Here is a 72089-nt window from a genome sequence, read left to right as displayed (position 1 = left end):
CATTACAACACTGAATCAGAAAAAGATTGTAAGAGACACCACAAAAAAAACAAAAAAAAAACACACACACCTGACGGCGACCGCGGCCATGAGAACGTCGGCTCCGGGCGCGCCTTGGAGGATCTTGCCGTGCAGCAGACTGGAAAACATTACAAATAATTACGCGACAGTTAGGCATATGTTGTATGTGTACTGTTATGAATGTCATGTTTTTATTGTGTTGGTTGCTCAGTGATGCGTGAAGCTGTTTTGAAAAAACTTACACTCTGTGCGCCCTCTCCTTGTGTGTCTCCACCCCTATCGTCTTCTTCTGAGAGTCCCTCAGCAGATTCAGCTTCCTGTTAAAAAGAATAAAGGCATATAGTGATAAGAAAACATGTAACGTGCAGCTACATCATATGTAAACATCGATAATTACCGCAACACGCTCCCGCTGTGGAGAAGGGCTCTCAGAAGAAGATATCGTTCTTGACCTGTGCATGTTGGTCACCCTTGGCTCTGCAAGTATAAAAACCCTTGTAATCTACTATACACATTCAAAGTGAAGCTGTAGTTGTGAGGACTTTATACTTACATCGTAAGCGGCTGTGGTCCGTGGGTCACTTCCAGGCGGCTGTGGTCCCTGGTGTGCGTTGATCCTATGTGGGTGGGTGGGCCTCGGCACTGTTCCCAGTTGGCTCTGCAAGTATAACAAGTTAATATTGTTAGAAAAAACCCACCAAAGTCCAAAATGTAAATGATGTCATAACCACCCTGCTAACATTATCAGAGCAATGTTCATGCAGGCCACCTGCGAAAGTTTGGAGATAAAAAACACCCCAAAAAATAAAAGGCCCTCCAGTCTGAGCGGAACTCCATAATGGTATTGTTTGTGCTACCTTTAAAACCAACCAACCCCTCCCTCCCCACCCCCCCAAAAAAAATGTAAACTGGAAAGGCCTACACACCTGTTCAAAATGTAATGTATATGTGATCTTAAAAGATCCAAATGAACCAGATTTTATTTCCCTTTTTAAAAAAAATATTAGATAACCTTAATAACCCAGCACCAACACAAGTTTTGCCTGTGTGGACATTTGTACATACAGCATTTACAAATTTACCTTTGTGAAATGATACAACGGAGATATTTCATAAACATTTTATTAATTTTTTTTTTGTTTTAAATTTTTTTAGTGTGTTATCAACACAATAGGAGCGTTACTGCTCTTTATGCTCTTTATTTTAAGTACAAGTTCATCACATTGAAATTAATTCAGCAATAAAACACAAAAAATATATGTTGTAAAACAAAGATCACTCACGCTTGGCACATGCTGACACATGCTGTCATTAACCACAGGCTGCACAAATCTCACAACTTGATAAATACATCACAGTAAAAAAAATAAATAAAACACGTGCATGGACGCATCATCCGCACACAGACACATGCACGAAACACCACATGTGCAGTCATAAAACGCACAAACACACCCAAAAGCACACAGCCGTACGCAAACACCAACACATGCACACACACAAAATAACACAGCCAGCCAAAAGCACAAGGCACAAACAGACACGCACACACACACACACACCCACAGACAAATGCAAAAATGGCAGCAATCAGGCTGGAGCTCAGCTGACTGGATTCACAAGGGCAGGCCTCAGGCTGGAGCAGGACTCTTGGAGGACGCTGGCTGGTGCAGTACGATGTCAGGCCTCTGGCTGTATTCAGGTTTTAGCTCTGGTTCAGGTTTAGCTCTGGTTCAGGTTTAGCTCTGGTATAGCTCTGACTGTATTCAGTATGTCACAAACACATGCAGACGCACACATGCACAAAGACACACCAAAAAATGGCACGCTGGGATAATGCAGATTTAAGGGCCTCTGGCTTCTGGAAGGCTTGGCATCGGCTGGCAAGCTGTGCAGATGCTGGCTGGCTGGCAGGCAGGCTGGCTTCTGGCAGGCTTGGCTTGGCACAGGCAGGCAGGATGCTAGCTGGCAGGCAGGCTGGGCTTCTGGCACGCTTGGCACTGGCTGTGCAGATGCTGGCTGGCAGGCAGGCTGGCTTCTTTCTGGGTCTTCAGCCTTTGGCATCTGTGGTTGAAGGCTCAGGCCTGGTTTATATAGGTTGGGTGATGTCTGGTGAAATTGGCAACAAAATTCAGCTTCTGAGCATGCCCAGTGTAAAAAAACGGATTGCAGCGCTGCATTCCATAAAAAAAGTGTCCCGACGCATCCGCCGCTCATAGACCGCCATTATAGACAAAGACGCATTAATAAGGAAGCATCGCGACACGTTTTTGCTGCGCAAACAAAAAACGTTACACTCAACGTTTTTTCCAGACGACATGTCGGCGCATTCCGACGCATCCGTACAAAAACACAACGCAGGACAATGCGTCGCAATGCGTCAGTAATGCAAGTCTATGGGGAAAAAACGCATCCATCGGGAAAATTTGCAGGATGCGTTTTTTTTACCAAAACGACGCTTTTCGACGCCCAGAGAAAAACGCTAGTGTGAAAGTAGCCTAAGACCAGTTTAAGCATGCCATCAAACATCCATTACTTAAAAAACCATCCCTCGATCAAAACGGTGCTGCTAATTATAGACCTGTCTCTATTCTTCTCTTCATCTCTAAACTCCTCGAACGCCTGGTCCACTCCCGTCTTACCTGCTATCTCTCAGATAACTCACTTCTCGACCCTCTTCAATCTGGCTTCCGCTCTTTACACTCTACTGAAACTGCCCTCACTAAAGTCTCTAATGACCTACTAACAGCTAAATCTAATGGTCACTATTCCATGCTAATTCTCTTGGATCTCTCCGCAGCATTCAACACTGTGGATCATCAGCTCCTCCTCACTATGCTCCGCTCCATCGGCCTCAAGGACACCGTTCTCTCCTGGTTCTCCTCCTATCTCTCTGACCGATCCTTCACCGTATCTTTTGCTGGTTCCTCCTCCTCTCACCTTCCGCTTACTGTAGGGGTTCCTCAAGGATCAGTCCTAGGCCCCCTCCTCTTCTCTTTGTATACCGCCTGTTGTTCAGATAAGCTGGGAGAATACTAAGGGTGAACCCACTGGACCACAACAGCAAACCTCCCCTGGGCGAGGGGACCAAGTGGACATCCCCTTATACAGGGAGTGTTAGGAGCAGGCCCTGGGGAGACTACTGCTACAGCAGCTGGTACTAAAAAGAGAATGGAACTAACAGAAAATGGATGGAGAGACAAGAAGAAGGGTATGGCAAGGCAGAGGCACAGGGAGAAACACGTACGGAGTCAGGGACGTAGAATGTAATGACAAGGAGACGGGAGGACAAGGAGAAGTGAGAAACGAACCGGCGGACTAGGTGAAGATACATGCAGGAAGACAAGGCAGACACACGGGAACACTGAGGGAACGGAGGCACAGGAAGACCGGAGCTAGAAGGAAACAAAGAAGAGAGCAATGGTTAGTCAGAAGCAGGCTAGCTAAGGGAAACCAAGATGGAGGGCTAGCTGCAGACAGAACGCAGAGGAAACCTGGGGGCCAGAGTCACTTGCGAGTATACAAATGATAGACAGGCACTGCCAAACGGAAGAGGCGGCCTGATATGCAGAGCGGCAGCGTACCTTCCGGGTCAGGGTCCTCCAAAGGCATAGACAGGAGCGGAAGGAGCGGCAGAATCAAAGAGCGCTGTGCACGCATGCGCAGTGGAGGAGAAACAGAGGAGGGACGAACGTGCAGGAGACCGGAAGTGTTATGATCCGGTGACCTTGGAGCAGCATGAAAACTTTCACTGGAGTAGGTGGTAACTATACTGACCGCAAATCCTGATCTTAACACTGCAACTAGAAGTAGCCGTGGGGTGTACCTAACAAGCCCTAGACACCTCGTCACAGCCGGAGGACTAAATACCCCTAAAGATGGAAATAGGAATACTATCTTGCCTCAGAGCAGAACTCCAAAGGATAGGCAGCCCCCCACAAATATTGGCTGTGAGTAGGAGAGGAAAGACACACACAGTCAGAAAACAGGATTTAGCACAAGAGGCCGCTCTAGCTAAAATAGGAAAGGATAGGACAGAGTTCTGTGTGGTCAGTATTAAAACCCTTCCAAAAATATCCACAGCAGATAATACAAAAATTCCTCCATCTAACTAAAGACGTGCAAAGTATATCTGCAACTCCAGAGACTACTAAACTCAGAGCAGGAATACAATCAAAAAACAAGCACACAGTTTGTGTGCCATAGAAAAAGAAACAGACACTTATCTTTGCTGAATTGGCAGCTAAGCAGGAGAAGCCAGACAGGGATCCAATACTTCCCAAGAAACATTGACAACTGGAAAGGACTAAAGAGTCCTGCAAACCTAAATACTCCAGTCAGAACTGCAATCAGCAGATACACCTGTCCAGGACTGCAGCCCAGAGACAACTGCATTACCACCTACAACCACCGGAGGGAGCCCAAAAGCAGAATTCACAACAGTACCCACCCTTTGAGGAGGGGTCACCGAACCCTCACCAGAGCCCCCAGGCCGATCAGGATGAGCCAGATGAAAGGCACGAACCAAATCAGCGGCATGGACATCAGAGGCAAAAACCCAAGAATTATCCTCCTGGCCATAACCCTTCCATTTGACAAGGTACTGAAGCTTCCGCCTCGAAAAACGGGAATCCAAAATCTTCTCAACAACATATTCCAACTCCCCATCAACCAACACAGGAGCCGGAGGATCAACAGAGGGAACAACGGGCTCCATATATTTCCGCAATAAAGATCTATGGAAGACATTATGGATAGCAAAAGAGGCCGGAAGCGCCAGTCGAAAAGACACCGGATTAATAATCTCAGAAATCCTATAAGGACCAATAAACCGAGGCTTAAACTTAGGAGAAGAAACCTTCATAGGAACATGACGGGAAGACAACCAGACCAGATCCCCAACCCGAAGCCGAGAACCAACACACCGACGACGGTTAGCAAAACGTTGAGCCTCCTCCTGAGACAACACCAAATTGTCCACCACATGAGCCCAAATCTGCTGCAGCCTGTCAACCACAGAATCCACACCAGGACAGTCAGAAGGCTCAACCTGCCCAGAAGAAAAACGAGGATGAATACCAAAATTACAAAAGAAAGGCGAAACCAAAGTAACCGTACTAGCCCGATTATTAAGAGCAAACTTGGCCAATGGCAAGAAAGCCACCCAATCATCCTGATCAGCAGACACAAAGCATCTCAAATAAGTCTCCAAAGTCTGATTAGTTCGCTCGGTCTTACCATTTGTCTGAGGATGAAACGCAGAAGAAAAAGACAAATCAATGCCCAGCCTAGCACAAAAGGCCCGCCAAAATCTAGAAACAAACTGGGAACCTCTGTCGGACACAATATTCTCCGGAATGCCATGCAAACGGACCACATGCTGAAAAAACAACGGAACCAAATCCGAAGAGGAAGGCAATTTAGGCAAAGGCACCAAATAAACCATCTTAGAGAACCGGTCACAAACAACCCAGATAACCGACATCCTCTGGGAAACCGGAAGATCGGAAATAAAATCCATAGAAATATGCGTCCAGGGCCTCTCAAGGACCGGCAATGGCAAAAGCAACCCACTAGCACGGGAACAACAAGGCTTGGCCCGCACACAAGTCCCACAGGACTGCACAAAAGAACGCACATCACGCGACAAAGAAGGCCACCAAAAGGACCTACCAACCAAGTCTCTGGTACCAAAAATGCCAGGATGACCAGCCAACACAGAACAGTGAACCTCAGAAATCACTCTACTAGTCCATCTATCAGGAACAAACAGTTTCCCCACAGGACAGCAGTCAGGCTTATCAGCCTGAAATTCCTGAAGAACCCGTCGCAAATCAGGGGAGATGGCAGAAAGAATCACCCCTTCCTTCAAAATGCCGACCGGCTCAAGAACCCCAGGGGAATCAGGAAAAAAACTCCTAGAGAGGGCATCCGCCTTAACATTCTTAGTACCAGGAATGTACGAGACCACAAAATCAAAATGGGAGAAAAACAGGGACCATCGAGGGTGTCTAGGATTCAGCCATTTGGCAGACTCGAGGTAAATCAGATTCTTATGATCGGTCAGGACCACAATACGGTGCTTGACCCCCTCAAGCCAATGTCGCCACTCCTCAAATGCCCACTTCATAGCCAACAACTCCCGATTGCCGACATCATAATTGCGTTCCGCAGGCGAAAACTTCTGAGAAAAGAAGGCACACGGTTTCATCAAGGAACCATCAGAATTCCTCTGAGACAAAACGGCCCCTGCCCCAATCTCAGACGCGTCAACCTCAACCTGAAATAGAAGAGAAACATCCGGCTGACGCAACACAGGGGCAGAAGTAAATCGGCGTTTAAGTTCCTGAAAGGCAAAAACAGCCGCGGAGGACCAATTCGTCACATCAGCGCCTTTCTTGGTCAAATCGGTTAGAGGTTTAACCACACTGGAGAAGTTGGCAATGAAACGAAGATAAAAATTAGCAAAGCCCAAGAATTTCTGAAGGCTCTTCACAGATGTGGGCTGAATCCAATCATGAATGGCCTGAACCTTAACCGAATCCATTTCTATAGATGAGGGAGAAAAAATGAAACCCAAAAAAGAAACCTTCTGCACTCCAAAGAGGCACTTTGACCCCTTCACAAATAAAGCATTATTACGGAGGACCTGAAATACCATCCTGACCTGTTTCACATGAGACTCCCAATCATTGGAAAAAATCAAAATATCATCCAAATATACAACCATGAATTTATCAAGATAACTCCGAAAGATATCATGCATGAAGGATTGGAACACAGATGGGGCATTAGAGAGTCCGAATGGCATCACAAGGTATTCAAAATGGCCTTCGGGCGTATTAAATGCAGTTTTCCATTCGTCACCCTGCTTGATACGAATAAGATTATATGCCCCTCGAAGGTCAATCTTAGTAAACCAGCTAGCCCCCTTAATCCTAGCAAACAAATCAGTAAGCAAAGGCAAGGGGTATTGAAATTTGACCGTGATCTTATTCAAGAGGCGATAATCAATACAGGGTCTCAAGGAGCTATCCTTCTTGGCAACAAAAAAGAACCCCACTCCCAACGGTGAAGAAGATGGCCGAATATGCCCTTTCTCCAAAGACTCCTTAATATAGCTCCGCATGGCGGTATGTTCAGGCACAGACAGGTTGAAAAGTCGGCCCTTAGGGAACTTACAACCTGGAATCAAGTCAATAGCACAATCACAGTCCCTATGCGGTGGAAGGGAACTGGATTTGGGCTCATCGAATACATCCTGGAAGTCAGACAAAAACTCAGGAACTTTAGAAGAGGGGGAAGAGGAAATTGACATCAAAGGAACATCATTATGAACCCCCTGACAACCCCAACTAGTCACAGACATGGATTTCCAATCTAACACCGGATTATGTAGCTGCAACCATGGAAAACCCAGCACAATATCATCATGCAAATTATGCAACACCAGAAAATGACAATCTTCCTGATGGGCTGGCACCATGCGCATGGTCAGCTGTGTCCAAAACTGAGGTTTATTTTTAGCCAACGGTGTAGCATCAATGCCTCTCAAAGGAATAGGGTTCTGCAAAGGCTGCAAGGGAAAACCACAACGTCTGGCAAATTCTGAGTCCATTAAGTTCAGAGCGGCACCTGAATCCACAAATGCCATGACAGAAAATGATGATAATGAGCAGATCAAGGTCACAGATAACAGAAATTTAGTACTGATAGCAATAGAACTAGCGATTCTCTTTGTACGCTTAGGGCAATCAGAAATAACATGAGCAGAATCGCCGCAGTAAAAACACAACCTATTCTGACGCCTGAATGTTTGACGTTCAGCTCTAGACAAAATCCTATCACACTGCATAGGCTCAGGGCTCCGCTCAGAGGATAACGCCACAGCATGCACAAATCTGCGCTCGCACAAGCGCCGATCAATCTGAATGGCCAGAGACATAGAATCACTCAGACCAGCAGGCGTGGGGAACCCCACCATAACATCTTTAACGGATTCAGAAAGACCCTTTCTGAAAATTGCTGCCAAGGCATCCTCATTCCATTTAGTCAGTACAGACCATTTTCTAAATTTCTGACAATACGATTCTGCCGCTTCTTGATCTTGACACAGGGCTAACAAGATTTTCTCGGCCTGATCCACAGAATTAGGCTCATCATACAACAACCCCAATGCCTGAAAGAACGAATCAACATTAAGCAAAGCAGGATTGCCAGTTTCCAGGGAAAATGCCCAATCCTGTGGGTCACCACGCAGCAGAGATATGATGATTTTAACCTGCTGAATAGGATCACCAGAAGACTGGGGGCTTAATGCAAAAAAAACAGTTTACAGTTATTTTTGAAACTCAAACATTTGGATCTGTCACCAAAGAATAAATCAGGAGTGGGAATCTTAGGTTCTAAGGCAGGAGTCTGAACAATAAAATCTGAAATACCCTGTACCCTAGCAGCAAGCTGATCCACCCGAGAAACTAACTCCTGAACATTCATGTTAATACTAGATTCCGTAGCCACTCAGATATAAAGAGGGAGGGAAATATCAAACAGGCTAAGGAAAAAAAAAAAAAAGGCTCATAAGCTTCCCTCCCTTCTTCTGAGATGCAATTAACTCATTGTTGGCCAGTTGTACTGTTATGATTTGTGTTATGGCTGGCAATCAGGCAACACAGCGTGCAGTAATCAGCGCACATACAGAGATCTGGCAATAACCAAAAACAATAGGACGAGCTCTGAGACGTGGAATCTCTGTAGACTGCAGTACCTGATCTATCCTCACACAACTATAAGCAGCAGTGGATTGCGCCTATCACTACCTATGCAACTCGGCACTGCCTGAGGAACTGACTAGCCTGAAGATAGAAATACAAGCCTGACTTACCTCAGAGAAATACCCCAAAGGAATAGGCAGCCCCCCACATATAATGACTGTTAGCAAGATGAAAAGACAAACGTAGGAATGAAATAGATTCAGCAAAGTGAGGCCCGATATTCTAGACAGAGCGAGGATAGCAAAGAGAACTATGCAGTCTACAAAAAACCCCTAAAACGAAAACCACGCAAAGGGGCAAAAAGACCCACCGTGCCGAACTAACAGCACGGCGGTGCACCCCTTTGCTTCTCAGAGCTTCCAGCAAAAGTAAATAGCAAGCTGGACAGAAAAAACAGAAAACAAACTAGAAGCACTTATCTAGCAGAGCAGCAGGCCCAAGGAAAGATGCAGTAGCTCAGATCCAACACTGGAACATTGACAAGGAGCAAGGAAGACAGACTCAGGTGGAGCTAAATAGCAAGGCAGCCAACGAGCTCACCAAAACACCTGAGGGAGGAAGCCCAGAGACTGCAATACCACTTGTGACCACAGAAGTGAACTCAGCCACAGAATTCACAACAGTACCCCCCCCTTGAGGAGGGGTCACCGAACCCTCACCAGAACCCCCAGGCCGTCCAGGATGAGCCACATGAAAGGCACGAACAAGATCTGGGGCATGGACATCAGAGGCAAAAACCCAGGAATTATCTTCCTGAGCATAACCCTTCCATTTGACCAGATACTGGAGTTTCCGTCTAGAGACACGAGAATCCAAAATCTTCTCCACAATATACTCCAATTCCCCCTCCACCAAAACAGGGGCAGGAGGCTCCACAGATGGAACCATAGGTGCCACGTATCTCCTCAACAACGACCTATGGAATACATTATGTATGGAAAAGGAGTCTGGGAGGATCAGACGAAAAGACACCGGATTGAGAATCTCAGAAATCCTATACGGACCAATAAAACGAGGTTTAAATTTAGGAGAGGAAACCTTCATAGGAATATGACGAGAAGATAACCAAACCAGATCCCCAACACGAAGTCGGGGTCCCACACGGCGTCTGCGATTAGCGAAAAGCTGAGCCTTCTCCTGGGACAAGGTCAAATTGTCCACTACCTGAGTCCAGATCTGCTGCAACCTGTCCACCACAGAATCCACACCAGGACAGTCCGAAGACTCAACCTGTCCTGAAGAGAAACGAGGATGGAACCCAGAATTGCAGAAAAATGGAGAGACCAAGGTAGCCGAGCTGGCCCGATTATTAAGGGCGAACTCAGCCAACGGCAAAAATGACACCCAATCATCCTGGTCAGCGGAAACAAAACATCTCAGATATGTTTCCAAGGTCTGATTGGTTCGTTCGGTCTGGCCATTAGTCTGAGGATGGAAGGCCGAGGAGAAAGATAGGTCAATGCCCATCCTACCACAAAAGGCTCGCCAGAACCTCGAGACAAACTGGGAACCTCTGTCAGAAACAATATTCTCAGGAATGCCATGCAAACGAACCACATGCTGGAAAAACAAAGGCACCAAATCAGAGGAGGAAGGCAATTTAACCAAGGGCACCAGATGGACCATTTTAGAAAAGCGATCACAGACCACCCAAATGACCGACATTTTTTGAGAAACGGGAAGGTCAGAAATGAAATCCATCGAAATATGTGTCCAAGGCCTCTTCGGGACCGGCAAGGGCAAAAGCAACCCACTGGCACGTGAACAGCAGGGCTTAGCCCTAGCACAAATTCCACAGGACTGCACAAAAACACGCACATCCCGTGACAGAGATGGCCACCAGAAGGATCTAGCAACCAACTCCCTGGTACCAAAGATTCCTGGATGACCGGCCAGCACCGAACAATGAAGTTCAGAGATAACTTTACTAGTCCACCTATCAGGGACGAACAGTTTCTCGGCCGGACAACGATCAGGTTTATTAGCCTGAAATTTCTGCAACACTCTCCGCAAATCAGGGGAGATGGCAGACACAATGACTCCTTCCTTGAGGATACTCGCCGGCTCAGATAACCCCGGAGAGTCGGGCACAAAACTCCTAGACAGAGCATCCGCCTTCACATTTTTAGAGCCCGGAAGGTATGAAATCACAAAATCAAAACGAGCAAAAAATAACGACCAACGGGCCTGTCTAGGATTCAAGCGCTTGGCAGACTCAAGATAAGTAAGGTTCTTATGATCAGTCAAAACCACCACGCGATGCTTAGCACCCTCAAGCCAATGACGCCACTCCTCGAATGCCCACTTCATGGCCAGCAACTCTCGGTTGCCCACATCATAATTACGCTCAGCAGCAGAAAATTTCCTGGAAAAGAAAGCACATGGTTTGAACACTGAGCAACCAGAACCTCTCTGTGACAAAACCGCCCCTGCACCAATCTCAGAAGCATCAACCTCGACCTGGAACGGAAGAGAAACATCAGGTTGACACAACACAGGGGCACAGCAAAAACGACGCTTCAACTCCTGAAAAGCTTCCACGGCAGCAGAAGACCAATTAACCAAATCAGCACCCTTCTTGGTCAAATCGGTCAATGGTCTGGCAATGCTAGAAAAATTACAGATGAAGCGACGATAAAAATTAGCAAAGCCCAGGAATTTCTGCAGACTTTTTAGAGATGTCGGCTGAGTCCAATCCTGGATGGCCTGAACCTTAACCGGATCCATCTCGATAGTAGAAGGGGAAAAGATGAACCCCAAAAATGAAACTTTCTGCACACCGAAGAGACACTTTGATCCCTTCACGAACAAGGAATTAGCACGCAGTACCTGGAAAACCATTCTGACTTGCTTCACATGAGACTCCCAATCATCTGAGAAGATCAAAATGTCATCCAAGTAAACAATCAAGAATTTATCCAGATACTCACGGAAAATGTCATGCATAAAAGACTGAAAAACAGATGGAGCATTGGCAAGTCCGAACGGCATCACCAGATACTCAAAATGACCCTCGGGCGTATTAAATGCCGTTTTCCATTCATCTCCCTGCCTGATTCTCACCAGATTATACGCACCACGAAGATCAATCTTAGTAAACCAACTAGCCCCCTTAATCCGAGCAAACAAGTCAGAAATCAATGGCAAGGGATACTGAAACTTAACAGTGATCTTATTAAGAAGGCGGTAATCAATACACGGTCTTAGCGAACCATCCTTCTTGGCTACAAAAAAGAACCCTGCTCCCAGTGGTGACGACGATGGGCGAATATGTCCCTTCTCCAGGGACTCCTTCACATAACTGCGCATAGCGGTGTGTTCAGGTACGGACAAATTAAATAAACGACCCTTAGGGAATTTACTACCAGGAATCAAATCGATAGCACAATCACAATTCCTATGCGGAGGTAGGGCATCAGACTTGGACTCTTCAAATACATCCTGAAAGTCCGACAAGAACTCTGGGATGTCAGAAGGAATGGATGACGAAATAGACAAAAATGGAACATCACCATGTACTCCCTGACAACCCCAGCTGGTTACCGACATAGAGTTCCAATCCAATACTGGATTATGGGTTTGTAGCCATGGCAACCCCAACACGACCACATCATGCAAATTATGCAGTACCAGAAAGCGAATAACTTCCTGATGTGCAGGAGCCATGCACATGGTCAGCTGGGCCCAGTACTGAGGCTTATTCTTGGCCAAAGGTGTAGCATCAATTCCTCTCAATGGAATAGGACACCGCAAAGGCTCCAAGAAAAATCCACAACGTTTAGCATAATCCAAATCCATCAGATTCAGAGCAGCGCCTGAATCCACAAACGCCATGACAGAATACGATGACAAAGAGCACATTAAGGTAATGGACAAAAGGAATTTGGACTGTACAGTACCAATAACGGCAGAGCTATCGAACCGCCTAGTGCGTTTAGGACAATTAGAAATAGCATGAGTAGAATCACCACAATAGAAACACAGTCTGTTCAGACGTCTGTATTCTTGCCGTTCTACTTTAGTCATAGTCCTGTCGCACTGCATAGGCTCAGGTTTACTCTCAGACAATACCGCCAGATGGTGCACAGATTTACGCTCGCGCAAGCGACGACCGATCTGAATGGCCAAGGACATAGACTCATTCAAACCAGCAGGCATAGGAAATCCCACCATTACATCCTTAAGAGCTTCAGAGAGACCCTTTCTGAACAAAGCCGCTAGTGCAGATTCATTCCACAGAGTGAGTACTGACCACTTCCTAAATTTCTGACAATATACTTCTACATCATCCTGACCCTGGCATAAAGCCAGCAGATTTTTCTCAGCCTGATCCACTGAATTAGGCTCATCGTAAAGCAATCCCAGCGCCTGGAAAAATGCATCAACATTACTCAATGCAGAATCTCCTGGTGCAAGAGAAAACGCCCAGTCCTGTGGGTCGCCGCGCAAAAAAGAAATAATAATCAAAACCTGTTGAATAGGATTACCAGAAGAATGAGGTTTCAAGGCCAAAAATAGCTTACAATTATTTCTGAAGCTCAGGAACTTAGTTCTGTCACCAAAAAACAAATCAGGAATCGGAATTCTTGGTTCTAGCATCGATTTCTGATCAATAGTATCTTGAATCTTTTGTACATTTACAACGAGATTATCCATTGAGGAGCACAGAGCCTGAATATCCATGTCCACAGCTGTGTCCTGAAGCACTCTAATGTCTAGGGGAAAAAAAAGACTGAAGACAGAGCTAAGAAAAAAAAATGATGTCAGGATTTCTTTTTTCCCTCTATTGGGAATCATTGGTGTGGCTCCTTGTACTGTTATGGCTGGCAATCAGGCAACACAGCGTGCAGTAATCAGCGCACATACAGAGATCTGGCAATAACCAAAAACAATAGGACGAGCTCTGAGACGTGGAATCTCTGTAGACTGCAGTACCTGATCTATCCTCACACAACTATAAGCAGCAGTGGATTGCGCCTATCACTACCTATGCAACTCGGCACTGCCTGAGGAACTGACTAGCCTGAAGATAGAAATACAAGCCTGACTTACCTCAGAGAAATACCCCAAAGGAATAGGCAGCCCCCCACATATAATGACTGTTAGCAAGATGAAAAGACAAACGTAGGAATGAAATAGATTCAGCAAAGTGAGGCCCGATATTCTAGACAGAGCGAGGATAGCAAAGAGAACTATGCAGTCTACAAAAAACCCCTAAAACGAAAACCACGCAAAGGGGCAAAAAGACCCACCGTGCCGAACTAACAGCACGGCGGTGCACCCCTTTGCTTCTCAGAGCTTCCAGCAAAAGTAAATAGCAAGCTGGACAGAAAAAACAGAAAACAAACTAGAAGCACTTATCTAGCAGAGCAGCAGGCCCAAGGAAAGATGCAGTAGCTCAGATCCAACACTGGAACATTGACAAGGAGCAAGGAAGACAGACTCAGGTGGAGCTAAATAGCAAGGCAGCCAACGAGCTCACCAAAACACCTGAGGGAGGAAGCCCAGAGACTGCAATACCACTTGTGACCACAGAAGTGAACTCAGCCACAGAATTCACAACAGATTTGGTGGCCTAGGAGCAGCATGAGACAGACTCTGGAGAAGGTGGTCCCTGTACTGACCGCAAACCCTGAACCTAGCAGCGCAACTAGAAGTAGCCGTGGGGGGTACCTAACACTCTCTAGACCCCTCGGCACAGCCTAAGATCTAACTACCCTTAAAGACAGAAACAGGAAACCTATCTTGCCTCAGAGAAAATCCCCAAAGGATAGATAGCCCCCCACAAATATTGACTGTGAGAGGAGAGGGAAATAACATACGCAGAAATGAAATCAGATTTTAGCATAGGAGGTCATACTAGCTAAAAAGAAAGAATAGAACAGAGTACTATGCGGTCAGTATGAAAACACTAGAAAATATCCACCACAGAAAATACAAATCACCACATCTGACTAAAGACATGGGGGGTATATCTGCATCTCCAGAGAAATAGCTAGGCTGCAAAAAATTCTTCACAGACTAAGCTGGACAAGACAAAAACATGAAAATGCACAGAACTATAAGGTCCACAGCAGGTGGACAGCAAAAACAAATCCAGGACTTATCTTTGTAGAAAAGCACAGCAAACTGGAGAGACCAGCAGGGAAGTGAATCCTTCAAAAACAATGGGCAACTGGCACTGACTAAAGGATCCTGCAAAGCTATATACCCCAGTCAGTTTTGCAATTAGTAGATACACCTGTCCACTCCTGCAGTCCAGGCACAACTGCATTACCCTCTACAACCACCGAAGGGAGCCCAAAAGCTGAATTCACAACAAACACCGCCCCTATTGGACAAACAATCAGTAGATTTAGTTTCCAGTACCATCTCTATGCTGACAACACCCAATTATACACTTCTTCTCCTGATATCACTCCAACCTCTATCTGAAACTGAACCTGTCCAAAACTGAACTCCTTGTGTTTTCTCCCTCTATTAACCTACCTTTGCCTGACATTTCTATCTCCGTATGCAGTTCCATCATTACTCCAAAGCAACATGCCTGCTGCCTTGGGGTCATACTTGATTCCAAGCTTTCATTCACCCCCCACATCCGATCACTGGCTCGCTCTTCTTATCTGCATCTCAAAAACATTTCTAGAATTCGCCCCTTTCTTACTTTCGACTCTGCAAAAACTCTTATTGTTTCACTTCTTCATTCTCGTCTGGACTATTGCAACTCTCTATTAATCTGCCTCCCTCTTACCAAACTCTCCCAGCTCCAATCTGTCCTGAATGCTGCAGCCAGGATCATATTCCTCACCAACCGTTACACCGATGCCTCTACCTTGTGCCAGTCATTACACTAGCTACCCATCCACTCCAGAATCCAGTACAAAACTACTACCCTCATCCACAAAGCACTCCATGGCTCAGCACCACCCTACATCTCCTCTCTGGTCTCAGTCTACCACCCTACCCATGCCCTCCGCTCCGCTAATGACCTCAGGTTAGCATCCTCAATAATCAGAACCTCCCACTGCCGTCTCCAAGACTTTATTCTTTGGAATGCACTACCCAGGTTAATATGATTAATCCCCAATCCCCACAGTTTTAAGCGTGCCCTAAAAACTAATTTGTTCAGATTGGCCTACCGCCTCAACGCATTAACCTAATCCCTGTGTGGCCCATTCAAAAAAATCAAACAAACAAAAAAAAACCTTAAACAATAATCAGGTTCCTCGCATCATGTTCTCATACACTTTATACAGTTAATAGCCCTCTGTGTCTGTACTGCTACATACTTAGGCAGTTAACTGGTTCATGCAGCTTTACATGAACACCCAAGCCTTACACTATGGCTGGTCCGAATAACTAAAGCAATTGTTACCATCCACCTCTCGTGTCTCCCCTTTTCCTCATAGTTTGTAAGCTTGCGAGCAGGGCCCTCATTCCTCATGGCATCTATTTTGAACTGTGATTTCTGTTACGCTATAATGTCTATTGTCTGTACAAGTCCCCTCTATAATATCACGCTACATGGGAGTGAGACAGAGAAAAAAGGTGAACCCGAAAGTGGACCCTCTTGGTCGCGGTCCCAGAGCCCCCAAGGGCGAGCACACCTGATGGATGCACCCCTTATAGGGAGTGTTAGGAGCAGGCCCAAGTGGGTTGATAGCTGGCTCAGGGATAGGAAACAAAGGGTGGTTATTAATGGAGCACACTCGGACTGGGTTGCGGTTAGCAGTGGGGTACCACAGGGGTCAGTATTGGGCCCTCTTCTTTTTAGCATATTTATTAATGACCTTGTAGGGGTCATTCAGAGTAGAATTTCAATATTTGCAGATGACACTAAACTCTGCAGGGTAATCAATACAGAGGAGGACAATTTTATATTACAGGATGATTTATGTAAACTTGAAGCTTGGGCTGATAAATGGCAAATGAGCTTTAATGGGTATAAATGTAAGGTCATGCACTTGGGTAGAAGTAATAAGATGTATAATTATGTGCTTAATTCTAAAACTCTGGGCAAAACCGTCAATGAAAAAGACCTGGGTGTATGGGTGGATGACAAACTCATATTCAGTGGCCAGTGTCAGGCAGCTGCTACAAAGGCAAATAAAATAATGAGATGCATTAAAAGAGGCATAGATGCTCATGAGGCGAACATAATTTTACCTCTATACAAGTCACTAGTTCGACCACACTTAGAATACTGTGCACAGTTCTGGTCTCCGGTGTATAAGAAAGACATAGCTGAACTAGAGCGGGTGCAGAGAAGAGCAACCAAGGTTATTAGAGGACTGGGGGATCTGCAATACCAAGATAGGTTATTACACTTGGGGCTATTTAGTTTGGAAAAACGAAGACTAAGGGGTGATCTTATTTTAATGTATAAATATATGAGGGGACAGTGCAAAGACCTTTCTGATGATCATTTTAATCATAGACCTGAAACAGGGACAAGGGGGCATCCTCTGCGTTTGGAGGAAAAAAGGTTTAAGCATAATAACAGACACGGATTCTTTACTGTAAGAGCAGTGAGACTATGGAACTCTCTGCCGTATGATGTTGTAATGAGTGATTCATTACTTAAATTTAAGAGGGGACTGGATACCTTTCTGGAAAAGTATAATGTTACAGGATATATATACTAGATTCCTCGATAGGGCGTTGATCCAGGGAACTAGTCTGATTGCCGTATGTGGAGTCGGGAAGGAATTTTTTTCCCCAATGTGGAGCTTATTCTTTGCCACATGGGGTTTTTTTTTGCCTTCCTCTGGATCAACATGTTAGGGCATGTTAGGTTAAGCTATGGGTTGAACTAGATGGACTTATAGTCTTCCTTCAACCTTAATAACTATGTAACTATGTAACTATGTAACTAGCACAAGGGAATGGCCCGAATATGATGCTGGACAAGCAAAACAGCAACAACGACGATACGCACACGCTTTACCTGAGGAAGCGCCAAGCAGAAATACCCAGTGGGCGCCGCCATATTGGAGGCGGAGCCACCGGGTCACGACTTCCCAGAAAGCCGAGCCGAGCGGCGGAGGAGAGACTACGGCGCATGCGCGGACCGCCGACGCGCCGAGAAGCATAGAAGCCGGGCAGAAAAGAAGGAGGAGGGACGTTGGGAGCGCGCCGGCCGGACAGTTAAGTATCGACGATTGTGACAGTACCCCCTTTCTTACTCCCCCTCTTTTTAGAGCTGGAAAGAAACCTCTTCAAAATATGGGGTGCATTGATGTTTTCTCGAAGTTCCCACGATCTCTCCTCAGGACCAAATCCCTTCCAGTCAACTAGAAATAACGTCCGACCCTTAACCGTTCTTTGGGCTAAAATATCCCTCACTTCGAATTGATCGGAGGAGGAGGAGAAAGAAGGAACAAAAGATGAAGATGAGTGAAAACGATTAAATACTGCAGGTTTAAGAAGCGAGACATGAAAAGTATTAGGAACATGCAAAGAGGCAGGTAATTTTAACTTATATGCCACATCATTGATTCGGTTAGAAATTTCAAAAGGACCAATGTAGCGAGGACCCAGTTTATGTGACGGAATTTTTACCAGGAGGAGAGCCAAACCTTATCCCCCGGTTGGTATGGAGGAGTATCAAGACGTCTCTTATCTGCATACCTTTTCATACGATCACTAGCCTTTAAAAGTGACTCCTTAGTCTCTTGCCAAATTTTAGAGAACTCCAAGGACAGAGAATCTGCCGCCGGTACGCCTGAAGTGGGCCATCTTGGAAAATCTATGACCACCAGAATAACGGAGCAATTAGAGGAACGAGGGAGATCCGTGAAAGTCCATAGCAATATGACTCCAAGGACTATAAGGCACTGGAAGCGGATGTAAGTGTCCAGAAGGTAATTGCCGAGGAACCTTGTTTTTAGCGCAAGAGGGACATGAAGCAATGAAATCCAGGATATCCTGACGAAAGGACGGCCACCAATAGTGACGTGCTATAAGAGAAAGTGTCTTCTTAGCTCCTGCGTGCCCGACAAATTTGGAGGAGTGACCCCACAGCAGAACTCTCCTCCTGTCTTCGCTTGCCACAAAGGTCCTCCCAGGGGGCGGAGATATTACATCCAAAGGAGCAACGGAAATGATCCTAGCAGGATCAATAATATGTGCAGGACTCTCCACTTCATCCAAAGGTTGAAAGGACCGCGAGAGAGCGTCAGCTCTGACATTTTTGTCACCAGGACGGAAATGGAGTTCAAAATCAAAACGTCCAAAAAACAGTGACCATCTGGCTTGTCGAGGATTTAGTCTTTGGGCAGATTGAACATAGGCCAGATTCTTATAGTCTGTAAAAATAATGAAGGGATGAACAGCCCCCTCGAGGAGATAACTGGACGCTGGATAAAGCAGAACAGCAACAACGACAATACGCAGGCGCTTTACCTGAGGAAGCGCAAAGCAGAAATACCCGGTGGGCGCCGCCATATTGGAGGCGGAGCCACCAGGTCACGACTTCCCAGAAAGCCGAGCGGCGGAGGAGACACTACGGCGCATGCGCGGACCGCCGACGCGCCGAGAAGCATAGAAGCCAGGCAGAGAAGAAGGAGGAGGGACGTTGGGAGTGCGCAGGCCGGACAGGTAAGTATAGACGATTGTGACATACAGTGGGGCAAAAAAGTATTTAGTCAGTCAGCAATAGTGCAAGTTCCAACACTTAAAAAGATGAGAGGCGTCTGTAATATACATCATAGGTAGACCTCAACTATGGGAAACAAACTGAGAAAAAAAAATCCAGAAAATCACATTGTCTGTTTTTTTAACATTTTATTTGCATATTATGGTGAAAAATAAGTATTTGGTCAGAAACAAACAATCAAGATTTCTGGCTCTCATAGACCTGTAACTTCTTCTTTAAGAGTCTCCTCTTTCCTCCACTCATTACCTGTAGTAATGGCACCTGTTTAAACTTGTTATCAGTATAAAAAGACACCTGTGCACACCCTCAAACAGTCTGACTCCAAACTCCACTATGGTGAAGACCAAAGAGCTGTCAAAGGACACCAGAAACAAAATTGTAGCCCTGCACCAGGCTGGGAAGACTGAATCTGCAATAGCCAACCAGCTTGGAGTGAAGAAATTAACAGTGGGAGCAATAATTAGAAAATGGAAGACATACAAGACCACTGATAATCTCCCTCGATCTGGGGCTCCACGCAAAATCCCACCTCGTGGGGTCAGAATGATCACAAGAACGGTGAGCAAAAATCCCAGAACCACGTGGGGGGACCTAGTGAATGAACTGCAGAGAGCTGGGACCAATGTAACAAGGCCTACCATAAGTAACACACTACGCCACCATGGACTCAGATCCTGCAGTGCCAGACGTGTCCCACTGCTTAAGCCAGTACATGTCCGGGCCCGTCTGAAGTTTGCTAGAGAGCATTTGGATGATCCAGAGGAGTTTTGGGAGAATGTCCTATGGTCCTATGGTCTGATGAAACCAAACTGGAACTGTTTGGTAGAAACACAACTTGTCGTGTTTGGAGGAAAAAGAATACTGAGTTGCATCCATCAAACACCATACCTACTGTAAAGCATGGTGGTGGAAACATCATGCTTTGGGGCTGTTTCTCTGCAAAGGGGCCAGGACGACTGATCCGGGTACATGAAAGAATGAATGGGGCCATGTATCGTGAGATTTTGAGTGCAAACCTCCTTCCATCAGCAAGGGCATTGAAGATGAAACGTGGCTGGGTCTTTCAACATGACAATGATCCAAAGCACACCGCCAGGGCAACGAAGGAGTGGCTTCGTAAGAAGCATTTCAAGGTCCTGGAGTGGCCTAGCCAGTCTCCAGATCTCAACCCTATAGAAAACCTTTGGAGGGAGTTGAAAGTCCATGTTGCCAAGCGAAAAGCCAAAAACATCACTGCTCTAGAGGAGATCTGCATGGAGGAATGGGCCAACATACCAACAACAGTGTGTGGCAACCTTGTGAAGACTTACAGAAAACGTTTGACCTCTGTCATTGCCAACAAAGGATATATTACAAAGTATTGAGATGAAATTTTGTTTCTGACCAAATACTTATTTTCCACCATAATATGCAAATAAATTGTTAAAAAAACAGACAATGTGATTTTCTGGATTTTTTTTCTCAGTTTGTCTCCCATAGTTGAGGTCTACCTATGATGTAAATTACAGACGCCTCTCATCTTTTTAAGTGGTGGAACTTGCACTATTGCTGACTGACAAAATACTTTTTTGCCCCACTGTATAATTTGTAAAGCGCTGCGGAATATGTTGCCGCTATATAAATAAAATTATTATTTATTTATTATAACTGTGCATCCAGATCTGCAATTCTGTGCAGGGCTACTCACAAAATTCACCATTTTGAGATGTGCTCTTTATACCTGTTTGCTAGACCTGGACCTAATGCATCAAGCTGGCAGACAGTCGCGAGCCACAATTCATGTGGCCGTGAGCCACATGTGGCTCCCGAGCTATAGGTTGGGGAGCCCTGATCTAGGGTGAGAGGAATCTCCAGGGTGGGAGAGCCCTTGTTATGTCCATAAGTACAGACACCATCAGTGGCTCTGCTCTCACCAGCCTTTGTTAATGTCTGAGGTGGGTTCATCAGAGAAGGAAACAAGCTGTCCACAAGACACCCCCATAAAAAGCTCAATCTCTATGTCCCTAGTCTGGGTCCCAGTGATATATGGTGAGATGGAAACTTGTGACGTACTTGGAGAATCTGGGTCCGTATAATAGGAGTCATCTGAGTGTGTCACACCAGAAGAGGATTCCTCCTCTGCCCACAGGCTAAGAGCCTCCGCTGCATCCACATTCGCCAGCTGTCTGCTCTGACGGCCCGGATTCTGTTGGGAGTTTTACTCCTTTCGCAGGGTTGTGTCCAAGCTGCCAATGAAGTAAGCAGCTTCTGCATAGCTCTCAGTGACCAAGTTTTCTTCCCTCTACATGACAGGGCCTGCGGTCTGCCCAGGGAAAAAGTGCTGGATGCCTCTGGATTCGGATGGCAAGTCCATTGTACTGCACCCAGATGACTTCCCCCTTCTCCTGCTACTCATAGTCTTTTACTGAAGGTATTATCTGATTGCGGTCGGCTGATTCTCGGTGCAGTAGAGGGAGCTGAGACAAATCGTATCTTTACTCCTTAGCTATGCCACGTCCCAAGTGGTACTATTTATTATAAAAGGCAGAGAGAAAAAAAGTAGAGAGAAAAAAATAAAGATTAAATATTTTGAAGAAACACTTAAAAGAAAAAAATGAAAAGAAAAATTAGTAGATAAAAGTTTGTATAAAAAAATAGTTACATTCATTACACTAATGCCCTACTTATAAAGTTACTCGGCTCTATTTTTTTCTGCAAAAAAAAACGAATGTCACTAACATTGCGACGTACGCTCCCCTAATGCACTAGCTAAAAATTTACTCGCCACTATTTTTTCCAAAACAAAAACGGACATTACTAATACTGCGATGCATGCTCCCATAATGCACTAGCTAAAAATTTACTTGGCGCTAACTATTCTTTCTTTTTTTATTTACAAAATAAAATTGGACGTCACTAACAACTGCGATATACGCTCCCCTAATGCATTAGCTAAAAATTTATTTGGCACTATTTTTTTTTGCAAAAGAAAAATGAGCGTCAATAACACTGCAATGTATGCTCCTCTAATGCACTAGCTAAGAAAATAGTGATAACAATTCTTTTTTTTTTGCAAAAGAAAAACGCTACTTCCTTACCTATAAAGCTACTCTGTACTATTTTTTTTCTAAAAGAAAATCGGACGTCACTAACACTGCGACGTCTGCTACTCTAATGCACTACCTCTCTACTGTGAGGCAGTGACAGGTGTTTAATGCAAGGGTCGCTGTGTGTCACCCCTGATACGCAGAGAGGAGTGTGTGTTGAGGCCGCAGGAGTGCATTGCAGTCACAGCAATAGCTGTGATTGCAGTGCAAACTAAAAGTAAGTTTTGGTCTTGGGCAAGCTAATTACCCAAACAGATTTAAAAAACCCGCCATGGGCTTTTATTTTTGGAGTGGACTACAGGATGGTAGTGGGGCGGTCCGCTTCCTCTCGGCCAGGTCTTACAAGGGGCCTATGGGCACAGATTCCTTGTAGAAACCTTGCAGCAAAGGGTTGGGTGTGTCAGTCTTGGTTTGCAAACTTGCAGAGCAGGAGGCTCTGCAAAGCTTCAACCTGTGTGAAGTAACACAGAGCCAAAAGGACTGGCACCTCTCAGGGTCCCCCACGGCAACCAGTCTCAGTTACGGACTGTCTTGTTTCCTGGCTGAGATCCGGAAGATACCTTTTGTGTCCAATTGTAAGTTTCTTTGGACAATAAAATACATTTGTTTTTTTATCTTTTCTGTGGTCACTGCCTATCACACTGCACCAACCCAGCTGCAAAACACTACCTACAAAGCTACTCTGTACCAACTACAATTTTTTGTTATCTAAAAGAAAATCAGACGTCCTTGACACTGTGATGTCTGCTACTTTAGCTAAAAAAAGAAAAGGTCCCTTGGCACGGTATTTGATCAGCAGCAATAATGATTAGAGTACTGCGGCCACAGGAAGAGCAAGAATCCTCAGCGCACAGGAAAAAAGCACAAAAGTTTGTGCAAAAATACAATTGGGAGTGGGGGGAGCTGGAAAAAGATTGAAGAATTGCTGTTGCTGTGATCACAGATCAGTCACACAGACAGCACAGGAGACAGATCGCACAGCACTGGATGGCAGGAGGCAGGAGACACAGCACAGCACTGGATTGCAGGTCTCAGGCAGCACCAAACACAGGAGTCATATATTTTTTAAAAACTTTATTGTTAGATCACAGTCACAGTGATTGCCAACGTGGGGGGCGGTACAGCCCCCCGGGGCAACATGCAGTGATGGCCTGGTGTCAGAGACAGATATATAGATGGACAGGTAATAACAGATGAAGATGAAATACACGCACGGAGTCACCTGACCCTGGGCGTGCAGAAGCAAACAATGTGAGGCCAGTCTCACACGTCCAAATAATTCCGGTACCGGAAAAATCGATACCGGAATTATCCGTGTCCGTGTGCTCACGTGGCACATCAGTGTGGCACACGTGCGGCATCAGTGTGCCGCCCGTGTGCCGACTGGGTACCACACGCACCGTGCAGGAGACAGCGCTACAGTTAAGCGCTGTCCCCTGCATCTGGTGCTGAAGCCGCCATTCATTTCTTCTCTACAGCAGCTTTTTTTTTTTTTTGGTGTTAAAAAAAAAGATCCCTGTCCCCAACCTCCTCCCACCCCCTGTGCGCCCCCCCGCTGTTAATAAAATACTTACCCGACTCCCTCGCTGCTTCTTCTCCTCGCCGCAGCTTCTCCTGTATGAGCGGTCATGTGGTGCCGCCCATTACAGTACAGTGATGAATATGCGGCTCCACCTCCCATAGGCGAACGCTGCTGGAGAGAAGAAATGAATGGCGGCTTCAGCACCACACTGGGGGACAGCGCTTACTGTAGCGCTGTCTCCTGCATGGAACACAGACTGCACACGGACAGCATCCGTGTGTGGTACATGTTATACACGGACCCATTGACTTTAATGGGTCCGTGTAATACGTGCGCTCCCACGAACACTGACATGTTTCCGTATTTTTCAAATGGACACATGGTCCGTGAAAACACTCTGACATGTGCAGATACACATTGATTTTAATGTGTCTATGTGAGTCAGTGTCTCAGGAAACTGTCACCTCACGTACCGGAGCCACTGACATGTGAAACCGGCCTGAAAGAGGTTCTCCAGCGTGGTCAGGAATAAAACTTCACGTTTATTGTAGAAACATGAAAAGGACATATAATGGATACATTTGGAAGCCCAGGATGGCTAGAGACAGCAGCCATCTCAACTTGGACACAGCGGGATGCAGTGCGGTGACCGGAAATAGCGGCACCATATATATACTGCACTTTGGTTACAGGGACTCTGTCAGCACAGAATGACTGTTTAAATCACGTTCAGGAGCCCGGTGCTTCATGTTGTGACCAAATGTTTAAATACACCTTTCCACCTGCTTTCTTTCCAAGTGTGCTTTATTAGGGTGCCAACCTCCGCAATAAGGTGGGAAAAGCTATAATGAAAAGCTTTGAGGTGCATTTTTTTATTTCCCTCCTCCTACCTTCTTTATTTCCCTCTTAACGATAGCCAATACGCCGATCTGCTGGCCGGTACACAGCAAGAATAGGACATTTTTCCTATCACAGTGATAAAAATAATAGTAAATCAAATCCCCCTTTTTCACCCCCTTAGTTAGATAAAATGATAAAATATATATTTTTGCTTTTTCTATTCTTTGCAGTTGCGGTTAGGGTTGGGGTTACGGTGGTGTTAGAGTTGGGTTATGTTAGGTTTAGAACTGCTTTTTTTTTCAAAAGTGAAAAAAAACAAGTGATGACGATATGACAGCTAGTGTTGAATGCAAGTGCTCGCTACTTGCGTTTGCATCGGGTGCTCGTGTATACATGGAGTATCACGAATCCCCGCATGTTTTTATTTGGAGTGTCTAACAGCTGTGAAACATATCACCTGAGCACCCACGATACTTGGTGCATATCCGAGTGCCCGAAACAAACTGCAGTAGCGAGCACTTGCGCTCAAGACTAATGATGACATATTCAATATGACAATCTAATGTTATAAAATTCTGTGTCGTACTTGTGGGTTCAAAATGCTCACTATACCCCTGGATAAAATCCTAGCGGGTGTGGTTTCCAAAATGGGGCCCCTTGTGGGGGGTCCACTGTTTAGTCACATCAGAGGCTCTCCAAACATGACATGGAGTACGCTAATTATTCCAGCAAATTTTACATTGAAAAAAATCAAATGGTGCTCCTTGCGCCCAAACAGTAGATTTCCTCCACAAATAAGATATCAGCATCCTCAGGAGACATAGCACAACAACATTTGCAGGCTCTACTGTTACACTTATGAAAATAAAAATGTTTGAGTCTCAAGTAAATTTTTTGTGAAAAAAATTGAAATGTTCATTTTTTCCTTTCACATTGTTTCAGTTCCTATAAAGTAAATGAAGGGATAAGAAACTTTGTGAATGTGGTTGTCAGCACCTTGAGGGATGCAGTTTTTAGAATGGTGTAAATTTTGGGTATTTTCTGTCATAAAGACCCCTCAAAGTCACTTCAAATGTGATGTGGACCCTTAAAAAATGGTTTTGTAAATTTTGTTGGAAAAATTAGAAATCGCTGGTCAACTTTTAACCCTTCTAACTTAATAACAAAAAAATATGTTTCCAAAATTGTACTGATGTAAAGTAGACATGTGGGCAATGATACTTATTAAGTATTTTGTGTGATAGAACTCCTTGATTTAAGGGAATAAGAAATGAAAGGTAAAAAATTGCACAATTTTCAAAATTTCACCAAATTTCCATTTATTTCACGATTAAACACAAGTCATATCAAATAAATTTTACCACTATGATGAAGTACAATATGTCGCGAAAAAACAAACTCAGAATCAGTGAGATCCGTTGAAGTTTTCTAGAGTTATAACTTCACAAATGGACAGTGGTCAGAATTGTAAAAATTTGGCTTACTCATTAAGGTCAAAATTGGCTTGTCATTAAGGAGTTAAAGCCCTGTGTTTCTACGTGTGGCCTCATGTCAAAAAAATGCCACTATATGTATATACCACAAGGAATAACAGTGCTGATCATGAAAGATCCTCACAAACACCGGTGCCGCTATAATGAGGCAAGTTGAGCACTTCGCCTCAAGCGGCATCCCTCAAAACAGGGGTCGGCAGCGCGGCGCCACCCCCTGCAGTCAGATGTGCCGCAGGGGGAGCTCTCCTGTGGGGTGGGGGGGTGCTGTCCTGCGGGGTGGGGGGTCGCTGTCCTGCGGGGGAGGGGGGCGCAGCAGTTCTGAACGGCCAGGGAGTTATAGTATAGACGGTATGCATCTATCACATGACCTGCTGTCCAATCAGCTGTTTCCGGGTCACAGGTCACTTCCTTTTCCCATCATGGCCGCCTCCATGTGCGTCGTGTTCTCCTTTTGTGTGGAGCTGGAGCCGGCGAGGCGGGCGGTGGAGATCCGCTACATCAACATCGGCAAGGTACCGGGGACCGGAGGGGGATGCACACACTCCATATGTCACCACCTGGCTGCCTCACACTGGCGCAGGACATATTTGTGTGGTCTGTGTATATATATACAGTGGGGCAAAAAAGTATTTAGTCAGTCAGCAATAGTGCAAGTTCCACCACTTAAAAAGATGAGAGGCGTCTGTAATTTACATCATAGGTAGACCTCAACTATGGGAGACAAACCGAGAAAAAAAAATCCAGAAAATCACATTGTCTGTTTTTTTATCATTTTATTTGCATATTATGGTGGAAAATAAGTATTTGGTCAGAAACAAACAATCAAGATTTCTGGCTCTCACAGACCTGTAACTTCTTCTTTAAGAGTCTCCTCTTTCCTCCACTCATTACCTGTAGTAATGGCACCTGTTTAAACTTGTTATCAGTATAAAAAGACACCTGTGCACACCCTCAAACAGTCTGACTCTAAACTCCACTATGGTGAAGACCAAAGAGCTGTCAAAGGACACCAGAAACAAAATTGTAGCCCTGCACCAGGCTGGGAAGACTGAATCTGCAATAGCCAACCAGCTTGGAGTGAAGAAATCAACAGTGGGAGCAATAATTAGAAAATGGAAGACATACAAGACCACTGATAATCTCCCTCGATCTGGGGCTCCACGCAAAATCCCACCCCGTGGGTTCAGAATGATCACAAGAGCGGTGAGCAAAAATCCCAGAACCACGCGGGGGGACCTAGTGAATGAACTGCAGAGAGCTGGGACCAATATAACAAGGCCTACCATAAGTAACACACTACGCCACCATGGACTCAGATCCTGCAGTGCCAGACGTGTCCCACTGCTTAAGCCAGTACATGTCCGGGCCCGTCTGAAGTTTGCTAGAGAGCATTTGGATGATCCAGAGGAGTTTTGGGAGAATGTCCTATGGTCTGATGAAACCAAACTGGAACTGTTTGGTAGAAACACAACTTGTCGTGTTTGGAGGAAAAAGAATACTGAGTTGCATCCATCAAACACCATACCTACTGTAAAGCATGGTGGTGGAAACATCATGCTTTGGGGCTGTTTCTCTGCAAAGGGGCCAGGACGACTGATCCGGGTACATGAAAGAATGAATGGGACCATGTATCGTGAGATTTTGAGTGCAAACCTCCTTCCATCAGCAAGGGCATTGAAGATGAAACGTGGCTGGGTCTTTCAACATGACAATGATCCAAAGCACACCGCCAGGGCAACGAAGGAGTGGCTTCGTAAGAAGCATTTCAAGGTCCTGGAGTGGCCTAGCCAGTCTCCAGATCTCAACCCTATAGAAAACCTTTGGAGGGAGTTGAAAGTCCGTGTTGCCAAGCGAAAAGCCAAAAACATCACTGCTCTAGAGGAGATCTGCATGGAGGAATGGGCCAACATACCAACAACAGTGTGTGGAAACCTTGTGAAGACTTACAGAAAACGTTTGACCTCTGTCATTGCCAACAAAGGATATATTACAAAGTATTGAGATGAAATTTTGTTTCTGACCAAATACTTATTTTCCACCATAATATGCAAATAAAATGTTAAAAAAACAGACAATGTGATTTTCTGGATTTTTTTTTCTCAGTTTGTCTCCCATAGTTGAGGTCTACCTATGATGTAAATTACAGACGCCTCTCATCTTTTTAAGTGGTGGAACTTGCACTATTGCTGACTGACTAAATACTTTTTTGCCCCACTGTATATATATATATATATATATATATATATATATATATATATATATATATATATATATATGTGAAAAAATGAGCAGCACCCCAAGGTGATTATGTTTATTGTTTATTTTTTAACCTGTGACATACGTGGCTGGGCAATATGCTACGTAGCTGTGCAATATACTACGTGGCTCTGTGCTGTATACTACGTCGCTGGGCAATATACTACGTAACTGGGCAATATACTACGTGGCTGAGCAATATACTACGTGGCTCTGTGCTGTTTACTACGTCACTGGGCAATATACTACGTAACTGGGCAATATACTACGTAACTGGGCAATATACTACGTGGCTGGGCAATATGCTCTGTGCTGTATACTATGTGGCTGGGCAATATACTACGTGGCTGGGCAATATACTACGTGGCTGGGCAATATACTACGTGGCTCTGTGCTGTATACTACGTCACTGGGCAATATACTACGTTGCTGGGCAATATACTACATGGCTGAGCAATATACTACGAGGACATGCATATTCTAGAATACCCGATGCGTTAGAATCGGGCCACCATCTAGTTATCTATAAATGGCAAAAACATGGAACAGTAGGGAACATTCCCCGGAATGTCCGGCCGACCAAAATCTCCCTAAGAGCGCGGCAACAACTCATCCAAAAGGTCTCAAAAGACCCCGCAACAACATCAAATAACTGCCGGCCTCAGTTAAGGTCAGTGTTCATGACTCCATCATAAGAAAGAGACTGGGCAAAAATGGCCTGCATGGCAGAGTTCCAAGACGAAAACCACTGCTGAGCAATAAGAACGGACGAGAAGCTCTTTACAAAAACTACAGCCAGAAACACTCTACAGGGCAGCTGCCAGGACACCTTGGCTTCATCAAGAGGGACACAGACTTGACATTCTTCAGGATGCCAGCTTAGGAGACCATGGCCCCAGCTAGAAGAATACAAATATGCTACATTGACCATCACAAAACCAATGTAGATGTTCAGAGAAGCCAGGTTGAGACCCACTGGTCACCTGAGCCCCATGTAGATGTTCAGAGAAGCCAGGTTGAGACCCACTGGTCGCCTGAGTCCCATGTAGATGTTCAGAGAAGTCCGATTGAGACCCACCAGGGGCGCTGCTATCATGAAGCAAGTTGAATACTTTACCTCAGGCGGCGGAGCATCCTTAAAGGCAGGGAGCGGCAGTCAGAACACATGGTGCCGACTTTCCCTGTATTCCCTGCTCTGACACTTGCTGACAGTGCAGTGTCACAACAACCTAACGTGCGGCGTGCCTGGCAGGTGACTGTTACTTACCCAGGCTGGGGTGCAGAGGCGGTGCCCAGTCTCCTGACCTGCTGGGACACACACATTGCTGGGAGTCGGACTAGTTGCAGAGCAGTAACCGGCAGTAAGTAACTAAAAATATCACCCGTCCCACATGCTGCTGCACAGCTCTGTCATGGTTCACAGCTTCCCTCTATCAGACTGTCAGAAGTAGATAAGCTATGTGAACCAGCTGGGGTTTTCAGATCTGAAAGCAGTAAGGAAGTGGGATATAGCAGAGTTGGTGTGTGTTACCCTATGTGGATGAGCTGAGGTTGTCAGAAATGGTCCTGCTAAGGCCTCTTTCACACTTCCGTTTTTAGCCATACGTCGCAATCCGTCATTTTGGCAAAAAAAAGGATCCTGCAAATGTGCCTGCAGGATGCATTTTTTTGTCATTCACTTTTATTGACGACAGATTGCGACGAATGGGCACACGTCGCATCCGTCGTGCAACGGATGCGTCGTGATTTTGCGGCCCATCGTGATGAAAAAACATTCAATATAACGCTTTGTGTCCGTCGAAACCGCCATTTCCGACCGCACATGCGTGGCCGGAACTCCGCCCCCTCCTCCCCGGAACTCACAATGGGCAGCGGATGTGTCTGAAAACTGCATCCGCTGCCCACGTTGTGCACTATTTGCACAACATTTGCACAACATCCGTCGGGCTGACGGTTTGCGACGGCCCCGTACTGACGGAAATGTGAAAGGTGCCGTAAACTTATTTGCACTGATTTTACTACGTGGGGGGAGGTAGGGGGGCCAGCGACTACGGAGGGTGAGTATAGCAGGTTTTTTTTATTTTATTATTTTTAACATTACATTTTTTACTATTGATGCCGCATAGGCAGCGTCAATAGTAAAAAGTTGGGGACACACAGGGTTAATAGCGGCGGTAACGGAGTGCGTTACCCGCGGCCTAACGCGGTCCGTTACCGCCGGCATTAACCCTGTGTTTGCGGTGACCGGAGGGGAGTATGCGGGCGACAGGCACTGACTGTGGGGAGTAAGGAGCGGCCATTTTCTTCCGGACTGTGCCCGTCGCAGATTGGTCGTGGCAGCCATGACGGGCAGCTGGCGAGACCAATCAGCGAATGAATAACCGTGACAGAAGGACAGACAGACAAACAGACGGAAGTGACCCTTAAACAATTATATAGTAGATAGTCATTATTGACAGCAGCATCTAAGGGGTTAAACAAATATGGACGGTGACAACACTAATCGTGGCTGATGCAGCAAGTTGTCAGCTTTAGTGTACAGCCGACAGCTGCTGGATGGTCACCTGTATGGGGATGCTATTCTCTTATATCTCAGGTCAATTAAAAGACGTATTGAATGTCATTAACCCCTTCATGACCTTGGGATTTTTCGTTTTTCCGTGTTCGTTTTTCACTCCCCTCCTTCCCGAAGCCATAACTTTTTTATTTTTCCGTCAATTTGGCCATGTGAGGGCTTATTTTTTGCGGGACGAGTTGTACTTTTGAACGACATCATTGGTTTTAGCATGCCGTGTACTAGAAAACGGGAAAAAAATTTCAAGTGCGGTGAAATTGCAAAAAAAGTGCAATCCCACACTTGTTTTTTGTTTGGCTTTTTTGCTAGGTTCACTAAATGCTAAAACTGACCTGCCATTATGATTCTCCAGGTCAATACGAGTTCATAGACACCTAACATGACTAGGTTATTTTTTTATCTAAGTGGTGAAAAAAAATTCCAAACTTTGCTAAAAAAAAAAAATTGCGCCATTTTCCGATACTCGTAGCGTCTCCATTTTTCATGATCTGGGGTCGGTTGAGGGCTTATTTTTTGCGTGCCGAGATGACGTTTTTAATTATAGCACTTTGGTGCAGATACGTTCTTTTGATCGCCCGTTATTGCATTTTAATGCAATGTCGCGGCGACCTAAAAAACGTAATTCTGGTGTTTCGAATTTTTTTCTCGCTACGCCGTTTAGCGATCAGGTTAATGCTTTTTTTTAATTGATAGATCGGGCGATTCTGAGCGCGGCGATGCCAAATATGTGTAGATTTGATTTTTTTTTAATTGATTTATTTTGATTGGGGCGAAAGGGGGGTGATTTAAACTTTTATATTTTTTTAATTTTTTTCACATTTTTTTAAACTTTTTTTTTTTTACTTTTGCCATGCTTCAATAGCCTCCATGGGAGGCTAGAAGCAGGCACAACTCGATCGCCTCTGCTACATAGCAGCGATCTGCTGATCGCTGCTAAGTAGCAGAAATGGAGGTGTGCTGTGAGCGCCGACCACAGGGTGGCGCTCACAGCCACCAGTGATCAGTAACCATAGAGGTCTCTAGGACCTCTATGGTTACCATCCTGATGCATCGCTGACCCCCGATCATGTGACGGGGGTCGGCGATGACGTCATTTCCGGCCGCCCGGCCGGAAGCGGTAGTTAAATGCCGCTGTCTGCGTTTGACAGCGGCATTTAACTAGTTAATAGGTGCGGGCAGATCGCGATTCTGCCCGCGCCTATTACGGGCACATGTCAGCTGTTCAAAACAGCTGACATGTCCTGGCTTTGCTGCGGGCTCACCGCGGAGCCCTGCATCAAAGCAGGGGATCTGACCTCGGACGTACTATCCCGTCCGAGGTCAGAAAGGGGTTAAAGGGAATTTGTCACCTACTTTTTCGTATATAAGCTTCTGCTACCGCCATCAGGGGCTTATCTACAGCATTCTGTAATGCTGTAGATAAGCCCCTGATGTAACCTGAAAGATAAGAAAAACAAGTTATATTATACTCACTTGGGGGGGCAGTCCGGTCCGATGGGCGTCGCGGTCCGGGTCCTCCCATGTTCATGCAATGACGTCGTCTTCCTTGCTTCCTGTCGCAGCTCTTGCGCAGGCGTACTTTATCCACCCTGTTAAGGGCAGAGAAAAGTACTGCAGTGCGCAGGCAAAGGTGCGAGAAACCCTGCGCACTGCAGTACTTTGCTCTCAACAGGGCAGATAAAGTACGCCTGCGCAGGAGCCGCGACAGGAAGCAAGGAAGAGGACATCATCGCATGAAGATGGGAGGCGTCGGACCTGGACCGTGACGCGCATTGGACCGGACCACCCCCTACCCCCAAGTGAGTTTAATATAACTTGTTTTTCTTATCTTTCAGGTTACATCGGGGGCTTATCTACAGCATTACAGAATGCTGTAGATAAGCCCCTCATGGCAGTGGCCGCAGCTTATATACGAAAAAGTAGGTGACAGATTCCTTTAAAGACTCTCCATGCCACTTGTTCAGCCCCTTGCAAAAGACCATCAAAGCTACTGTCTTACATTATCTCTCTGATATGTGGGCCAATAAAAATACCTTCTTTAATCTTTGCATCACTTATTCTTGGAAATTTCTGTTGCAAGTAAGAAAAGGCTTCCAATTCTTTGTCCATTACTTTGACAAAGTTCTTCATAAGCCCAAGTTTGACCCCTTAGCGACCGCCGATACGCCTTTTAACGGCGGCCGCTAAGGGTACTTAAACCACAGCGCCGTTAATTAACGGCGCTGTGGAAAAAGTAAATAGGGCCCCCCAGAGTCGGGTTTTCTCCGGGGTCTCGGCTGCCGGGGGTAGCCGAGACCCCAGAGAACATGATTCGGGGTTTTTTTTACCTACCCCGCTTTTGCGATCGCCGGTAATTAACCGTTTACCGGCGATCGCAAAAAACAAACCGCGATTTCTTTTTAATTTCTCTGTCCTCCGATGTGACCGCACATCGGAGGACAGAGAAAAGGGGTCCCAGGTAGCCCCCCAATACTCACCTGTCTCCCCCGATGCTCCTCGTGGCTCCCGGTGGGCGCCGCCATCTTCAAAATGGCGGGCGCATACGCAGTGCGCCCGCCGGCCGGCCCCGGGAGAATCTTTGGGGTCTCGGCTACCGGGGATAGCCGAGACCCCAAAGAGCATGATCGGGGTCGGTTTTACCGACCCCTGTTTTGCGATCGCCGGTAATTAACTGTTTACCGGCGACCGCAAAAAAAAAGCTAAGTGTAATAATAGGGGGATTCGGGGACCCTATCATACTTACCGGTGTCCCTGGGTCCTCCTGTTGCTCCTCCTGGCCGCCGGCGTCTTCTGGGGAAAAGAAAATGGCGGGCGCATGCGCAGTGCGCCCGCCATCTGTCTCCATCTGCCGGCCGGCAGGAGAAGAGCAGTTGGGGCTAAAATTAGGGTTAGGGGTAGGGTTAGGGGTAGGGTTAGGGTTAAAGGTAGGGTTAGGGGTAGGGTTAGGGGTAGGGTTAGGGGTAAGGTTAGGGCTAGGGTTAGGGTTAGGGTTAGGGCTAGGGTTAGGGCTAGGGGTAGGGTTAGGGGTAGGGTTAGGGCTAGGATTAGGGTTAGGGCTAAATTTAGGGTTAGGGTTGGGGCTAAATTTAGGGTTAGGGTTGGGGCTAAATTTAGAGTTAGGGTTGGCGCTAAATTTAGGGTTAGGCTTCTTTCACACTTACATCGGTACGGGGCCGTCGCAATGCATCGGCCCGACATACCGACACACGTTGTGAAAATTGTGCACAACGTGGGCAGCGGATGTAGTTTTTCAACGCATCCGCTGCCCAATCTATGTCCTGGGGTGGAGTTACGGCCACGCATGCGCGGTCAGAAATGGCAGATGCGACGTACAAAAAAAGTTTAATTGAACTTTTTTTGTGCTGACGGTCCGTCAAAACACTGATCCAGTGCACGACGGACGCGACGTGTGGCCATCCGTCACGATCCGTCGGCAATACAAGTCTATCGGCAAAAAACGCATCCTGCGGGCACATTTGCAGGATCCGTTTCTTGTCCAAAACGACGGATTGCGACGGATGCCAAACGACGCAAGTGTGAAAGTAGCTTTAGGGCTAGGGTTAGGGTTGGGGCTAAAGTTAGGGCTAGGGTTGGGGCTAAAGTTAGGGTTAGAGTTGGGATTGGGGTTAGGGTTTGGATTAGGGTTGGCATTAGGGTTACGCTTGGGATTAGGGTTAGGTTTGGGATTAGGGTTAAGGTTAGGGTTGTGATTAGGGGTGTATTGGGATTAGGGTTAGGTTTGAGGTTAGGGTTGAGATTAGGATTAGGGGTGTGTTGGATTTAGGGTTTTGATTAGGGTTATGGTTAGGGTTGACATTAGGGTTGTTTTGGGGTAAGGGTTGTGATTATGGTTAGGGTTAGTGATTAGGATTATGGATCAGGTTGGGATTAGGGTTAGGGGTGTGTTGGGGTTAGGGTTGGAGCTAGAATTGGGGGGTTTCCACTGTTTAGGTACATCAGGGGGTCTCCAAACACGACAGGCAATTTTGCGCTCAAAAAGTCAAATGGTGCTCCCTCCCTTCTGAGCTCTGCCGTGCGCCCAAACAGTGGGTTACCCCCACATATGGGGCATCAGCATACTCGGGATAAATTGGACAACAACTTCTGGGGTCCAATTTCTCTTGTTACCCTTGTGAAAATAAAAACTTGGGGGCTACAAAATCCTTTTTGTGGAAAAATATATATATATTTTTTTATGACTCTGCATTCTAAACTTCTGTGAAGCACTTGGGCATTCAAAGTTCTCACCACACATCTAGATAAGTTCCTTGGGGGGTCTAGTTTCCAAAATGGGGTCACATGTGGGGGGTTACTACAGTTTAGGTACATCAGGGGCTCTGCAATCGCAACATAATGCCCACAGACCATTCTATCAAAGACTGCATTCCAAAAAGGCGCTCCTTCCCTTCCGAGCTCTGCTGTGCGCCCAAACAGTGGTTTACCCCCACATATGGCGCATCAGCGTACTCGGGATAAATTGGACAACAACTATTGCAGTCCAATTTCTCCTGTTACCCTTGTGAAAATAAAAACTTGGGGGCTACAATATCTTTTTTTGTGGGAAAAAAAAATATTTTTTATTTTCACGACTCTGCATTCTAAACTTCTGTGAAGCACTTGGGCATTCAAAGTTCTCACCACACATCTAGATAAGTTCCTTGGGGGGTCTAGCTTCCAAAATGGGGTCACTTGTGGAGGGTTTCTACTGGTTAGGTACATCAGGGGCTCTGCAAACGCAACATAATGCCCGCAGACCATTCTATCAAAGTCTGCATTCCAAAACGGCGCTCCTTCCTTCCGAGCTCTATCGTGCACCCAAACAGTGGTTTACCCCCACATATGGGGTACCAGCATACTCAGGACAAATTGGACAACAACTTTTGGGGTCCAATTTCTCTTGTTACCCTTGTGAAAATAAAAACTTGGGGGCTAAAAAATCTTTTTTTGTGGAAAAAAAAATATTTTTTATTTTCACGACTCTGCATTATAAACTTCTGTGAAGCACTTGGGCATTTAAAGTTCTCACCACACATCTAGATAAGTTCCATGGGGGGTCTAGTTTCCAAAATGGGGTCACTTGTGGGGGATTTCTACTGTTTAGGCACATCAGGGGCTCTCCAAACGCGACATGGCGTCCGATCTCAATTCCAGCCAATTCTACATTGAAAAAGTAAAACGGCACTCTTTCTCTTCCAAGCTCTGCGGTGCGCCCAAACAGTGGTTTAACCCCCATATATTGGGTATCGACGTACTCAGGAGAAATTGTACAACAACGTTTATGGTCTAATTTCTCCTGTTACCCTTGTGAAAATAAAAATTTGTGGGCAAAAAGATCATTTTTGTAGAAAAAATGCGATTTTTTTTTCTTCACGGCTCTACATTATAAACTTCTGTGAAGCACATGGGGGTTCAAAGTGCTCACCACACATCTAGATAAGTTCCTTAAGGGGTCTAGATTCCAAAATGGGGTCACTTGTGGGGGGTTTCCACTGTTTAGGCACATCAGGGGCTCTCCAAACACGACGTGGCGTCCAATCTCAATTCCAGCCAATTCTACATTGAAAAAGTAAAACGGCGCTCCTTCACTTCCAAGCTCTGCAGTGCGCCCAAACAGTGGTTTACCCTCACATATGGGGTATCGACGTATTCAGGAGAAATCGCACAACAACTTTTGTGGTCTAATTTCTCCTTTTACCCTTGTGAAAATAAGAATTTGTCGGCGAATAAGATCATTTTTGTGTAAACAAAAGCAATTTTTTATTTTCACGGCTCTACGTTATAAACTTCTGTGAAGCACTTGGGGGTTCAAAGTGCTCACCACACATCTAGATAAGTTCCTTAAGGGGTCTAGTTTCCAAAATGGTGTCACTTGTGGGGAGTTTCCACTGTTTAGGCACATCAGGGGCTCTCCAAACGCGACATGGCGTCCAATCTCAATTCCAGCCAATTCTGCATTGAAAAAGTAAAACGGCGCTCCTTCACTTCTAAGTTCTGCGGTGCGCCCAAAAAGTGGTTTACCCCCACATATGGGGTATTGGCGTATTCAGGAGAAATTGCATAACAAAATTTATGGTTACATTTCTGTTTTTACACTTGTGAAAATAAAAAAAAATGGTTCTGAATTAAGGTGTTTGCAAAAAAAAGTTAAATGTTCATTTTTTCCTTCCACATTGTTTCAGTTCCTGTGAAGCACGTAAAGGGTTAATAACCTTCTTGAATGTGGTTTTGAGAACCTTGAGGGGTGTAGTTTTTAGATTGGTGTCACACTTCATTATTTTCTATCATATAGACCCCTCAAAATGACTTCAAATGTGATGTGGTCCCTAAAAAAAATGGTGTTGTAAAAATGAGAAATTGCTGGTCAACTTTTAACCCTTATAACTCCCTAACAAAAAAAAATTTTGTTTCCAAAATTGGGCTGATGTAAAGTAGACATGTGGGAAATGTTATTTATTAACTATTTTTCGTGACATATCTCTCTGATTTAAGGGCATAAAAATACAAAGTTTGAAAATTGCAAAATTTTAAAAATTTTCGCCATATTTCCGTTTTTTTCACAAATAATCGCAAGTAATATCGAAGAAATGTTACCACTAACATGAAGTACAATATGTCACGAAAAAACAATCTCAGAATCAGCGGGATCCGTTGAAGCGTTCCAGAGTTATAACCTCATAAAGTGACAATGGTCAGAATTGCAAAAATTGGCTCGGTCATTAAGTACCAAATTGGCTCTGTCACTAAGGGGTTAATATGCAAAGGAGGGAGAAATATCTTTGCTGGATCAACGAGAGGATTTTTTACATTCTTCTATCCAGCAACTAAGTTTTCGCGGAGTGACCAGTCCTTTCTGAAATAGTGCATTTCTCGTGCACAACTGTCCCACTCACAAATAAAACAACAATACTTGGTATATCCAAGCTGCAGTCCAAGAAGAAGTGCAACAACTTTTAGATCACCACATATGTTCCAGTTATAATTTCTATAATTAATGTGGGTCAACAGTAACTCCATATTCTCATACGTTTCTTTCATGTGTACGGCATGTCCAATAGGTATAGAAGGATAGATATTTCTGTTGTTTAGTAAAACAGCCTTCAGACTTAAAACCGACGAGTCAATGAACAGTCGCCATTTCCTTCGGGTCATGTTCACACCCAAGAGCACCAAACAACCCCAAGACGTGGCAAAAGGTTAAACTGTCGACATGGTTGAAAAATTGATTAAGGTCTTCTTGACGACTGCGAAAAACAGAAACTCTTGTTCTTGGTAATAAGAGATTCCGTTCGTATAGCTTTGTTCCCAATAATTCTGCCTGCCTCTTTGACAATTTCAAATCTCTGACCAAGTCACTCAGATCAGCTTGACTGATGTGGATTAGATGTAGAAGGCTCAAAGTCTGGGTCTGCAGCAGTTTCATTTTCCACTGACGTTAGTTCATCTTCGTTGTCCTCCATTGTCCATACTTTCGGTGGCTTTGGAACACGAAGACTTTCATCGTGTGGCACTGGTCTTATGGCTGAAGGAAGATTAAGATATTCTATTGATTTCTTGTTCTTTGATGAATATCCTGTTACATTTGTAAGGCAGAAGTAGCAATCTGTTACATGATCTCTCTGCTCTCTCCATATAATTGGGACAGCGAACGGCATTGAAGATACATTCAGCCATGCTCTAAAGGTACCGTCACACTTAACGATATCGTTAACGATATCGTTGCTTTTTGTGAGGTAGCAACGATATCGTTAAGGAAATCGTTATGTGTGACAGCGACCAACGATCAGGCCCCTGCTGGGAGATCGTTGGTCGCTGAAGAAAGTCCTGAACTTTATTTCGTCGCTGGATCTCCCGCTGACATCGCTGGATCGGCGTGTGTGACACCGATCCAGCGATGTCTTCACTGGTAACCAGGGTAACTAAGCGCAGGGCCGCGCTTAGTAACCCGATGTTTACCCTGGTTACCAGCGTAAAAGTAAAAAAAAAAAAACACTTCATACTTACCTACCGCTGTCTGTCCCCGGCGCTCAGCTTCTCTGCACTCCTGCACTGACTGTAAGCACAGCGGCCGGAAAGCAGAGCGGTGACGTCACCGCTCTGCTTTCCGGCTGACCGACGCTCAGAGCCAGTGCAGGAGGAGTGCAGAGAAGCAGAGCGCCAGGGACAGACAGCGGTAGGTAAGTATGAAGTGTTTGTTTTTTTTACTTTTACGCTGGTAACCAGGGTAAACATCGGGTTACTAAGCGCGGCCCTGCGCTAAGTTACCCGATGTTTACCCTGGTTACCGGGGACCTCGGGATCGTTGGTCGCTGGAGAGCTGTCTGTGTGACAGCTCTCCAGCGACCAAACAGCGACGCTGCAGCGATCAACATCGTTGTCGGTATTGCTGCAGCGTCGCTTAGTGTGACGGTACCTTAAGGCTTCTAGAACAAGATGCACAGCATATATGAGGTGCCCACTGTTTATCCTGATCTCCAGTTGAATATTCAAAGTATAGTTCATATACTTGTGGAGTCATTTTTTTCTTTTGTGCTTTCATGGTATATCCTGTGCATATGTAGCAGAAGTTACCACTGCTGTTGAGACACCGATGCAACATTTTGATATAAATCTTCAGTTTTTAAAATGAGAAGAAATCAGGCGAATCGCATATATGATAGTAACTAGATTGAGGACTGATGCTATCGCACCGGGAGGGCGGCAATGTCATGATGAGGGCAGGCTTTGTGGCGTTGAGAATGTCTCCCCCCATGTGCTCACCCACCTATTGTAAGATTGCACTTACTTAGGGGTTGGGGAATACTCGCTTGGCAGCGATATCACACACAGAGACGGTTTTTCTTCAAAAGTTCAACTGGGTTTATTACTCCATAAACCCCAGTAGCACAAAACACAAATTAACAGCCTTCATAGCATGGCAAAACAAAGTAACAATGTTCATAGCGTGGCTCTGTTCCATGAGGACTGTGACCTTACACTCTTGGTCGAGCCCAATATTCAGGCTCGCTCTGGAGCCAAACACACACAGTCTGGTATTACCTGCTTGTCAGCGTTGCAGGTTTTCACTGGCAGTACCACACGGGTCCTGTTCTCTGGAGAAGCTGCCTACGGGGATCACCAACTTGCCTGGCCGGCACACACTAGTCAGTTCTAGACCCACCGAAGAATTGTAGCTTCCCCACACAGTAGCTGTAACTGGCTCTGCAGATCCCTGCCCTCACCTCGTGCTGTTCAGGGATCCAGTTCTATTCCCTGGTCCCTGGACCTCCCAACACCCAGGTTACTTGGGATTACACAGGTGGCCTGTCCGGGTACTATTCAGGACGTCCATCCCCGACTGGGACCGTCCAATACCCAGGCCACCAGTAGCAAAGTCCCACCAAGTGCTCTTCAGGGCTAGCACACCCAACACCGAGGTTTCTACCAGGACCTTGCACATGGACACTCACTCAGACCATGTGACCCACACCCTGGTCACATTACATACCTGTAACCACTCCCCTGGGTGGGAGTGGGGCTAGTTTGCTCCAATTACTTGTGGGACTACAGGTTCCAGAACACAACATCGCTTCAGGCTGAATTCAGCTCAGAAAGGCATTGGGACCAACACAAGAGGCTCTAAGCACCAGCTCCTAGTAGATAGAGCCAGGGCTGCCATCAGGGCATTACTGCCCTGACTGGCGTATGGGGCCCGATGAACAGAGGGGGCCAGCTGGGCCCCCCTTCTCTTCCGATCATCGGGCCCCAGCGGCAGACTTCTGCCGGTGCAGTAACTGAACGTGCGTCCGAAACGCAGGTTCAGTCAAACTCTATTGCCGTGCGGGCCTGCAAGGCAATAGTTACAAGTTGCCAGCCAATTGAGGGCTGGCAGCTGACAACAGCGCACACGTCACCGGTGTATGATGGCAATGTCATTCCTCGGCAAGTACGCGCTTGAAATGCCTGGGGTGGACGTCTGCGTTGGAGCGCGGCCAGGTAAGGGGAAAGTTTTTTTTTAATTTTTATTGAAAGCGGCCTTAGGCAGAATGGAGTAAAGGGGCAGGATGGGAGACACGGGGCAGGATGGGAGACGAGGGGGCAGGATGGAGACACTGGGGCAGGATAGGAGACACGGGGGCAGGATGAGAGACACAGGGGGCAGGATGCAGACACAGGGGGCAGGATGGAGACACAGGGCAGGAGGGAGACACGGGGCAGGATGGAAACACAAGGGGCAGGATGGAGACAGATGGGGCAGGATGGAGACAGATGGGGCAGGATGGAGATACACGTTGCAGGATCATGGGGCAGGATGGAGACACATGGTGTAGGATCATGGGGCAGGATGGATATGATAATAATAATAATCTTTATTTTTATATAGCGCTAACATATTCCGCAGCGCTTTACATTTTGCACACATTATCATCACTGTCCTCGATGGGGCTCACAATCTAAATTTCCTATCAGTATGTCTTTGGAATGTGGGAGGAAACCGGAGTGCCCGGAGGAAACCCACGCAAACACGGAGAGAACATACAAACTCTTTGCAGATGTTGTCCTTGGTGGGGTTTGAACCCAGGACTCCAGCACTGCAAGGCTACAGTGCTAACCACTGAGCCACCGTGCCGCCCATATATGATGGAGACAGATGGGGCAGGATCATTGGACAGATGGGGCAGGATCATGGGACAGGATGGGACATCACATGGGGGCAGAATGGATTCTCATGAAGGCAGTATGGGAGAACATATGGTTGGAGCTAGGAATGAGACACAAGGGGGTCAGGATGGGGTATATTATTATCATAGGGGTTAATTAAGAGATATTATTACTGCAGTGATGTATTTTTTTTGTTTGTTGAAAATACGGTTTTAAATTGGGGGGGGGGGGGGTTCCGTTACTGTGCAGAGCGACACTATGTCGCTTATTTTCTTCATCTGGTGTAGTGTAGAAGTTTTGAAAAAATTAAGTAATGTGTTCTGCAAGCGGTGCTCTAGATAACTGTGTTATTTTCTGCAGAGACGAGACCTGGCTGGCAGAAGTGATGGCGGTCTGTGCTGGATGAAGATGAAAATTGAAGATGAAGGTCTTCACCTAGAGATGTCACTGCTGAGTCAGTGTGTTACCTGTTATGATCCGGTGACCTTGGAGCAGCATGAAAACTTTCACTGTAGTAGGTGGTAACTATACTGACCGCAAATCCTGATCTTAACACTGCAACTAGAAGTAGCCGTGGGGTGTACCTAACAAGCCCTAGACACCTCGTCACAGCCGGAGGACTAAATACACCTAAAGATGGAAATAGGAATACTATCTTGCCTCAGAGCAGAACCCCAAAGGATAGGCAGCCCCCCACAAATATTGGCTGTGAGTAGGAGAGGAAAGACACACACAGTCAGAAAACAGGATTTAGCACAAGAGGCCGCTCTAGGAAAGGATAGGACAGAGTTCTGTGCGGTCAGTATTAAAACCCTTCCAAAAATATCCACAGCAGATTATACAAAAATTCCTCCATCTAACTAAAGACGTGGAACGTATATCTGCAACTCCAGAGACTACTAAACTCAGAGCAGGAATACAATAAAAAAACAAGCACATAGCTTGTGTGCCATAGAAAAAGAAACAGACACTTACCTTTGTGAATTGGCAGCTAAGCAGGAGAAGCCAGAAAGGGATCCAACACTTCCCAAGAAACATTGACAACTGGCAAGGACTAATGAGTCCTGCAAACCTAAATACTCCAGTCAGAACTGCAATCAGCAGATACACCTGTCCAGGACTGCAGCCCAGAGACAACTGCATTACCACCTACAACCACCGGAGGGAGCCCAAAAGCAGAATTCACAACAGTACCCCCCCCCCCTTGAGGAGGGGTCACCGAACCCTCACCAGAGCCCCCAGGCCGATCAGGATGAGCCAGATGAAAGGCACGAACCAAATCAGCGGCATGGACATCAGAGGCAAAAACCCAAGAATTATCCTCCTGGCCATAACCCTTCCATTTGACAAGGCACTGAAGCTTCCGCCTCGAAAAACGGGAATCCAAAATCTTCTCAACAACATATTCCAACTCCCCATCAACCAACACAGGGGCCGGAGGATCAACAGAGGGAACAACGGGCTCCACATATTTCCGCAATAAAGATCTATGGAAGACATTGTGGATAGCAAAAGAGGCCGGAAGCGCCAGTCGAAAAGACACCGGATTAATAATCTCAGAAATCCTATAAGGACCAATAAACCGAGGCTTAAACTTGAGAGAATAAACCTTCATAGGAACATGACAGGAAGGCAACCAGACCAGATCCCCAACCCGAAGCCGGGAACCAACACACCGACAACAGTTAGCAAAACGTTGAGCCTCCTCCTGAGACAACACCAAATTGTCCACCACATGAGCCCAAATCTGCTGCAACCTGTCAACCACAGAATCCACACCAGGACAGTCAGAAGGCTCAACCTGCCCAGAAGAAAAACGAGGATGAAAACCAAAATTACAAAAGAAAGGCGAAACCAAAGTAGCCGAACTAGCCCGATTATTAAGGGCAAACTCGGCCAATGGCAAGAAAGCCACCCAATCATCCTGATCAGCAGACACAAAGCATCTCAAATAAGTCTCCAAAGTCTGATTAGTTCGCTCGGTCTGACCATTTGTCTGAGGATGAAACGCAGAAGAAATAGACAAATCAATGCCCAGCCTAGCACAAAAGGCCAGCCAAAATCTAGAAACAAACTGGGAATCTCTGTCGGACACAATATTCTCCGGAATACCATGCAAACGGACCACATGCTGAAAAAACAACGGAACCAAATCCGAAGAGGAAGGCAATTTAAGCAAAGGCACCAAATGAACCATCTTAGAGAACCGGTCACAAACAACCCAGATAACCGACATCCTCTGGGAAACCGGAAGATCGGAAATAAAATCCATAGAAATATGCGTCCAGGGCCTCTCAGGGACTGGCAATGGCAAAAGCAACCCACTAGCATGGGAACAACAAGGTTTGGCCCGCGCACAAGTCCCACAGGACTGCACAAAAGAACGCACATCACACGACAAAGAAGGCCACCAAAAGACCACAAAATCAAAACAGGAAAAAAACAAGGACCATCGAGCCTGTCTAGGATTCAGCCGTTTGGCAGACTCGAGGTAAATCAAATTCTTATGATCGGTCAAGACCACAATACGGTGCTTAGCTCCCTCAAGCCAATGTCGCCACTCCTCAAACGCCCACTTCATAGCCAACACTGTCATGATTCCAATGGCAGGGAATCACAAAAGGACAAGCACCAACGAGCTCTAGGGTGATGGAACCTGAGCTGACCGCGACCCTAAACCTGAACACACAAATAACAATAGCCGGGGAACGTGCCTACGTTGATCCTAGACGTCTCGCACCAGCCGAAGATCTAACTTCCCCTATTAGAAGAAACACAGACCTCTCTTGCCTCCAGAGAAATACCCCACAGAAATAGCAGCCCCCCACATATAATGACGGTGAAATGAGAGGAAGGCACATACACAGTATGAAAACAGATTCAGCAAAATGAGGCCCGCTAAAACTAGATAGCAGAGGATACAAAAGTAAACTGCGCGGTCAGCAAAAAACCCTTCCAAAAACCATCCTGTAATTACTTGAACTCATGTTCCAACTCATGGAACATGAGGAGCAATTACAGCCCACTAAAGCAACCAGCAGCAAAGAGACAATTATATGCAAGCTGGACAAGACAAAAATAAAGCAAAACGTGGAACAAGAAAATCAAAACTTAGCTTGTCCTGAAGATTACTGAAGCCAGAAGCTGAGGAAACAAAACACTCTGATAACCTTGATAGCCGGCGGGGAAATGACAAGAAAGCCCGGTTAAATAGGAAACTCCCAAATCCTAATAGAACAGGTGGACACCAGAGACAGCAGAACAAAAATCACCCAGTACCATCAGTAACCACCAGAGGGAGCCCAAAAACAGAACTCACAACAGTACCCCCCCTTGAGGAGGGGTCACCGAACCCTCACGAGAACCACCAGGGCGACCAGGATGAGCCCTATGAAAAGCGCGGACCAAATCATCAGCATGAACATCAGAGGCAACCACCCAAGAATTATCCTCCTGACCATAACCCTTCCACTTGACCAAATATTGGAGTTTCCGTCTGGAAACACGAGAATCCAAGATCTTCTCCACAACATACTCCAATTCTCCCTCCACCAGCACCGGAGCAGGAGGCTCAAGCGAAGGAACAACAGGTACCTCATACCTCCGCAACAACGACCGATGGAACACATTATGAATAGCAAACGATGCCGGGAGATCCAAACGAAACGACACAGGGTTAAGAATTTCCAAGATCCTATAAGGACCGATGAACCGAGGCTTGAACTTAGGAGAAGAGACCTTCATAGGAACAAAACGAGAAGACAACCACACCAAGTCCCCAACACGAAGTCGAGGACCCACGCGGCGACGGCGATTAGCAAACTGCTGAGCCTTCTCCTGGGACAAGTTCAAATTGTCCACCACATGACTCCAAATCCGATGCAACCCATCCACCACCATGTTCACTCCAGGATAATCAGAAGGCTCCACCTGACCAGAGGAAAAACGAGGGTGAAACCCCGAATTACAAAAGAAAGGAGAAACCAAGGTAGCAGAACTAGCCCGATTATTAAGGGCAAACTCGGCCAGCGGCAAAAAGGTAACCCAGTCATCCTGATCAGCAGAAACAAAACACCTCAAATAAGTTTCCAAGGTCTGATTAGTTCGCTCCGTCTGGCCATTCGTCTGAGGATGGAATGCAGACGAAAAGGACAAATCAATGCCCATCTTAGCACAGAACGTCCGCCAAAATCTAGACACAAACTGGGATCCCCTGTCAGAAACGATGTTCTCCGGAATCCCATGCAAACGAACCACGTTCTGAAAAAACAGAGGGACCAACTCAGAGGAGGAAGGCAACTTAGGCAAGGGTACAAGATGAACCATTTTAGAAAAGCGGTCACACACAACCCAGATGACAGACATTTTTTGAGAGACAGGGAGATCCGAAATAAAGTCCATGGAAATGTGCGTCCAAGGCCTCTTCGGGATAGGCAAAGGTGACAACAATCCACTGGCTCGAGAACAGCAAGGCTTAGCCCGAGCACAAACCTCACAAGACTGCACAAAAGAACGCACATCCCTCGACAAGGAAGGCCACCAAAAAGACCTGGCCACCAAGTCTCTAGTACCAAATATTCCAGGATGACCTGCCAACGCAGAAGAATGGACCTCGGAGATGACTCTACTGGTCCAACTATCCGGAACAAACAGTCTCTCAGGCGGACAACGATCAGGTTTACCCGCCTGAAACTCCTGCAAAGCACGTCGCAAGTCTGGGAAGACGGCCGACAAAATCACCCCATCCCTAAGGATACCAGTGGGCTCAGAATTTCCAGGGGAGTCAGGCACAAAACTCCTAGAAAGAGCATCCGCCTTCACATTCTTTGAACCTGGCAGGTATGAAACCACAAAATTGAAACGAGAGAAAAACAGTGATCAACGAGCCTGTCTAGGATTCAGACGCCTGGCAGACTCAAGGTAAATCAGATTTTTGTGATCAGTCAAGACCACCACACGATGTCTAGCACCCTCCAGCCAATGACGCCACTCCTCAAATGCCCACTTCATGGCCAAAAGTTCCCGATTACCCACATCATAATTCCGCTCAGCGGGCGAAAATTTTCTAGAAAAGAACGCACATGGCTTCATCACCGAGCAATCGGAGCTTCTCTGTGACAAAACCGCCCCCACTCCAATCTCGGAAGCATCAACCTCAACTTGGAAAGGAAGCGAAACATCAGGCTGACGCAACACAGGAGCAGAAGAAAACCGGCGTTTAAGTTCCCGAAAGGCCTCCACAGCCGCAGGAGACCAATCAGCAACATCAGCACCCTTCTTAGTCAAATCCGTCAAAGGCTTAACAACACTAGAAAAATTAGTTATAAAACGACGATAGAAATTAGCAAAGCCTAAGAACTTCTGCAGACTCTTAAGAGATGCAGGCTGCGTCCAGTCACAAATAGCCCGAACCTTGACGGGATCCATCTCAATAGTAGAAGGGGAAAAAATATACCCCAAGAAAGAAATCTTCTGGACTCCAAAGAGACACTTTGAGCCCTTTACAAACAAGGAATTAGCCCGCAGGACCTGAAACACCTTCCTGACCTGCTGAACATGAGACTCCCAGTCATCAGAAAAAAAAAACAAAATATCATCCAAATGCACAATCATAAATTTATCCAGATATTCACGGAAAATATCGTGCATAAAGGACTGGAAGACTGAAGGAGCATTAGAAAGTCCGAAAGGCATTACCAAATACTCAAAATGGCCCTCAGGCGTATTAAATGCGGTTTTCCACTCATCACCTTGCTTTATTCGTATAAGATTATACGCACCCCGAAGATCAATCTTAGTGAACCATTTAGCCCCCTTAATGCGAGCAAACAAATCAGTCAACAAAGGCAAAGGATACTGATATTTTACGGTAATCTTATTCAAAAGACGATAATCTATACAAGGCCTCAAGGACCCATCTTTTTTGGCCATGAAAAAAAAACCTGCTCCCAAAGGGGACGAAGATGGACGGATATGTCCCTTTTCCAAGGACTCCTTAACATAATCCCGCATAGCAGCATGCTCTGGCACTGACAGATTGAACAAACGACCTTTAGGAAATTTACTACCAGGAATTAAATCTATAGCACAATCGCAATCCCTGTGAGGAGGAAGCGAACTGAGCTTAGGCTCCTCAAAAACATCCCGATAATCAGACAAAAATACAGGAACCTCAGAAGGAGTAGATGAAGCGATAGAAATCGGAGGTGCATCATCATGAACCCCCTGACATCCCCAGCTTAACACAGACATTGTTTTCCAGTCAAGGACTGGATTATGAGTTTGTAACCATGGCAGACCAAGTACTAGAACATCATGTAAATTATACAATACCAGGAAGTGAATCACCTCCTGATGAACGGGAGTCATACGCATGGTCACTTGTGTCCAGTACTGAGGTTTATTCATAGCTAAAGGTGTAGAGTCAATTCCCTTCAAAGGAATAGGGACATCCAGAGGCTCAAGACTAAACCCACATCGCTTGGCAAATGACCAATCCATAAGACTCAGGGCAGCGCCTGAATCTACATAGGCATCGACGGAAATGGATGATAATGAGCAAATCAGAGTCACAGACAGAATGAACTTAGACTGTAACGTACTAATGGCAACAGACTTATCAACCTTTTTTGTGCGTTTAGAGCATGCTGATATAACATGAGCTGAATCACCACAATAAAAGCACAACCCATTTTTCCGCCTATAGTTTTGCCGTTCACTTCTAGACTGAACTCTATCACATTGCATTGTCTCAAGTGCCTGTTCAGAAGGCACCGCCAAATGGTGCACAGGTTTGCGCTCCCGTAAACGCCGATCAATCTGAATAGCCATAGTCATAGACTCATTCAGACCCGTAGGCGCAGGGAACCCCACCATAACATCTTTAATGGCCTCAGAAAGGCCATCTCAGAACTTTGCAGCCAGGGCGCACTCATTCCACTGAGTAAGCACTGACCATTTCCGAAATTTTTGACAATATATTTCTGCTTCATCTTGCCCCTGAGAGAGAGCTAATAAAGCTTTTTCAGCCTGAATCTCCTGGTTAGGTTCCTCATAGAGCAAACCCAATGCCAGAAAAAACGCATCCACATTAAGCAACGCAGGATCCCCTGGTGCCAATGCAAATGCCCAATTTTGAGGGTCACCCCGCAGGAAAGATATAATAATCTTAACCTGCTGAGCAGGGTCTCCAGAATAGCGAGATTTCAAAGAAAGGAACAGCTTGCAATTGTTCCTAAAATTCAGAAAACTAGATCTATCTCCAGCAAAGAACTCTGGAATAGGAATTCTAGGTTCAGACATAGGAGCATGTACAACAAAATCTTGTATATTTTGAACCTTAGCAGCAAGATTATTCAAGCTGGAAGCTAAACTCTGGATGTCCATGATAAACAGCTAAGGTCAGAGCCATTCAAGGATTAAGAGGAGGAAAAAAAAAAAATCAGCCTGGCTGCAATTAAGGCTAGGCAGCAACCTCAGAGGAGAGAAAAAAAAAAAACAAAAAACTTCCTCAGACTACTTTTCCTCCTACTTCAGCCCAAACATTTTGGCCGGCTATACTGTCATGATTCCAATGGCAGGGAATCACAAAAGGACAAGCACCAACGAGCTCTAGGGTGATGGAACCTGAGCTGACCGCGACCCTAAACCTGAACACACAAATAACAATAGCCGGGGAACGTGCCTACGTTGATCCTAGACGTCTCGCACCAGCCGAAGATCTAACTTCCCCTATTAGAAGAAACACAGACCTCTCTTGCCTCCAGAGAAATACCCCACAGAAATAGCAGCCCCCCACATATAATGACGGTGAAATGAGAGGAAGGCACATACACAGTATGAAAACAGATTCAGCAAAATGAGGCCCACTAAAACTAGATAGCAGAGGATACAAAAGTAAACTGCGCGGTCAGCAAAAAACCCTTCAAAAAACCATCCTGTAATTACTTGAACTCATGTTCCAACTCATGGAACATGAGGAGCAATTACAGCCCACTAAAGCAACCAGCAGCAAAGAGACAATTATATGCAAGCTGGACAAGACAAAAATAAAGCAAAACGTGGAACAAGAAAATCAAAACTTAGCTTGTCCTGAAGATTACTGAAGCCAGAAGCTGAGGAAACAAAACACTCTGATAACCTTGATAGCCGGCGGGGAAATGACAAGAAAGCCCGGTTAAATAGGAAACTCCCAAATCCTAATAGAACAGGTGGACACCAGAGACAACAGAACACAAATCACCCAGTACCATCAGTAACCACCAGAGGGAGCCCAAAAACAGAACTCACAACACAACAACTCCCGATTGCCGACATCATAATTGCGTTCAGCAGGCGAAAACTTACGGGAAAAGAAGGCACACGGTTTCATTATGGAACCAACAGGATCCCTCTGAGACAAAACGGCCCCTGCCCCAATCTCAGAAGCGTCAACCTCAACCTGAAATGGAAGAGAAACATCCGGTTGGCGCAACACCGGAGCAGAAGTAAATCGACGTTTAAGCTCCTGAAAGGCAGAGACAGCCGCAGAGGACCAATTCGCCACATCAGCGCCTTTCTTCGTCAAATCGGTCAAGGGTTTAACCACGCTGGAAAAATTAGCAATGAAACGGTGATACAAATTTGCAAAACCCAAAAATTTCTGAAGGCTCTTCACGGATGTGGGCTGAATCCAATCATGAATGGCCTGAACCTTAACCGGATCCATCTCTATAGACGAGGGAGAAAAAATAAAGCCCAAAAAAGAAACCTTCTGCACCCCAAAGAGACACTTAGACCCTTTCACAAACAGGGCATTGTCACGAAGGATCTGAAATACCATCCTGACCTGTTCCACATGAGACTCCCAATCATCGGAAAAAATCAAAATATCGTCCAAATATACAATCAAGAACTTATCAATATAAGTCCGAAAAATATCATGCATGAAGGACTGAAAAACAGATGGAGCATTAGTGAGCCCGAATGGCATCACAAGGTATTCAAAATGGCCTTCGGGCGTGTTTTCCATTCATCACCCTGCTTAATACGAACAAGATTATATGCTCCCCGAAGGTCAATCTTCGTAAACCAACTAGCTCCCTTAATCCTAGCAAACAAATCGGTAAGCAAAGGTAAAGGGTATTGAAACTTGACCGTGATTTTATTCAAGAGGCGATAATCAATACAGGGTCTCAATGAACCATCTTTTTTAGCAACAAAAAAGAACCCCGCTCCCAATGGTGAAGAAGATGGCCGAATATGCCCTTTCTCCAAAGACTCCTTAATATAGCTCCGCATGGCGGTATGTTCAGGCACAGACAGGTTGAAAAGTCGACTCTTAGGAAACTTACAGCCTGGAATCAAGTCAATAGCACAATCGCAGTCCCTGTGCGGTGGAAGGAAACTGGACTTGGGCTCATCCAATACATCCTGGAAATCAGACAAAAACTCTGGAATTTCAGAAGAGGAAGAAGAGGAGATTGACATCAAAGTAACATCATTATAAACCCCCTGACAGCCCCAACCAGTCACAGACATGGACTTCCAATCCAACACAGGATTATGTACCTGCAACCACGGAAAACCCAGCACGATAGCATCATGCAACACCAGAAATCGACAATCTTCCTGATGGGCTGGCGCCATGCGCATGGTCACCTGTGTCCAAAAAGGGGCTTATTTTTAGCCAACGGTGTAGCATCAACGCCCCTTAAAGGAATAAGGTTCTGCAAAGGCTGCAAGGGAAAACCACAACGCCTGGCAAACCCAAAGTCCATTAAGTTCAAGGTGGCGCCTGAATCCACAAACGCCATGACAGAAAATGATGACAATGAGCAGATCAAGGACACAGATAACAGAAATTTAGGTTGTACAGTACTGATGGTAAATGAACTAGCGATCCTCTTTGTCCGCTTAGGGTAGACTGAAATGAGATGAGAAGCGTCGCCACAATAATAACACAACCTATTCTGACGTCTGAATCCTTGTCGTTCTGTTTTAGACAGAATCCTATCACACTGCATTGGCTCAGGAGTCTGCTCTGAGAACAACGCCACAGCGCGCACAGTTCTGCGCTCCCGTAAGCGCCGGTCAATCTGAATGGCCAGAGACATAGAATCACTCAGACCGGAAGGCGTGGGAAACGCCACCATAACATCTTTTTTTTTTAACCATAAAATTTTTATTTTATTAAACATTTTAGAACAAAACAGGGTCTTACAAGCATTTAGTTTCTGTATAGAATGCATGAACAGTAAACGATATAAACAATATAGACGATATAAGGCCATCAATGACCTTAATTCTACAAAGACGTAAATGACAAAGACAAGACAATAAGGGGTAGAGGGAAGGGAGGAAAGAGAGAGGGGAAAAAAAAAAAAAAAGGGGAAAAACCTCAGTTAAATCGATTAATCAAATCCGAACTCAGTCGCACTACAGGTCGGATCCCGCTGCATAATAATCCCACGGGGACCATATAGCCTGGAAGCGCACCACCGAGTCATTTAGTAAGGCTGTAAGGTGTTCCATCCTTCTGACATCTATGATCCGTCCAAGGAGGATCTGAAGCGAAGGGGGACTCGGCTGTCTCCAAAGACGCGCAATCAGGCATCTGGCCGCCGTAAGGATATGTTGCAATAATCTATTGGAAAGTTTGCCCATAGCCGGCGCCCCGTGACCCAGGAGAAGCACTAGCGGGTTTAGTTCTATGTCTGCATGCAATACCTTATCTATGAGGGACTTAACCTGATCCCAAAAGGGCACAATTTTTGGGCATAACCAAAATATGTGGACAAGAGACCCAGTGCTTCCCCCACATCTCCAACAGGAAGGAGGGATAGAGGGATTCAGTCCATGCAGAAACTCTGGAGTGTGATACCAGTGCATTAGTATCTTATAGATATTTTCTCTGTAGAGAGTACACACTGATGATTTTGCGGCATTCCTCCAAATGACAGACCACTCTCGGGGAGAAATACGCCGCTCCAAGGTGGCCTCCCACTTGCGCATATATAGAAAAGATTCACCAGACCCATCCTGTGGATCCGATAAAATGTTGTAAATTTCTGAAATCAGACCCCTGGTGTTCACACCTCTCCTGCAAATTTTCTCGAAATCCGTGGGGATAGAAGCTCCCGCTTTACCATATAGGGAGTTAGCAAAATCTCTAATTTGTAGGTATTGAAAGAATTCCCTGTTGGAAATCGAGAAATGTTGCTTAAGATAATCAAAGGAGTGAATCTCCATGGTCTCCCCGTCTATAATGTCCGCAAATCTAAATAGGCCTGCTTTAAGCCAAGGGTGAACCATAGGAGATTCTAAACTGCCTGGGAGCTGTGGATGATAGATGAAGGACACCAGGGGGGAGCAAGGTGACATGAGGGCGAATCTCCGTGTGCAGGTGTTCCAAATGTCACGAGTGGACTGCATGGGGCCTAGAAGGGGTGGAAAGGACTTACATTGTGCTGGCGACCATAAAAGAGAGTTAGGGTGTATTGGGGCAAGCCATAATTTCTCTATTTCATTCCACCTGCTGTAGGCCCATAGGGACGTCCAGCAGGGGATTCTCCTCAGGTGTGTAGCCCAGTAGTATTTAAGAATATTTGGCACAGAAAGCCCTCCCCTGGTCTTATGAGCTGTGAGAACCTCCTTAGCCACTCTATGGCGCTTTTGTTGCCATATGAACCTAATAATAGCCGCCTGAAGGGACTTCAGTTCCGAGACCGGAACTCCAACTGGGAGGGTCTCAAAGGCGTAGATCAATCTGGGTAAAAGACTCATTTTTACCGCCGCTATCCGACCCATCCACGAGAGAGGAAGTGATTGCCATTTAGTTAGGCGGGCTTTTGATTCTTTAAAGAGGGAGGGGAAATTTAGTTTGTAGAGGGTCTCATATGAGGACGTAATATTCACCCCCAAATATTTCACAGCATCCTGTTTCCACCTGAATTTAAAATTCAGGCGTAGATGGTCCCATACCTCAGGGGGGATGTTCAGCAGCATAGCCTCCGTTTTGCTGGAATTGATTTTATATCCAGATAGGTCCCCGTATCTCCTCAAAGCCCTCATGAGGTTCGGAAGGGACACGTGGAGATTAGTAAGCGTCAATAGAACATCATCCGCAAATAGTGCGATCTTAAAAGATTTACTCCCAACCATCACCCCAGAGATATTGGGGTCCCGTCGTATGGACGCTGCCAGGGGCTCTATGCAAAGGGCAAACAGAAGAGGCGACAAAGGGCACCCCTGCCTGGTGCCATTCGATATAGTGAATGGTTTAGATGTACAGAGAGGAAGTTTTATGGCCGCTGTAGGGTGGTTATATAGGGATCTCAGCGCGGACAAAAATCCCCCAGAAATGCCAAAGACCCGCATCGTACTAAAAAGGAATGGCCAGGAGAGGCGATCGAAAGCCTTCTCGGCGTCGAGGCTCAGTACTAATGTTTGCAATTTCTTTCGGTTCGAGATGTCCACCAAGTCGACAACCCTCCTAGTGTTATCACCCCCCTGATGGCATGGAATAAAGCCCACTTGGTCTTTATGAATAATCGAGGGTAGCCATTTATTAAGTCTGGAGGCCAGCAACTTGGTGAACACCGTCAAATCCGAATTCAAAAGGGCTATTGGCCTATAGTTTGCACAGTCCAAGGGGTCCCTAGGCGGCTTTGGAAGGAGGATGAGGTGGGAATGTAGCATTGTGGACGGGATTGGGTCGCCTTGCAAGAAGGAGTTAAATACCGAGGTCATGTGAGGAAGAAGTGTTTTGGCGAATGTCTTATAGTAAAAATACGTCAGACCATCAGGGCCAGGTGATTGTCCCATGGGTAGGGACTCCAAAACCTCTTCTACCTCTTCGGGGGATACTGCGCTATTTAAAGATTCAATCGCCTCACTAGGTAGTGAGGGGAGATCTAAGGTAGCAAGATAGTCTCCAATAGCCCCTGAACCCTGGGAACCATCAGCCGATGGGGGACCGAGATTGTACAGTTTTTTGTAGAAATTATAAAAAATGTCAGCTATGGCATCAGGGTGATAGTGCGTCACCCCTGCAGCGTCCCGTAAGGCCTGAGGACATGAAGCAGCGCAGCGTTCCTTCAGCTGGCGTGCCAGGAGGGTATGTGCCTTATTGCCCCTTTCATAGAATTTCTGTCTAGAGAAAGTTAGCAGCTTCTCCGCCCCCGCCACCGCCAGATCTTTTAATTTTTCCCTTAGTCTGACCACCTCTTTCAAAGCGGCCAGAGAGGGAGATTCAGCGAGTTTCCTCTCATGAAGCTTTAATTGAGAAGTCAAATGTGCCCTCTGGACCCCTGCGGATCTCTTGGCCCTGGCGCCCTCCCTAATACAATGGCCCCTCATCACCGCCTTATGTGCTTCCCACAGAACTCCCAGGGAGGAGACCGAGCCCGTATTGAGCTGGAAGAATTCCTCCAGTTGCTTATGCAGTGAGGCCCTAACTTCCGGGTCCTTGAGTAGAGATTCATTTAAGCGCCAGTGGCCAAATCTAGGTCGTGAGTGGGTTCCCTCAAGTTCCATGATCACAGGAGCATGATCTGACCAAGTAATGGAGCCCAGTTCCACCCCCCCCAGCCTCTTAAGAATAGCAGAGTTTACAAAGAAGTAATCGATCCTGGTATGGGTCCGGTGTGGGTGCGAAAAGAAGGTGAAGGCCCCCTCTCCAGGGTGTGCCACCCTCCATGCGTCAAAGAGAGCCTCAGATCTTATAATCCTCCGGAAGCCCAAAGACAGCTTCTTTACAGAGTCAGAGGGCGGCAACCCCCCGAGAGAGAGCCTGTCAAATGTTTCAGAGAATGGAAGATTGAAATCCCCACCCACTATCGTTGCCGCGCGGGGAAGCCCCCCCACTAGTGAGAATACCCCCCTCAAAAAGCGAATCTGTCCCTCATTCGGGGCATAAATGTTAGCGAGAATATGAGGAGAGCCCCCCACCTTTGCCTCTAGGATCACGTAATGTCCCTTAGGGTCAGAGTGATTTCCAGTGACTTGTATGGGGCAGTTTTTTGCAATCAGGATTGCAACCCCCCCTTTTTTAGAATTCGTGCTTGCTAGGTATTGTTGGGGAAATAAGTGGGCGGCAAACTTAAATGAGCCTGTAGAGTCAAAGTGGGTCTCTTGGATAAAGGCCACATCTGCCCTAGTGGAGCGCAGCTCCTGTAACAGCAATTTCCTCTTGCGGGGAGAATTAAGACCCCGCACGTTAATAGATACAATACGTGTCATCTTAGTTGTATTGAGTGGAATGTAGTGCAGGTGTCGGGACCGTTACCTTTGAAGGTGTAGGTTAACATAGAGGTTATCTCAGCGCGGCTGGTCCACCAGATGAAGGCTGTCAAGGATCGAACCGAGGGTGAAAACGAAATTTGGATGGTTGGGTAGGATAAAAACAGCAGGGAAAAGGGAAGACATAGACACTCAGTTAGTAAATTACATATCCAAAAAGTGAAAAAACATAGAAGAACAATTGAGAACAATACCCGGGGTTTAATCCGGAGAGGGATCCCCTGAGGAAACCCACTCTTGGCTCGGAGGGCCAGAGTGGTAGAAATAGTAGGTCTCAATATCAATCCCAGGGAAGCCCTAGGATAGGTGGAAGTCTCCGAATCCGAGAGAGCCAGTCCATCACCAGCCAGCCGCCCCTCCAACGTGAAGAAAGGGGCAACTGAGAAGCAACCGAAGTGGCCCTGGTGGAGCCCCCGCCACCCGCCTTCCCGGGTGACCTGCTTCAATTGTTTCAGTAAATGATGCGGCTCCAGACACACAGGGGCAGCACTGTATCCATCCCTCGGCGGGGTTTGGATGTCCCATTTCCAGCGTCGCAGGCCAAAAAGCAGAGGGGCCAATCAGAAAGGGGGACTTAGGGAAAAAGAGAGTACGCGGCCCGTTCTAAACAAGCCTAAACTAAGAGTCAAGTCAACGGGCACGGGGGGAAGACGGGGCGCAGCCACCCCTCCCCCCACCTCCCCCACGCGCCCCGCGCCTTCCTCTCCCCATCTTGGTCCACATCGGCGGAGGGGGAGCCCCAGGGACATGCAGGACCCATGGCGGAATGTCAACCGCTGGGATCTCTAGGGTTGTACAGAAGGATGTCACATCAGCAGGGGTGCGCAGAGACGCAGACTTTCCATCCTTCCTGGCTGTCAGGGCAAATGGGAACCCCCATCTATATTTAATTTGGTGTTCCTGGAGTATTAACAACAGGGGCCTGAGGTGTCTCCGCTTCTGCAGGGTAATACGGGAGAGATCTGGAAAGAGCTGAACCTCTGTTCCCTGAAATGAGGGGATCTGGTTCCGGGTCCTGGCTTTGGACATGATCAATTCTTTAGTAGTAAAGTCGTGAACACAGCATATAATATCTCGGGGTTGAGTAGACATGTTCTTAGGCTGTAGCGCCCTATGTGCTCTGTCCAACTTAGTTATATTGGTTGAAGGTGCACCCAGAATGTTATTAAAGATGTCCTGCAGGATCAGATCAGGAGATTCAGAGTCCTCTACCTCAGGCACTCCTCTCACACGAATGTTGCATCTGCGTCCTCTATTGTCCAAATCCTCTAAGTGCGACTGCATTTCCTCCATCACTTTTTGTTGTGAGGACACTAGCTGGTGAATTTCTGTCATGTGTTTTCTTGTGGAGTCATGTTCCTCTTCCAGGGCTTCTATCCTCCCATTTAAGTGTTGTAAATCTTGTCTTACATTGGCTATTTCTGCCCTGCATATGTCTTTGACCTCACTGATAAGGATCTTAAAGTCCTCTTTAGATGGTAGGGATGCCAGAATAGACTGCCAGTCTTGGGAGGGAGGGGGAGGCCCCCTGAAGCTGCCAACAGGCTGTGAGTTAGGAGGATAGTTAACTGAAGAATGTGGATGATGAGAGGAGTAGTGTCCCTGATGGGGTTGGATATAGGCAGTGTCCTGTGTAATATTCCGTCCATGGGCCTCCTGATGTGAAGAGGAGCTGTTTGTTTGTGTGAGCTGATAAGACGGGTGTAGGAAGGGGGGCCCCACATCCCCCCTCCCCCTCACCTCGTGGCTGCTGTCAGCAGCGGTGCTGGTCTGGTCTCCATGAAGTTCAGCTCCTTCTGTGCACGGCTCTTCCCCCGATGTAGAGGGGAAGATCTCCTCCACCTCCCCCCCCCCCCCCCCCCCCCCGCAGCCATCTGCCTCCTGAATGCTGTCCTGATGCAGAGTGTCACGCCGGGAAACCCCCTCCTCACCGACCTGCCTCTGTAAAGATGGTGCCTGAGTATCTCCCTGGACCTGTTCAAGGCCCAGGAAGGTGTCCAGAGCTGTCCGCTGCGCTGGCTGGTCCACCGCTGGTTGCTGTGTGTTTCTAGGTTTCCTGGGCCCCATGCTGACTGTGGAACCCGGTGATGCAGGGTGATATTATGCTATTTATAGCTGGAAGATGGCAGGAGCTCCCTCACCACACGTCTGCTCAGCTCGGCATCCGGACACGCCCCCCACCACCATAACATATTTAACGGATTCAGAAAGACCCTTTCTGAAAATTGCCGCCAAAGCATCATTATTCCATTTAGTCAACACAGACCATTTTCTGAATTTCTGACAATACAATTCTGCCGCCTCTTGACCCTGAGACAGGGCCAACAAGGTCTTCTCCGCTTGATCCACAGAATTAGGTTCATCATATAATAATCCTAAAGCCTAAAAAAAGGAGTCTACATTAAGCAAAGCCGGATTCCCAGACTCCAGGGAAAACGCCCAATCCTGCGGGTCGCCACGCAGCAGGGAGATGACGATTTTAACCTGCTGAATGGAATCACCAGAGGATCGAGGTCTCAGAGCAAAAAATAGTTTACAGTTGTTTTTAAAACTCAAAAATTTGGACTTGTCTCCAAAAAACAAATCAGGAGTAGGAATCTTCGGCTCTAAAACAGGAGTTTGAACAATATAATCAGAAATACCCTGTACCCTAGCAGCAAGCTGGTCTACACGAGAAACTAATTCCTGAACATCCATGCTAGCACAAGGCTCCTCAGCCACCCAGAGATAAAGAGGGAAGAGAAGATAAAGCAGACTGAAGAAAAAAAAATGGCTCAACACCTTTCTTCCCTTCTTCTGAGATGCATTTAACTCATTATTGGCCAGTTGTACTGTTATGATCCGGTGACCTTGGAGCAGCATGAAAACTTTCACTGGAGTAGGTGGTAACTATACTGACCGCAAATCCTGATCTTAACACCGCAACTATAAGTAGCCGTGGGGTGTACCTAACAAGCCCTAGACACCTCGTCTGTTGTGAATTCTGTTGTCGGGCTCCCTCCTGTGGTCATGAATGGTGCTTCGGCTGGTTCTATCCATGGAATTCCTCAGGTGGCTGTGGGTGTTTCTGAGTTTCCTTCCACAGGTGACGAGGTTAATTCGTTAGCTGGTTGCTCTATTTAACTCCACTTAGATCTTTGCTCCAGGCCACCTGTCAATGTTCCAGTATTGGTCTTGTTCACTCCTGGATCGTTCTTGTGACCTGTCTTCCCAGTAGAAGCTAAGTGTCTACTTGTTTTTCTCTGGTTTGCTATTTTTCTGTCCAGCTTGCTATTTTGTTTTGTTGTCTTGCTTGCTGGAAGCTCTGGGACGCTGAGGGAGCGCTGTTCTGATTAGGCAATTCAGTACCACAGTGAACATAGAGGTCAGAGCACATACAGTGATCTGACAATAATCCAAAAACATAGAACGAGCTCTGAGACGTGGGAACTCTGTTGACCGCAATCCCTAATCCTATCCAAACACACTAGAGGCAGCCGTGGATTGCGCCTAACGCTACCTATGCAACTCGGAACAGCCTGAGAAACTAGCTAGCCTGAAGATAGAAAATAAGCCTACCTTGCCTCAGAGAAATACCCCAAAGGAAAAGGCAGCCCCCCACATATAATGACTGTGAGTAAGATGAAAAGACAAACGTAGAGATGAAATAGATTAAGCAAAGTGAGGCCCGACTTTCTGAACAGAGCGAGGATAGGAAAGGTAACTTTGCGGTCAACACAAAACCCTAAAAACCACGCAAAGGGGGCAAAAAGACCCTCCGTACCGAACTAACGGCACGGAGGTACACCCTCTGCGTCTCAGAGCTTCCAGCAAACAAATAGATAAGCTGGACAGAAGAAAAGCAAACAAAATAGCAAAGGAAAACTTAGCTATGCAGAGCAGCAGGCACAGGAACGATCCAGGAGGAAAACAAGTCCAATACTGGAACATTGACAGGAAGCCAGGATCAAAGCACTAGGTGGAGTTAAGTAGAGCAGCACCTAACGACCTCACCACATCACCTGAGGGAGGAAACTCAGAAGCCGCAGTACCACTTCCCTCCACCAACGGCAGCTTACAGAGAGAATCAGCCGAAGTACCACTTGTGACCACAGGAGGGAGCTCTGCCACAGAATTCACAACAGTACCCCCCCCTTGAGGAGGGGTCACCGAACCCTCACCAGAGCCCCCAGGCCGACCAGGATGAGCCACATGAAAGGCACGAACAAGATCGGGAGCATGGACATCAGAGGCAAAGACCCAGGAATTATCTTCCTGAGCATAACCCTTCCACTTAACCAGATACTGGAGTTTCCGTCTTGAAACACGAGAATCCAAAATCTTCTCCACAATATACTCCAACTCCCCCTCCACCAAAACCGGGGCAGGAGGGTCAACAGAAGGAACCATAGGTGCCACGTATCTCCACAACAATGACCTATGGAATACGTTATGTATGGAAAAAGAATCTGGAAGGGTCAGACGAAAAGACACAGGATTAAGAACCTCAGAAATCCTATACGGACCAATGAAACGAGGTTTAAACTTAGGAGAGGAAACCTTCATAGGAATATGACGAGAAAGTAACCAAACCAGATCCCCAACACGAAGTCGGGGACCCACACAGCGTCTGCGATTAGCAAAACGTTGAGCCTTCTCCTGGGACAAGGTCAAATTGTCCACTACATGAGTCCAAATCTGCTGCAACCTGTCCACCACAGTATCCACACCAGGACAGTCCAAAGACTCAACCTGTCCTGACTAGAAACGAGGATGGAACCCAGAGTTGCAGAAAAATGGCGAAACCAAGGTAGCCGAGCTAGCCCGATTATTAAGGGCGAACTCAGCCAAAGGCAAAAAGGACACCCAGTCATCCTGATCAGCAGAAACAAAACATCTCAGATATGTTTCCAAGGTCTGATTGGTTCGTTCGGTCTGGCCATTAGTCTGAGGATGGAAAGCCGAGGAGAAAGACAAGTCAATGCCCATCCTACCACAAAAAGCTCGCCAAAACCTCGAAACAAACTGGGAAACTCTGTCAGAAACGATATTCTCTGGAATGCCATGTAAACGAACCACATGCTGGAAGAACAATGGCACCAAATCAGAGGAGGAAGGCAATTTAGACAAGGGTACCAAATGGACCATCTTAGAAAAGCGATCACAGACCACCCAAATGACTGACATCTTTTGAGAAACGGGAAGATCTGAAATAAAATCCATAGAGATATGTGTCCAAGGCCTCTTCGGGACTGGCAAGGGTAAAAGCAACCCACTGGCACGAGAACAGCAGGGCTTAGCCCGAGCACAAATCCCACAGGACTGCACAAAAGTACGCACATCCCGCGACAGAGATGGCCACCAAAAGGATCTAGCCACTAACTCTCTGGTACCAAAGATTCCAGGATGACCAGCCAAGACCGAACAATGAACCTCAGAGATAACTTTATTCGTCCACCTATCAGGGACAAACAGTTTCTCCGCTGGACAACGATCAGGTTTATTAGCCTGAAATTTTTGCAGCACTCGCCGCAAATCAGGGGAGATGGCAGACACAATTACTCCCTCTTTGAGGATACCCGCCGGCTCAGATACACCCGGAGAGTCGGGCACAAAACTCCTAGACAGAGCATCCGCCTTCACATTTTTAGAGCCCGGAAGGTATGAAATCACAAAGTCAAAACGGCAAAAAACAACGACCAACAAGCTTGTCTAGGATTCAACCGCTTGGCGGACTCGAGATAAGTCAAGTTCTTATGATCAGTCAAGACCACCACGCGATGCTTAGCTCCTTCAAACCAATGACGCCACTCCTCGAATGCCCACTTCATGGCCAGCAACTCTCGATTGCCCACATCATAATTTCGCTCAGCAGGCGAAAACTTCCTGGAAAAGAAGGCGCACGGTTTCATCACTGAGCAATCAGAACCTCTCTGCGACAAAACAGCCCCTGCTCCAATCTCAGAAGCATCAACCTCGACCTGGAACGGAAGCGAAACATCTGGTTGACACAACACAGGGGCAGAAGAAAAACGACGCTTCAACTCTTGAAAAGCTTCCACAGCAGCAGAAGACCAATTGACCACATCAGCACCCTTCTTGGTCAAATCGGTCAATGGTTTAGCAATACTAGAAAAATTGCAGATGAAGCGACGATAAAAATTAGCAAAGCCCAGGAACTTTTGCAGACTTTTCAGAGATGTCGGCTGAGTCCAATCATGGATGGCTTGGACCTTAACAGGATCCATCTCGATAGTAGAAGGGGAAAAGATGAACCCCAAAAATGAAACCTTCTGCACACCAAAGAGACACTTTGATCCCTTCACAAACAAAGAATTAGCACGCAGGACCTGAAAAACCGTTCTGACCTGCTTCACATGAGACTCCCAATCATCCGAGAAGATCAAAATGTCATCCAAGTACACAATCAGGAATTTATCCAGGTACTCTCGGAAGATGTCATGCATAAAGGACTGAAACACTGATGGAGCATTGGCAAGTCCGAATGGCATTGCTAGATACTCAAAATGACCCTCGGGCGTATTAAATGCAGTTTTCCATTCATCGCCTCGCTTAATTCGCACAAGATTATACGCACCACGAAGATCTATCTTGGTGAAACAACTAGCCTCCTTAATCCGAGCAAACAAATCAGATAACAATGGCAAGGGGTACTGAAATTTAACCGTGATCTTATTTAGAAGGCGGTAATCTATACAAGGTCTCAGCGAACCATCCTTCTTGGCTACAAAAAAGAACCCTGCTCCTAATGGCGACGATGACTGGCGAATATGCCCCTTCTCCAGGGACTCCTTCACATAACTGCGCATAGCGGCGTGCTCAGGCACAGATAAATTAAACAATCGGCCTTTTGGGAACTTACTACCAGAAATCAAATTGATAGCACAATCACAATCCCTATGCGGAGGTAGGGCATCGGACTTGGGCTCATCAAATACATCCCGGTAATCAGACAAGAACTCTGGAACCTCAGAAGGGGCGGATGACGAAATTGACAGAAATGGAGCATCACCATGTACCCCCTGACAACCCCAGCTGGACACCGACATGGATTTCCAATCTAATACTGGATTATGGACTTGTAGCCATGGCAACCCCAACACGACCACATCATGCAGATTATGCAACACCAGAAAGCGAATAACCTCCTGATGTGCAGGAGCCATGCACATGGTCAGCTGGGTCCAGTACTGAGGCTTATTCTTGGCCAAAGGCGTAGCATCAATTCCTCTCAATGGAATAGGACACTGCAAGGGCTCCAAGAAAAACCCACAATGCTTAGCATACTCCAAGTCCATCAAATTCAGGGCAGCGCCTGAATCCACAAATGCCATGACAGAATACGATGACAAAGAGCAGATCAAGGTAACGGACAGAAGAAATTTTGACAGTACTGTACCAATGGTGGCAAACCTAGTGAACCGCTTAGTGCGCTTAGGACAATCAGAGATAACATGAGTGGAATCACCACAGTAGAAACACAGCCCATTCAGACGTCTGTGTTCTTGTCGTTCAACTCTGGTCAAAGTCCTATCGCACTGCATAGGCTCAGGTTTAAGCTCAGGTAATACCGCCAAATGGTGCACAGATTTACGCTCACGCAAGCGTCGACCAATCTGAATGGCCAAAGACATAGACTCATTCAAACCAGCAGGCATAGGAAATCCCACCATGACATCCTTAAGGGCTTCAGAGTGACCCTTTCTGAACATAGCTGCCAGCGCAGATTCATTCCATTGAGTGAGCACGGACCACTTTCTAAATTTCTGACAATATAACTCTATCTCATCCTGACCCTGACAAAGAGCCAGCAAATTTTTTTCTGCCTGATCCACAGAATTAGGCTCATCGTACAGCAATCCGAGCGCCAGGAAAAATGCATCGATATTACTTAATGCAGGATCTCCTGGCGCAAGAGAAAATGCCCAGTCCTGAGGGTCACCACGCAAAAAAGAAATAATGATCAAAACCTGTTGAACTGGATCACCAGAGGAGCGAGGTTTCAAGGCCAGAAATAGTTTACAATTATTTTTGAAACTCAGAAACTTAGTTCTATCACCAAAAAACAAATCAGGAATAGGAATTCTTGGTTCTAACATAGATTTCTGATAAATAGTGTCTTGAATCTTTTGTACTCTTGCCGAGAGCTGATCCACACATGAAGACAGACTTCTAATGTCCATTGCTACACCTGTGTACTGAACCACCCAAATGTCTAGGGGAAAAAAAAGGCAAAACACAGTGCAGAGAAAAAAAAATGGTCTCAGAACTTCTTTTTTCCCTCTATTGAGAATCATTAGTACTTTGGCTTCCTGTACTGTTCTGATTAGGCAATTCAGTACCACAGTGAACATAGAGGTCAGAGCACATACAGTGATCTGACAATAATCCAAAAACATAGAACGAGCTCTGAGACGTGGGAACTCTGTTGACCGCAATCCCTAATCCTATCCAAAAACACTAGAGGCAGCCGTGGATTGCGCCTATCGCTACCTATGCAACTCGGCACAGCCTGAGAAACTAGCTAGCCTGAAGATAGAAAATAAGCCTACCTTGCCTCAGAGAAATACCCCAAAGGAAAAGGCAGCCCCCCACATATAATGACTGTGAGTAAGATGAAAAGACAAACGTAGAGATGAAATAGATTAAGCAAAGTGAGGCCCGACTTTCTGAACAGAGCGAGGATAGGAAAGGTAACTTTGCGGTCAACACAAAACCCTAAAAACCACGCAAAGGGGGCAAAAAGACCCTCCGTACCGAACTAACGGCACGGAGGTACACCCTCTGCGTCTCAGAGCTTCCAGCAAACAAATAGATAAGCTGGACAGAAGAAAAGCAAACAAAATAGCAAAGGAAAACTTAGCTATGCAGAGCAGCAGGCACAGGAACGATCCAGGAGGAAAACAAGTCCAATACTGGAACATTGACAGGAAGCCAGGATCAAAGCACTAGGTGGAGTTAAGTAGAGCAGCACCTAACGACCTCACCACATCACCTGAGGGAGGAAACTCAGAAGCCGCAGTACCACTTCCCTCCACCAACGGAAGCTTACAGAGAGAATCAGCCGAAGTACCACTTGTGACCACAGGAGGAAGCTCTGCCACAGAATTCACAACAGAGCGCCTCCGCACCGTGAGTCGGTGCGGAGGGTCTTTTTGCGCCCTCTGCGTGGTCTTTTTGTAGGGTTTTGTGCTGTCCGCAAAGCTACCTTTCCTATCCTCGGTCTGTTCAGTAAGTCGGGCCTCACTTTGCTAAATCTATTTCATCTCTGTGTTTGTATTTTCATCTTTACTCACAGTCATTATATGTGGGGGGCTGCCTTTTCCTTTGGGGAATTTCTCTGAGGCAAGGTAGGCTTTATTTTTCTATCTTCAGGGCTAGCTAGTTTCTTAGGCTGTGCCGAGTTGCATAGGGAGCGTTAGGAGCAATCCACGGCTATTTCTAGTGTGTGTGATAGGATTAGGGATTGCGGTCAGCAGAGTTCCCACGTCCCAGAGCTCGTCCTTTATTATCAGTAACTACCAGGTCATTCCGTGTGCTCTTAACCACCAGGTCCATTATTGTCCTGACCACCAGGTCATAACAGTACAGGTGGCCCAAAGTACTAATGCATCTCATTAGAGGGATAAGAGAAGTTCTGAGACCATTTTTTTTTCTTTGCAGTGTGTTTTGTCTCTCTTTTCCCCTTTACATCTGGGTGGTTCAGAACACAGGTGTAGACATGGACATTCAAGGTCTGTCCTCTTTGATGGATAATCTCACTATAAGTGTACAAAACATTCAAGATTTTGTGGTTCAGAATCCGATGTCAGAGCCTAGGATTCCAATTCCTGATTTGTTTTTTGGTGATAGATCTAAGTTCTTGAATTTCAAAAATAATTGTAAATTGTTTCTTGCCTCGCTCCTCAGGTGACCCTGTTCAACAAGTAAAGATCATTATTTCTTTGTTACGTGGTGACCCTCAAGACTGGGCATTTTCCCTTGCGCCAGGAGATCCGGCATTGCGTGATGTTGATGCGTTTTTCCTGGCGCTTGGATTGCTTTATGACGAACCTAATTCAGTGGATCAGGCAGAGAAAATCTTGCTGGCTCTGTGTCAGGGTCAGGATGAAGCGGAGATATATTGTCAGAAGTTTAGAAAGTGGTCTGTGCTCACTCAGTGGAATGAATGTGCCCTGGCAGCAATCTTCAGAAAGGGTCTCTCTGAAGCCCTTAAGGATGTCATGGTGGGGTTTTCCATGCCTGCTGGTCTGAATGAGTCTATGTCTTTGGCCATTCAGATCGATCAACGCTTGCGTGAGCGTAAAGCTGTGCACCATTTGGCGGTACTATCTGAGCATGGGCCTGAGCCTATGCAATGTGATAGGACTTTGACTAGAGCTGAACGGCAAGAACACAGACGTCGGAATGGGCTATGTTTTTACTGTGGTGATTCCACTCATGCTATCTCCGATTGTCCTAAGCGCACTAAGCGGTTCGCTAGGTCTGCCACCATTGGTACGGTACAGTCTAAATTTCTATTGTCCGTTACTCTGATTTGCTCTTTGTCATCCTATTCTGTTATGGCATTTGTGGATTCAGGCGCTGCCCTGAATTTGATGGACTTGGAGTATGCCAGGCGCTGTGGTTTTTTCTTGGAGCCCTTGCAGTGTCCTATTCCATTGAGAGGAATTGATGCTACGCCTTTGGCCAAGAATAAGCCTCAGTACTGGACCCAATTGACCATGTGCATGGCTCCTGCACATCAGGAGGATATCCGCTTTCTGGTGTTGCATAATCTGCATGATGTGGTCGTTTTGGGGTTGCCATGGCTACAGGTCCATAATCCAGTATTGGACTGGAAATCTATGTCTGTGTCCAGCTGGGGTTGCCAGGGGGTACATGATGATTCTATTTTTGTCTATTTCGTCTTCCACTCCTTCTGAAGTTCCAGAGTTTTTGTCGGATTATCGGATGTATTTGATGAGCCCAAAGCCAGTGCCCTACCTCCTCATAGGGATTGCGATTGTGCAATTAATTTGATCCCTGGTAGTAAGTTTCCTAAGGGCCGATTGTTCAATTTATCTGTGCCAGAACACGCCGCTATGCGGAGTTATATAAAGGAATCCTTGGAGAAAGGCCATATTCGCCCGTCGTCATCACCGTTAGGAGCAGGGTTCTTTTTTGTGGCCAAGAAGGATGGTTCTTTGAGACCTTGTATTGATTACCGCCTTCTCAATAAAATTACAGTCAAATTTCAGTATCCTTTGCCGCTGCTGTCTGATTTGTTTGCTCGTATTAAAGGGGCTAGTTGGTTCACCAAGATAGATCTTCGAGGGGCGTATAATCTTGTGCGTATTAAACAAGGCGATGAATGGAAAACAGCATTTAATACGCCCGAGGGCCATTTTGAGTACCTGGTTATGCCATTCGGGCTTTCCAATGCTCCATCAGTATTTCAGTCCTTTATGCATGACATCTTCCGAGAGTACCTGGATAAATTCCTGATTGTGCATTTGGATGATATTTTGGTCTTTTCGGATGATTGGGAGTCTCATGTGAAGCAGGTCAGAATGGTGTTCCAGGTCCTTCGTGCTAATTCCTTGTTTGTGAAGGGGTCAAAGTGTCTCTTTGGAGTTCAGAAGGTTTCATTTTTGGGGTTCATTTTTTCCCCTTCTACTATCGAGATGGACCCTGTTAAAGTCCAGGCCATTTACTATTGGACTCAGCCGACATCTGTGAAGAGCCTGCAAAAGTTCCTGGGCTTTGCTAATTTTTATCGGCGCTTCATCGCTAATTTTTCTAGTGTTGCTAAACCGTTGACTGATTTGACCAAGAAGGGTGCTGATGTGGTCAATTGGTCTTCTGCAGCTGTAGAGGCTTTTCAGGAGTTGAAGCGTCGTTTTTCTTCTGCCCCTGTGTTGTGCCAGCCAGATGTTTCGCTCCCGTTTCAGGTTGAGGTTGATGCTTCTGAGATTGGAGTTGGGGCTGTTTTGTCGCAAAGAAGTTCTGATGGCTCGGTGATGAAGCCATGTGCTTTCTTTTCTAGAAAGTTTTCGCCTGCTGAGCGCAATTATGATGTTGGTAATCGAGAGTTGTTGCCCATGAAGTGGGCATTCGAGGAGTGGCGTCATTGGCTTGAAGGAGCCAAGCATCGCGTGGTGGTCTTGACAGATCACAAGAATTTGACTTATCTTGAGTCTGCCAAACGGTTGAATCCGAGACAGGCTCGATGGTCGTTATTTTTCTCCTGTTTTGATTTTGTGGTTTCGTACCTTCCGGGCTCTAAGAATGTGAAGGCTGATGCCCTGTCAAGGAGTTTTGTGCCTGACTCTCCGGGTGTTCCTGAGCCGGCGGGTATTCTCAAAGAGGGGGTAATTTTGTCTGCCATCTCCCCTGATTTACGGCGGGTGCTGCAAAAATTTCAGGCTGATAGACCTGACCGTTGCCCAGCGGAGAAACTGTTTGTCCCTGATAGATGGACTAGTAGAGTTATCTCTGAGATTCATTGTTCAGTGTTGGCTGGGCATCCTGGAATCTTTGGTACCAGAGATTTGGTGGCTAGATCCTTTTGGTGGCCGTCTTTGTCACTGGATGTGCGTTCTTTTGTGCAGTCCTGTGGGACTTGTGCTCGGGCTAAGCCCTGCTGTTCTCGTGCCAGTGGGTTGCTTTTGCCCTTGCCGGTCCCGAAGAGGCCCTGGACGCATATTTCTATGGATTTTATTTCGGATCTCCCCGTCTCTCAAAAGAAGTCGGTCATTTCGGTGGTTTGTGATCGCTTTTCTAAGATGGTCCATTTGGTACCTTTGTCTAAATTGCCTTCCTCCTCTGATTTGGTGCCATTATTTTTCCAGCATGTGGTTCGTTTACATGGTATCCCGGAGAACATCGTTTCTGACAGAGGTTCCCAGTTTGTTTCGAGGTTTTGGCGATCTTTTTGTGCTAGGATGGGCATTGATTTGTCTTTTTCCTCGGCTTTCCATCCTCAGACAAATGGCCAAACCGAACGAACTAATCAGACTTTGGAAACATATCTGAGATGCTTTGTTTCTGCTGATCAGGATGATTGGGTGTCCTTTTTGTCATTGGCTGAGTTCGCCCTTAATAATCGGGCCAGCTCGGCTACTTTGGTTTCGCCGTTTTTCTGCAATTCTGGTTTCCATCCGCGTTTCTCTTCAGGGCAGGTTGAGTCTTCGGACTGTCCTGGTGTAGATACTGTGGTGGATAGGTTGCAGCAGATTTGGACTCATGTGGTGGACAATTTGACATTGTCCCAGGAGAAGGCTCAACGTTTCGCTAACCGCCGGCGCTGTGTGGGTCCCCGACTTCGTGTTGGGGATTTGGTTTGGTTGTCATCTCGTTATGTTCCTATGAAGGTTTCCTCTCCTAAGTTTAAGCCTCGTTTCATTGGTCCGTATAAGATTTCTGAGGTTATCAATCCTGTGTCATTTCGTTTGGCCCTTCCTGCTTCTTTTGCCATCCATAATGTGTTCCATAGGTCGTTATTGCGGAGATACGTGGCGCCTGTGGTTCCATCCGTTGATCCTCCTGCCCCGGTGTTGGTTGAGGGGGAGTTGGAGTATGTGGTGGAGAAGATTTTGGATTCTCGTATTTCGAGACGGAAACTCCAGTACCTGGTCAAGTGGAAGGGTTATGGTCAGGAAGATGATTCCTGGGTTTTTGCCTCTGATGTTCATGCTGCCGATCTGGTTCGTGCCTTTCATTTGGCTCATCCTGGTCGGCCTGGGGGCTCTGGTGAGGGTTCGGTGACCCCTCCTCAAGGGGGGGTACTGTTGTGAATTCTGTTGTCGGGCTCCCTCCTGTGGTCATGAATGGTGCTTCGGCTGGTTCTATCCATGGAATTCCTCTGGTGGCTGTGGGTGTTTCTGGGTTTCCTTCCACAGGTGACGAGGTTAATTCGTTAGCTGGTTGCTCTATTTAACTCCACTTAGATCTTTGCTCCAGGCCACCTGTCAATGTTCCAGTATTGGTCTTGTTCACTCCTGGATCGTTCTTGTGACCTGTCTTCCCAGTAGAAGCTAAGTGTCTACTTGTTTTTCTCTGGTTTGCTATTTTTCTGTCCAGCTTGCTATTTTGTTTTGTTGTCTTGCTTGCTGGAAGCTCTGGGACGCAGAGGGAGCGCCTCCGCACCGTGAGTCGGTGCGGAGGGTCTTTTTGCGCCCTCTGCGTGGTTTTTTTGTAGGGTTTTGTGCTGACCGCAAAGCTACCTTTCCTATCCTCGGTCTGTTCAGTAAGTCGGGCATCACTTTGCTAAATCTATTTCATCTCTGTGTTTGTATTTTAATCTTTACTCACAGTCATTATATGTGGGGGGCTGCCTTTTCCTTTGGGGAATTTCTCTGAGGCAAGGTAGGCTTTATTTTTCTATCTTCAGGGCTAGCTAGTTTCTTAGGCTGTGCCGAGTTGCATAGGGAGCGTTAGGAGCAATCCACGGCTATTTCTAGTGTGTTTGATAGGATTAGGGATTGCGGTCAGCAGAGTTCCCACGTCCCAGAGCTCGTCCTTTATTATCAGTAACTACCAGGTCATTCCGTGTGCTCTTAACCACCAGGTCCATTATTGTCCTGACCACCAGGTCATAACACTCGTCACAGCCGGAGGACTAAATACCCCTAAAGATGGAAATAGGAATACTATCTTGCCTCAGAGCAGAACCCCAAAGGATAGGCAGCCCCCCACAAATATTGGCTGTGAGTAGGAGAGGAAAGACACACACAGTCAGAAAACAGGATTTAGCACAAGAGGCCGCTCTAGCTAAAATAGGAAAGGGTAGGACAGAGTTCTGTGCGGTCAGTATTAAAACCCTTCCAAAAATATCCACAGCAGATTATACAAAAATTCCTCCATCTAACTAAAGACGTGGAACGTATATCTGCAACTCCAGAGACTACTAAACTCAGAGCAGGAATACAATCAAAAAACAAGCACACAGCTTGTGTGCCATAGAAAAAGAAACAGACACTTATCTTTGCTGAATTGGCAGCTAAGCAGGAGAAGCCAGAAAGGGATCCAACACTTCCCAAGAAACATTGACAACTGGAAAGGACTAATGAGTCCTGCAAACCTAAATACTCCAGTCAGAACTGCAATCAGCAGATACACCAGTCCAGGACTGCAGCCCAGAGACAACTGCATTACCACCTACAACCACCGGAGGGAGCCCAAAAGCAGAATTCACAACAGTTACCTGTACACTGACACTATACACTGTATACTATATACAGAGGTCCTGTGTACAATGTCACTAGTGATCACTGTATTACTTGTGCACTGACACTATACTCAGAGGTCCTGTGTACAATGTCACCAGTGATCACGGTATTACCTTTACACTGACACTATATAAACAGAGCTCCTGTGCATAATGTCATTGATCACTGTATAACCTGTACACTACTACGGTATACAGAGCTCCTGTGTATCATGTCACCGGTAATCATTGTATTACCTGTACACTATATACAGAGCTCCTGCGTATAATGTCACCAGTAATCACTGTATTACCTGTACCAGGACACTGCATCCTGTAACAACCCTGCTGGCATCGCTGCATGGCCTCCCATCCCCCACTTGCTTTACACACACTCACTCACTTCTCTGGGCCATGTTGCGACTTCTCTCTGCTGCCAGCTCCATGCTGTGTGCCTCATGTATGCTGCTTGCTCTGTGCATGCTCACTATGTGCATAGGAGGGCGGTGCCGGCACTTCCTGTGTGTTATTGAGACTGTGTGCACCTTGCTAAGGTGTCACCGGCAAATTGCCATGAGGCTTCCTGTAATTAAGACTTCCTTACTCATTGGTGTGGGCCTGTGCAACTTACTCCCTCAGTCAGTTCTTAGCTGCTGAGGTGCCAGGCCCTGTCTCTGTGACTCTTGTGTCCGCCACCAAGTGGGGCGTAGTACCCTGGCCTGTGTCCGCCACCCAGTGGGTCGTCGTACCATGGCTT

This window comes from Ranitomeya imitator, chromosome 5, assembly GCF_032444005.1.
Source record: "Ranitomeya imitator isolate aRanImi1 chromosome 5, aRanImi1.pri, whole genome shotgun sequence".
NCBI classification, from domain to species: domain Eukaryota; kingdom Metazoa; phylum Chordata; class Amphibia; order Anura; family Dendrobatidae; genus Ranitomeya; species Ranitomeya imitator.
The sequence above is the reverse complement of the archived record's forward strand: the minus strand, read 5'-3'. Positions refer to the sequence as shown.